This window comes from Rhamphochromis longiceps, linkage group LG3 (assembly GCF_057381845.1).
Source record: "Rhamphochromis longiceps isolate RC_006_pf linkage group LG3, R_longiceps_female_GT1.1, whole genome shotgun sequence".
NCBI classification, from domain to species: domain Eukaryota; kingdom Metazoa; phylum Chordata; class Actinopteri; order Cichliformes; family Cichlidae; genus Rhamphochromis; species Rhamphochromis longiceps.
Window position 1 is genome coordinate 20,439,125 of NC_140559.1, and position 72,089 is coordinate 20,511,213.

At 42.6% G+C, this 72,089-nt stretch overlaps 3 protein-coding genes across 10 annotated transcripts; 2 read left to right on the forward strand and 1 right to left on the reverse strand.

Annotated features, from left to right (window-relative positions):
* Nucleotides 1–4,703: 4,703 nt before the first annotated feature.
* LOC146673353 (uncharacterized) lies at nucleotides 4,704–45,842 on the forward strand. Of its 8 annotated transcripts, none has more exons than XM_085390082.1 (4): nucleotides 4,704–4,992; nucleotides 41,936–41,985; nucleotides 42,724–42,836; nucleotides 43,235–45,842. In XM_085390082.1, exons 3-4 carry the CDS (start codon nucleotides 42,819–42,821, stop codon nucleotides 44,225–44,227), a joined length of 1,011 nt encoding a protein of 336 aa, XP_085246208.1. In that variant the 5' UTR covers nucleotides 4,704–4,992; nucleotides 41,936–41,985; nucleotides 42,724–42,818; the 3' UTR covers nucleotides 44,228–45,842. The 8 variants fall into 8 exon arrangements, 6 of the variants coding, with proteins under 6 accessions (XP_085246208.1, XP_085246217.1, XP_085246192.1 ...); XM_085390100.1 differs by lacking the exon at nucleotides 4,704–4,992 and adding an exon at nucleotides 40,853–41,142; XR_014908583.1 differs by lacking the exons at nucleotides 4,704–4,992; nucleotides 41,936–41,985 and adding an exon at nucleotides 40,856–41,142 and having other exon boundaries at nucleotides 43,235–45,092; nucleotides 45,597–45,842.
* On the forward strand, nucleotides 9,661–11,734 carry LOC146673354 (uncharacterized). The gene is made up of 2 exons (XM_085390140.1): nucleotides 9,661–10,320; nucleotides 11,209–11,734. Exons 1-2 carry the CDS (start codon nucleotides 10,061–10,063, stop codon nucleotides 11,477–11,479), a joined length of 531 nt encoding a protein of 176 aa, XP_085246266.1. The 5' UTR covers nucleotides 9,661–10,060; the 3' UTR covers nucleotides 11,480–11,734.
* Nucleotides 45,843–63,195: 17,353 nt separating the features above from the next.
* On the reverse strand, nucleotides 63,196–64,900 carry LOC146673355 (Fc receptor-like protein 5). Its single transcript, XM_085402282.1, has 5 exons — nucleotides 64,870–64,900; nucleotides 64,287–64,322; nucleotides 63,831–64,091; nucleotides 63,506–63,751; nucleotides 63,196–63,419 (listed from the first exon to the last, which is right to left on the reverse strand). The coding sequence occupies exons 1-5, from the start codon at nucleotides 64,898–64,900 to the stop codon at nucleotides 63,196–63,198; spliced, it is 798 nt and encodes a 265-aa protein (XP_085258408.1).
* Between the last annotated feature and the right edge of the window lie 7,189 nt (nucleotides 64,901–72,089).

Sequence of the window (72,089 nt, forward strand, 5' to 3'; positions counted from 1 at the left end):
GGAGGCAGTCGTTGGGCCATACAAATTGTATGACTCTTCTTTTCGCACACTGGAGGATAGTGGGTGGCTTTCTGATGAGGTAAGTGAAATAATCATTTTTGGTCCTAGTGGTGGTCTGTAAAAATAATCTTCTTTTAATCCAAACAGGTCATTGATGCATACCTGCACTGCCTCATTAAGAAACAAAAGGCAAGTAAGAACGTATGCCAGTTATTTCACAAAAGTATTTTATACAATTTTGTAATCATTTAAAAAAAATAAAAAAATCTTGCATTTTTCAGAACCCCGTGTATCAGTTGTCTTGCGTTGTTGCAACCTCTCTGTTTTCTGTGAAGTTTAAATGTGTCAGCAAGGTAATGTAGATGTTATATTGGTTATATAGTGTATGTTATGTAAATAAATCTAAACCTTTATAAACTTAAAAATATTCCACAGATGTTGTTTCCGGCTGAGGACATTTGGTTGTGCCCACTGAACTCTGGTGCACACTGGATCCTTGTGGTACATGTTCACACCTCATGTGTTTTTTCTCTTTTTTGTTTTACTGTTCTTTTTAGCAGCATATTCTTATTTTGAAAATGCTTACAATTGATTGTGTTTACTTAAGTGAGTGTAATACACATATTCTACTAAATACAATTTTTATTTTAGGTTGTCAAAATCTCCTCACAATCTGTACTGCTGTTAGACCCTCTTGGAAATGAAGGTTGTTATGAAAGGAAAGTTATGCGTAACTGGAGGTATTCATCATTCATTAATTATCTGTTTAAGGTTGTTTGGTTTGTGGTGTTCTTTTTTTTTTCTTTTTATTTAGAGCAAAATGCTGGCTACATTTTAAAAACTTGTTTTGTTTTTATTAGGAATTTTCTGAAGATGAAAGGAAAGGAAGAGTCCCGAGTGGATTGGAGAATGGAGACTCTGCCACACAACAAGCAGATGGACTCCAGCAGTTGTGGAGTTTTAGTATTGAAGGTATTTAATAAGCAATTGTATTTAATGTATTTAACTAGAATTAAGTTAATCAATTGCAATTACTGTAACATATTTTACACTTTGCCAAACACTACCTTCTGAGTGGAGAGGTTACTAGGGTGCTGTCCACTCAAGAAGCCATTGGGCTGCACCGCACTGAAATTGCTTGCGAACTGCTAGAACATCAAAGTAAGTTGAGTCATGTGCTTTTGTATTGCAATAGCACTTTCAGTTTTGTTTAAAACTGTTAGGTTGAACGTCAGTGTGTTTCTAGGTAATGCTGATGACTACTGTGTGGTTTGTTCCATGCTGGAAGCCGATCCTGAGTCCAGTATGATTGAAATGGTAAAACAAATAAACCACAAATGCAATATACAGTGGCTTGCAATAGTATTTGGCCCCCTTGAACTTTTCCACATTTTGTCACATTACAGCCACAAACACAAATCAATTTTAATTGGAATTCCACGTGAAAGACCAATACAAAGTGGTGCACACGTGAGAAGTGGAACAACAATCATACATGATTCCAAACAATTTTTACAAATGAATAACTGAAAAGTGGGGTGTGCGTAATTATTCAGCCCCCTGAGTCAATACTTTGTAGAACCACCTTTATCTGCAATTACAGCTGCCAGTCTTTTAGGGTCTGTCTCTACCAGCTAGAGACTGGTAGAGACATTGGTCTTTCACGTGGAATTCCAATAAAATTGATTCATGTTTGTGAATGCAATCTGACAAAATGTGGAAAAGTTCACGGGGGCCGAATACTTTTGCAAGCCACTGTAGTAATTATTTTCTTATCAAATTCATTATGTTGGTTAACACACTTACACCCCCCCCCCCCCCCCCCCCCCCACCTTCTCCCTCTTCAGGTGCAGTGCGAGTTTTGTTCCAGATGGGCACATTTTGGATGTGCTCAATATGAGAGCAGCCTGGTCAAGTACCTGTGCGACAAATGTGCATAATTTGTACACTGTTTCTTTTTCAGTTCTTTCTCCCTGTGTTCTGTTGGATCTATAAATGTCAAATATATGTATCTCTAAATATATTCAGTAAATATATACTGTAACTATAATGGAGTGAGTTCATTGTCAAAGTTTATATAGTCAGGTGTTCCAGTCACTTCAGTGGTGACAGTTGTATAACTTAAGCACCTTGGCATGCAGACTGCGTCTACAAACAAGTGCCAAACCATGCTACTGTTGTTATTATAAAGTAGAAGCATACTCTGACAGGAAGAATTACATTCCAAAACGTGCTACCTTTGTTAATAAGAGCAAGAAGCATAATTCTGACGGGAAGAATTACGTGCCAAAACATGCTACCTTTGTTAATAAGAGCAAGAAGCATAATTCTGACGGGAAGAATTACGTGCCAAAACATGCTACCTTTGTTAATAAGAGCAAGAAGCATAATTCTGACAGGAAGAATTACATGCCAAAACATGCTACCTTTGTTATTATAAAGTAGAAGCATACTCTGACAGGAAGAATTACGTGCCAAAACGTGCTACCTTTGTTAATAAGAGCAAGAAGCATAATTCTGATGGGAAGAATTACGTGCCAAAACATGCTACCTTTGTTATTATAAAGTAGAAGCATACTCTGACAGGAAGAATTGCGTGCCAAAACATGCTACCTTTGTGAATGTGACCTACAAGCACACTTTAATGGGTAAAAAGAAGTGTCAAACCGAACTGGCTTTATGAATATCAGCTACAAACATACTCTGATGGGCAAAGTTAAGTGGCAAACCGTCATACCTACTTAAATTTGTGCTGGAATTATTGTTTGGCAGCAGAAATGTGCATAAATTACATACAGTAGGACATTTTGCCAAAGTAGGGCAGTTTGTCATATGGCAGCGTAAAATTATCCTACTGGTAGGACGGTTTGCCAAAGTAGGATGGTTTGTCAGAACACCGGAGTCGACCAGGAAACGTCTCCCAGACCGCGAGTCTTCTATGAAGAGCAGTTTTTCTTTGTCGCCAGCGGTCGCGGCCGCTACAGCGCGCTGGCGGGGTCCATATCCCAGGGTCGGAAAAGCGCACGGCGGCAGGCAGCGGTGCGCTTCGGCGCCAAAACGGTCATGGTAGAAATAGAGGTCCCGTCCATGGTGTCGCTGTGCCGCGATCTTTGCCGTCAGCGAAGGATTGGGTACGTCGTGGCAGGTCAGCGGGGAAGTGGAAGGCGCCACCGGCGAGGCTGGAACTAGGTCGTGATCGTGGGAAGTGCAGGTAGCCAGGAGAATACGATCCGTGTCCTCAGCCAGGGAGCGATAATCCTTCGTGCCCAGAATCGGAGAGTTGGCGAGGCCGGCTCTCACGGCCGCCGGCAGCTGTCGGAGGAAAATGTGGGTGAAGAGGAATCCCCCGTCGTCCGGTCTGAGAAAGGATAGCATGTGCTCCATCACTTCGAGAGCCGTACCACCACCCAGGCCTGAGAGGGAGAGGAGCTTCTCGGCTCGCTCTGCGTCGGTGAGGGCATAGCGCCGAAGAAGCAGCTCCTTAAGGGCGGCGTACTTCTCTCGGGTGGGTGGGTCCCGGAGGAGAGTCAACGCACGACGGGTGGCTAGCGGGTCGAGAGAAGCCACCACATGGTGATCCACGACGGGGGATCGTGAAGCCAAAAGTCCGGCAGCTCGAGCGCCACAGCAAACGTAGCTGCGGCTGGAGGCAGAGGGCTGGCGGCTGCTGATGCATCCAGAGCGGAGTCGGCGCCACCATCGGACTGCAGCATGTTCGAGTCAGGGGTCACCAATGTGGAGGTAAACACAGACAACACGAGAGCTCTCGATAAATACTGCTCGTTTATTACTCATCACCACAGAACTGAACACTTTCCCTCCAAAACACAGCAACAATACTTCCTGAGAACTGGGTGTGAGTGGAGCCCTCCACTGGTCCACCACAATGTCACAATTACAGGATGATCTACTAACAGTGTGCTTTAATCTCTCTATGAAGAAGCCACTTCAGTTCAGTAAAAATCAGCTGGAGAGCAGCTGTGAACAGCTGACTCTTCGATGTGCTAAAGAACAGAAAACATGATTTCCCATCAGACCATGAGCAACAGTCAGGCATGTAACACAGTAACACTTTTATTTTTTACATATTCAGCAGAGAGTTAGCTGTGTGCACTATTAAAAAATAAGAAGCGTAATTCATTTCAGCTTAATATAAACTGTATTATGGAGGAAAAATAAGTGGGGCTCACCTCAAAACACAGCTTGAGGACTGACTGGAGTTTTAGGACAGTCTCTTCAGTAAATCTAGCAGCTCTTTAACATCAAAAGACATGTTTGAACTGCTGCAGATGTTAGTAAATCTGACCCTAACTGTTCGTTCTTCTTTAAAATTCAAACTCAATAATGAAGCAATATTTTTAACAGGCTGTTCCTGTTTATATAACCTCCATAAAACAACAGGGTTAGAACACATTGTGACAAAGTAAGATGTTTGTTTTGTAGTCCATCTTCTGCACAATGTAGTTTCAACAGGCGGACATCCGGTGTCACGTTGTTACAGAGAGGCGAGTGTAAGGCTGTTCCAATTCTCAGCACCGCTCCTCTCTTTCCCTGACTTCTCAGCAGTTGTCCTCCCCACGATGACGTTTTCATCGGGGCCAAGGAAAAGAGTTTAGGAAAAGGAGATTGGCGCTACTTTTGAAATAACACTCCACGGGGTTGCATTGTGCAGCTTAGTCACGTGACCGCACAGCAACAAATCACAGCGGAGCCAGATAAAGGGGGCGGAGCAAAGTGTGTGTGCAGGAGAGGAGTCGAGCAGAGAGAGCTGCTTTTTCATGAAACGGGAGTAAAGTAGTAAACTTACTGGAACATATACCACTACCAACGTTTGGATCGATATCTGCATCGATCTGCACACCCTTGTCTCCTGGATCCTAGCTGAGATCAGCGTGAACCACGTGGGTCTCTGCTCCCTGATCTGTTTCCTGTGTTTGGAAAGAGTTCCAGCTTCATCACGGAGTTTCTCTCGGTTTGTGGGCTCGTCTAACGGTAAGCATCGAGCTAAATTTAATGTGGGTTCAGTTTATGTTGAGTTTAGCTCTGTTGAGAATAATAGATTGCTTGGTAGACATTGGAGTTAGACAGACTGTAGAGTTTGTGATTGCTTGCAACATAATATGGCGGTTGCTGGGGTGAAAGAATACATAAAGAAAAATAGTCTTGGAATATGAACAAAAGGATGGGGTGCAGGGCAGGAGAACAACCAACCCCCACCCCAGGACATGAAGCCACAGGTACAAGCCTGGGGGAGCGCAACCCCAGGGTGAGAGTAGTGGAAGCTTGCTGAGAAGGGGGCCAAAAGGCTTTCGATGCGCTCTGAGGTCATAGTTTTAAACACTTGATGTACTCAGCTGCATGAAGAGCACGCTTGAGTTTCTCTAACACAATTAAATAAAACCTTATGAAGGTCAAAGGTCGTCACTTGTATGTTGAACTACAGTTTTTTGCAGTTTTTTGCACATAGTGTGTTATTTACCATAAAGTGATGCAGAGTTATTCATACCAGAGTAACCAGAGAGGATCATATATTTTTAAATATATAACTTTCTACAGCCTCTGGGGAGTATCTGAGTATTTATAACATTACACAAACCAGAGGTCTCATCACAGTGTTCATGAAACGCTGGGTTTATCCATCTTCTGGGGCGGGCCTACAGAGGAGTGCTGAAGATTTCCCTGTGAGGGAGCTGCTGGTGAAGATCATGAGTCCTGCTTGATCAATGCGATGAGCTTCAGTGTTCCTGGTGTTTCTTAAATGAAGCCTCTTTCAGTGGGTCAACAGAACTTCTGGCACAGGACAGCTGTGATGAAAGAAAGGGAAGAAGTTTCTCCAGACCTCTGGACCCAGAAACCCAGCTCGGTCCTGATGGTCTCCCTCACTAATTTCTCTCCAGGGTGAATGTAGCTGTTATACATAATACGGATTATTATTAAATGAAAAGAACACATTAGACTACACTACTGAAACCTTCTGCTGCTGTTTTTAAAGTTTCATGTTACCAGGCTGTAGACTAGAGATTTAAACCGTTTTAGATCCATCATACTCAGTCTTAAATGTTAAAATCTCAAAGGACAGCATTATATTTTTGATATTAACAGTAGGGGTGGGTTTTTATAATCGATTCATCGATTAAAATCGATTCTGGCTTGGATAACGTAAAATCGATTCATTAAAATCCTGAATCGATTTTTTAATATAAATTTATTTTGTCCGAAATGCCAGAATCTCTGGTGACATCTCACAAAATTTCAAGAACCACCAAACAGTAAATGAGAGCAGGTACAGGGATTCTGCACATAGACTTAAACACACAGCGCGACCCGCGGATCAGAATCAGTTAGATGTCGCCTTTCTCACAGTCGGGGCTGAAAGCCGACAGCTCGCTGATCCGGGTCCGCGCTTTGTGTTCACGCCCTTTATGCGCTGATTCTAAAGCTGTTAGTTTGATCTCTCTCCAAACAATATTGACCAAACCAGCAGCAAAAGAAGATCCAAACGCTTCACATAAACATCGTCATGAATTCACTCTGTTTTGCTTCCATTGCGATGCGCAGCTCTCTCTCTCTCCCTCTCTCCCTCCCCCCCCTCTCTCGAACAGTTTCGCTTTCTTCATTATTCGCTTGCTTGTTACGCACAAGTCTACTGTTGTTTACAGCGCTGTCGGCCGCTGTTTTTTTCCCTTTTACATTCTTCCGAAAAGAAAACCTCATTTCTGCTGTTCAATACTGAACAAATTTAAACTTTTTAATATTATTCAAAATGCAAAATGCTTAGCCGTGTGTCTAATAAAACCGCTGTAACGTCAGAGGTAATGTTCATTAATTAATGGTTTTCTTTCGTTTTTGATGTACTGCAGAATATTTTTATAAAATCCCAGGCCAAGAAAACCTTCATGTTTTTCTGTGTTTTATCCTCAGCTACTTTGACACAAAGGCATCTGCTGTGATGCTCACACCTTGGATAAAGTCTTGCGAGTGTCAGCTTCCTTTTTATAGATACAAAAATATGTAAATGTTCTGATCTGAATTATACTTCTGACTGTCAAAATTTCCCAGATTTAAATCGAATCGAATCGAATTAAATCGAATCGTGGATCGAATCGATTTGGGACCTTGTGAATCGGAATTGAATCGATTCTAGAAATCAGTGACGATACCCAGCCCTAATTAACAGTAACTCTGAGCCTCTGTAGAGTGTGCAGCTGATCTCATCGCTGTCTAAAAATGGATAAAAAAACATAAGGAGTACTGATCCTTCAATAACAGACTATTAGAGTAACAGGTGTGTAGCATCGCTAACTAGCTAGCAACAAGCCTCCAACACAGTGCGTATGCTAGCGGCTAATCTAGCAAACGAATTAACAAAAGAGCGATTTTAGAACTATAAGATGATAAGCTGTGTGTCTTTTCTTATAACAGTGACATGGTTGTATTTACCTTAATTAAACGAGTCGTCAGTTGTGGTAAACCAGCAAAAAACTTGAGCCACAGGTGCTACGTAAAAAGTGTAGGGGGCGTGTTTGCGGTCACGTCCAGCGGGTGTGTGGGCGGGAGTGTTACACAGTCGCTCCACCTCAAGTCATTACTGCGCAGACTCTGGCTCCAAATTTGCAAGATGGCAGCCTCCACAAACGGGATATTTTGGCTTCATTTTTGCATAATGGGAGGAGGCGGTGTCGCGTCGTCCATCTTTTATACAGTCATTGGTTGCAACATGGCAAATTGAACCTCCCCCACCCTCATTCAGATCTGGCCTTTGAAACTATTTTGGTCTTCATGTGACCTATGACTCTGAAGGTATGCGCGTTGTTTGTCGTTTAATAATGACTCAGGGTTTGTGAATATCATCGAGCATCATTTACTTCGAAACAAAGCAACCATTACACGTTAGTCATCACATCCCAGGGGGCGGGTCCCTCCTTCTCTTGCCCTCGTCTCACTGCGTGCATGCGCAGCATACTAATACGGAACAGGTATATTAAAGTAGCATTAATGAACAACATTGGTCAGATGTTCTACATCCCCTCTCTTTAGCTTATGGCTGTATAAGCTGCTAACAACACCTTTAGCAATAACACATTAACAACATGTCCATATCATAACATTCTATCCTAAACATTAACGAATTACTTCACACCTTGAACTGTGTCATTGGTAAGGACACGGTGAGCATTTAACTTTGCTGACATCACATCATGTGTACTGTCCACTTTTTTTTTTTTTTTTTCTCTTTCGTGTTACAGTCCATCTCTTATGCCTTAGTGTTCATACTTGGGGTTCGGTTTGCAGACTCTCCCATATCGTGTGATGTAAGCATCACGTGCCGGGCGACAGGGGGACTGGACTGGGGCTTGTGTGAAGTGTTGCGTGTGGCTATGTGTTTGTTCGTCGGTGTGTGTCACGGGTTCTTGGATGTGCTGTGGGGAGTCAGTGGTTGGTGGTTGGGCTGCGGTGTAATCATCACGGGAATCTCTGTGTGGTGGTGGCGGTTCAGAGACTGGGAGGATATGTCTGCGGTTTCGCCTGTACTCTCCAGCTCCTGACTGGACGATGTACGATCTGGGCTCTTCGCAGGCTTCCTTGATGGTTCCTAAGGAGTCATGTCCTTGACGCGTTTGCATCCGCACAACCTCACCTGGCATGAGGGGGCGGAGGGGTCTGCTGGACTTGTCATAGTATCTCTTTTGTGCCTGGCGCTTGTGAAGTAGGTTTGTTTTAACTGTTTTGTTGCTTTTGGGGCTGGGAACGAGCAGACGTCTACACACAGGTAGGGTCGTGCGCGTCTGTCTTGACATCAGCCTTTCAGCTGGGGAACCTAGTGTGTTGTCACGTGGCACGTTGCGGAGATTGAGTAGGTTAAGGAAGACATCCGTTCCATCTCTCTTTGATCTTTCCATCAATTGCTTTGCACTGCGAACCGCACGTTCAGCCAATCCATTGGCCTGCGGGTATTCTGGGCTACTTGTCACATGAACAAAGTCCCATGCTGAAGCAAAGTCTGCAAAGCGTTGGCTGGTGAACTGAGTGCCGTTGTCTGATATTACTTTGTGCGGGCAGAAAAGTGTCTTTTGAGCTTTGTGATGACAGTGTTGGCGGTTAGGTCTGGAAGCAGGTCTACTTCGAACCAACCTGAGTAAGAGTCGACTACAACCAGGTGATGTTGACCGTTCCACTCGAAGATGTCGGTGGCGACGGTTGACCAGGGTATGTCCGGCACTGGATGTAGCTTTAACTGCTCTTTCTGTTAATGTGGCCTTGTGCTGTTGCACACTGGACACGCAGCTGTTTCTTGCTCAATATCTGCTGTCATTGTGGGCCAAAACACAATGCCACAGGCCCTGTGTTTAGTAGCTTCCATGCCTGGGTGCCCTCTGTGGAGGATGACGATATAATCTTTTTGCAAAGATTTGGGAATCACTGTTTTCAGCCCTTTCATGACAATGCCATCTTCTAGAGTGAGTTCGTCTCGATATGGGTGGTATTGACGAAGTTCTGTGGGCAGCTGAGTTTGTCTGCAAGGCCATCCTCTCATTATGACAGTGCTCAGTTTCTGTAGCTCTGGATCTGAGGCAGTGTGTTCCTTTAGCTGCATCAGCCTGTAAGAAGAGATTTGCTGGATCGACATGATCTCGTAGTCAGCTGTTTCATCACTATTTTGATCCGTCGAGGTTGTGGGAGCACGGGATAAAGTGTCGGCGAGGTACATCTGCGAGCCTTTTTTGTACACTATCTGAAAGTTGTACTTTTGCAGCCTAAGCATCATGCGTTGCAGTCTGGCTGGAGCTGAATGTATTGGCTTGTTCAAGATGGTGACTAACGGTGTGTTCACACCGAACGCGATGGACGCGAATAAAACGCCCCAAACGCCCCTAATTTGACGCGTGTACATTCGCGTCTCAACGCGTGTCCAAGAAAAATCCATCGCGCGTCAAAATATCATATTTTGACGCGCGTGAACCGGAAATGTGGGAGGAATGTGGGAGGGAGTTGTGCCAGACCTGGTTTTGCAAGATGGCAGCTATCGAGCTAGCGCTTGAAGAGAGAGTCTCCCTTCTCTATGTACTGTGGAGAGCAGAGCAGCAGCGTAAAAGACGTTCTCGCCATACCTGGGTCCATCAGGTCCTCCAGAGGCATGAGCAGTTTGGTGAGTTTCACCACTTGCTCCAGGAGCTGCGCCTGGATGACGGCCGATTCCAGCGCTATCACCGTCGGCCAGTTTGAGGACCTGCTTTCCCTCGTCGGTCCCAGCATTGCCCGCCTAGACACCAACTACAGACGCTCAATCCCACCTGCAGAGCGCCTGTCCGTCTGCCTGAGGTTAGTAAAACTATTTAATACGGTAGTCCTTTATTGATATCTGTGCTAATATGCTAATCCATCCAGTTATACACTGCTAACATGGATGTGCTATGCTAACAGTGAATGCTGTCGGTGTTTACTGAAAGCAAACTGTGGTACAGAGACGACTCTTTATAATATTTCTAGTGATACTCAGAAGGTCTCATCAAGCCCCGATTTAATTCGATTTATGCTGTTATCAGTGTTTGAATGATAGCATGGCTGTGGTGTCACATCAATGTATGCGCTCGGTGTTTGCTGATATCAAACTGTAGCATTAGGACCACTGAGTTAACCTTTGTAGTGATACTCACTCCTTTTTATTTAGACCTGGTTTAATTCTGGGATAGTTGAATATTTGTATATAATCCCTGCAGCTGTCAGACTCTATAGCAGGGGTCACAGCCTTTATTAAAACAGAGTTAGATAAAACTGTGAACAGTTTGGTTCATCTCTAGTTACATGGTTCTATCTTGATAAGCTGTCTTATCACAGATTAATTTTTCAAAAATATTAATGATTTAAGCAAGGAAAGGGCTACATGTCAACACACAACTCTTTATTTCTATTAATGTCTTACTTCATTCCTACCTGATTGACATGTTTAGGAATTATGAGTGATTGGCTCACTGTAGTTGTGAAAGTTGCTACCAATCAAATTATGATATGTTAAAGTTAAAACAAAACACAACTGTTTTAGATATTATCTAATATACATTTTGTAATTATCCTTATAATTACAAAAGGTTTTATGTAAGATTCATGTTTTGTGATTTAAATCTGACATCACAAAAGTATTTTGGAATTTGAATAATGTATTTTGTAACTGCAGCACACATAATACTAATTTTGAACAATTTTGTCCAGGTTCCTTGTCACCGGGGACTCCTTCAGGACCATCGCGTTCAGTTTCAGAGTCGGTGTGTCCACGGTGAGCCAGATCACCCCCCAGGCAGCGACGTCCATCTGGGACTGTCTAGTGGACGACTTCATGGCTGTGCCTTCACCTGGAGACTGGCGCTCCATCACAGAGGGATTCCAGGAGCGCTGGAACTTTCCTCTGTGCTGTGCAGCTCTGGATGGGAAGCACATCCAGACAAAGGCACCCCATATATCATATAGGAGACACACACATTGATATACACTAAATATTCATTTCATTTCTTTTTTGTGGTGCCCAAATTGATGCACCTGCTTGATTTTGTTTAAACAATTATTGCACACTTTCTGTAAATCCAGTAAACTTCTTTTCACTTCTCAAATATCACTGTGTGAGTCTCCTGTATGATATATTTAACTGACATTTTTTATTGTAACAACCAACAATTTATACAGGAAAATAATGTCTATTAACAAGGTTGCCCAAACTTCTGCATCCCACTGTATCAGTATATTTTGTCATTAGTATAATATGAAATAAAGTCTACATGTGTCAAGTCGTGTGCCAACATTTGCTGTGTAGTAGAACTGAGACATTAGTCATTATAAACATTTATTTGAAATAATATTAAAAGTCTCAAACAGAAAAACATTAAACATAAATATATAAAATATAAGAATTTACAGAGAGACAGGAATAAAAAGGACCAGCTGCTCTCCAGAGCAGGAACAAGGCTGAGGAGGAAATGCTCCATTGGAGACTGGTGTGGCCTCTTCAGGGACTCCAGGATGGCCAGCTCCACCGCCGATGGACCGTCCTGGGACCCGTCCCTCATCTGCCTCGGAGCCGTCCTCCTCTGTGGGCCTGTAAAACAGCACAAAACACAAAGAAATGAGAAGGCTGCTACTAGATTTTAATTTCAACATTGAAAAAAAAAAAAACAATAACAGGATATAATCAGATTGGTTGTAGATATTTAGTAAAGGTGATCACAAGGGAATCCCACCGACTAAAAAGGTATCAGTGCTTGCTGTACATATCTGTGGGTGCAGCAGCAGGAGCTCAGGGACTGGGGATGCTCTGCTGCAGAATCAGTTGGTTCTATCAATACAGTATTAAATGTTAACAGGTTGGATATAATAATCGTAGAGTAGACAGTGGTCCCTCATTTATTGCAGGGGTTCTCAGAATAACTAGCCCCTGGTCACAGTTCTCACAATTGATTCTCAAAGTGCAAACCTTTGTAGATTGCAAAACGTAAAAGTATTATTATGCCGCGGTTTGTCTTCATCTGCCCGCCACTTTCGTGCGCCTTTTTCCCTCACGGTGCAGGTGTCTATTTCCGAATGAGGCTCATAGTTATGGGTGTTTTTGTGCTGTTTTTTCTATTGGACGCGATGGTTATCAAAACCAAACGTGATAAATTTGGCAAGCGCAGGAGATTTGTCAATCAGGCTGCAGAATGCAATGCTGTACTGTGCAATAAAAAATCAGCGAAAAAGCAAAGCAGTGACGGATGAACAGCGGGACCACTGTGTGCTGTTTATTAATAAACAATAAAATATATTCCTAAATGATAACATGCATAAAAGCAGAACGGTATTTGTACGTCAGTGGGAAAATAGCGGTGGCTTGCTAGCTTTTGTGCGGCTTCCCCGGGTCAGTGAAAACTTTCAAAAGAGAAATGAATGAACTTACCAGGTTGCCCGATCTCTTCACATATCTTCCTCCAAGCTCAGTCCTTTTTATTCCTGTCTCGGTACTGAAAGCAGCTGGTGTTGTACAGCTCCGAGTTGTTTGCTACCGCATTGATTAGCCTTCCCCTCCATTGAAGTATGAAAGGCTTTGGCTGGATCTGCCCCTTTGACCTAGGTAACAGCCACGTCACCAGGCTCCTGATTGGTTGTCGCGGCGCGATTTGACGCTGGAGTTCAGATTTTTCCAACTCGAGCGGTAGACGCGAAACGCGCGTATGCACAAAGTGCAACACAAAAACTCACGCGCGTGGTTTTATTCGCGCGTCAAACGCGCCAGACGCGCTACACTGACGCGCGTTTCACGCGTTTTGGCGTTTTCGCGACGCAAATCTGCTTCCGAATTTTCGCAGGACCCGCAATCGCGCGTCATCGCGCCTTTCCATTGACTTTACATGTAAACCTGACGCTCTATTCGCGTCCATCGCGTTCGGTGTGAACACACCGTAATGGCTGATGATCAGTTTCAATTTGGATTTGTTTCCCATAGATGTAATCATTAAACTTGGAACAACCAAATACGACTGCAAGAAGCTCCTTCTCAATCTGCGCATAGCACGTTTCTGTCTGTGTCAGAGTACGAGATGAGTAGGCAATCGGGGCGCCTTCTTGGAGGCATGCAGCCCCGAGTCCATACTGCGATGCGTCACACGTTAACGTGACAGGTTTCTTTACGTCGTAGTATCTGAGGGTAGGAGGACTGGTCAGGCTTCGTTTTAAAGCATTGAATGCATCTTGATGCTGCTTGAGCCAACACCACTGTACGTCTTTGCACGTTAGCTCCCGAAGTGGGGCTGAAAGCTCGCTGAAATTAGGAATGAACTTTCCTAGGTAATTAATCATCCCTAAGAAGCGTTGGAGAGCTGTGACGTTTTCAGGTGTGGGCATCTCTTCAATTGCTTTGGTCTTTGCTGGGTCAGGCTTCAAGCCCTCGCTTGTGAAGACGTGGCCAACGTAGCAGGCTTTTTTGAGACTGAATTTGCACTTCAGGGGGTTAAGTCTCAGCTTGACTTCCCTTGCACGGTCGAGTACTTTTCTGAGATTGTGTTCATGCTCTTTCATATCTCTTCCACCGATGAGTATGTCGTCAACAATGATAGCACAGGGGTATCCAGCAAAGATCTGCTCCATTGCACGCTGGAACACCTCACTGGCTGAGTTTATTCCATATGGCATTCTTAGAAAGCGGAATCTGCCAAACGGTGAGCTGAAAGTTGTGAGCATGGATGATTGGTGGTCAAGTGTTATCTGCCAAAAGGAGCATTTCGCATCCAAGACGGAAAAGACTTTGGAGTTAGGCATTTGGGCGGCTATCTCCTCTATAGTACGCATAGGATGATGTGGGCGTTTTAGTGCTTTATTCAAGTCTCTTGGATCGATGCAGAGTCTGATCTCATCTGAATTTTTCTTGTGGGTCGCCACCATGGACGACACCCATTCTGTTGGCTCTGTGACAGGGGTGATCACACCCAACTCGACCATACGGGTTAATTCTGCTCTAACCTTGTCTAGCATTGGAACCGGTATTTTGCGTGCTGGCTTTATTACTGGTGTGACTTCTGGGTCTATTTTCATGGAATAGGTAACCGGAAGTTTACCAAGTTTCTCTTCGAAGAGGTCTGAATACTCTGAGAAGATCTGTTCTGAAAAGGTGCTTTCCACTTCCTTAGTCACGTGGTGGACTTCTATGTTTAGTGTGATTAATTGTAAGTGAAGTGAGTCTGGTAAGCCAAGTAGGGGTTGTACGTCTCGTTTCACTATGAAGAACTGCAGAGGGTAGTCCTTGCCTGCAGAGTGGCATGAGAGTGTTGCTGTGCCAGCTGTTTGAATTTCCTCTCCCCCATATGCCACCAGTTTAGTGTTTCGTGATGGCATGAGTTTTTCATCATGTCTCAGTTGTTCAAAAAGGTTAGCTGGTATGACATTACATTTGGCGCCAGTGTCCAGTTTGAGCTCTAAGGGTTTTCCATTAATGGTGAAAATGTCATTCTTGTATGGAAAGCAGGGATTTATAGTGTCTATGTCAATTCCATTCACATAGAACATTTCTTCATCGCTGCCGTGCGCCTGCATTTCAATGTGGTTTACGGGTCTCTTTTTGAATTGCCGTGTTTGTGATGACTTGCAGCATTTCTGGAAATGATTCCATTTTTGGCACTTATGGCATTGCTGGCCATATGCTGGGCATTTGTCCCTTTTTGCCTCGTGGCTGCCCCCGCAGTTGTTACAGTTTGTGATTGCGTGAGCGAGCCTATGTTCTGGATGCGTTGCACGACGTTCATTGCCTGTCTTTGTCTTGACTTTGTGTGGATGTTTTTTCTTTATTGTGTGATGCAAAGTGTCGACCTTTGCTGCCATTTGCTTTGGAGCCGCTAGAGCTTTCGTATGTCGATCTGTCTGCTCGAATATCTGGCACATTTCAATTGCTTTGTTCAAAGTTAAGTCGCTGTCGCGCAGCAATTGCTTTCTCATGCTGTCGCTGTTTATGCCACAAACGAGTCTATCTCTGATGAGCTCGTCTTTAAGCTGGCCAAATTTACAACTGCCTGCCTTATTTTTTAAGTCACTCACATAAGACTCAATTGTTTCATCTGGCCGTTGGTTTCTGGTGTTAAACTTGTGCCTTTCCATTGTTATGTTTGTTTGGGGATTACAGAGTTCACGAAATTTGCGCTTTAGACATTCCGGGTCTTCTCTCGATTCTGCTTCGGTCACCAGTCGTCTGTGTTCTCCTTCCCCCGCGTGCACAGCGGGTGTATAAACGAATGCGCGCTCCCGCTCGATGGCTTCAGAGCCGGCTAGGTTTAGCAGGATGAACGCTCTGGTCCGAGCATCCTTATCGGAATGAGGCTATAAATATGTCGTATTCCTGCTCGAATATACGCCACTTCTCGGCGATGTTTCCACAAAACACCAATGGGTCTGGTCTACGGAATCCGTCTGACATGGTCGTTGACGTTTAATAGCCTCTTGCTACGATAGCCTAGCAACGCTAGCTGGTTACTTGCTTGCTTCGTCCGTAAAGTGCTGGGAAAACTTTAGTCTTACCACTCCGTCGGCAGTGCTGGAGTAGATGACCGAACCACAACTTCTGACACCATGTTTGTCGTTTAATAATGACTCAGGGTTCGTGAATATCATCGAGCATCATTTACTTCGAAACAAAGCAACCATTACACGTTAGTCATCACATCCCAGGGGGCGGGTCCCTCCTTCTCTTGCCCCCGTCTCACTGCGTGCATGTGCAGCATACTAATACGGATCAGGTATATTAAAGTAGCATTAATGAACAACATTGGTCAGATGTTCTACACGCGTCATGGACAAAAGTAAAACAGTATGTCGGATGTGCCACGCAATGCTCAATTACATGGGTGGAAACTACTGCGTTAGCGCAGTTTGCTCGTTAACGTGTTGACGCCGTCCAGCCCCACGCACGGGGCGATCCGCGGTAGCTCGTTAACGGAGATTTGCCGTGTTGTGGCGTTAACGTCATTTCAGATTAACGCTGACAGCACTAGTGGGAACACAACGAATATGACTGCACATTTACGCCGACATCATCCTAGTGCAAAGACAAGTGGAAGCAGACAAAAACAACAAGCACGCATGCTACAAACTTTACCCGAGTCATTTAGACAGCCGTTAGCACATGATTCTCCTTATGGGGACCTGATATGTTTAATATGCTGATGAGAATATAGCCCTGAAGAAGCGTATAGTATAGCTTTTATTTTGGAAAGAGCCATTTCTCTGTAATAAACTCTCTTTTCCAAAGATGAGTGATTTCTCGATCAGATTTATTTTTTATTACTTTATTGTTTCAGCAACATTAAATTTAAAAACTGTACTTTTGATTTAAAATATATATTTATAATTTTAATAAATGACAAATTAAAAATGCATGAACATTTTTTTGTATCGAAAAAATATCGAACCGTGACACCAAAGTATCAAACCGAACTATGAATTTTCTGTATCGTTGCACCCCTAATATATGTGTGTGTGTGTGTGTGTGTGTGTGTGTGTGTGTGTGTGTGTGTGTGTGTGTGTGTGTGTGTACTTCTTTTTTGAGTAAAAGGAGACGAGTCTGGTGGTGCAGCAGAGGAACAATTTCAGCCATTTGGACTCAGCTCAGCCACTACAGTGGAAACAATGTCTTCAACACAAAAGGTGAGAAAAGTATTAGAGTTTTCTGTTAAGAGCAGCTTCCATCCTGGGAACTTTGAATTTTTTATGAAATAAAAGATTTTCTCTGCTGATCAATATTTCCTAATGTCATTTTAATTATACCTCTCATTGTGTCACATTATTGTAATGTGACACCATCACCAGAAGGTGGTGGTAACACACCAACAAGGTGTTTGTTGACATGTTTGATTCCACCAATGGAGGGAGTTTCAGTTTGTTCCAGGACTGCATTTCACTCACTGCCTCTGTTTGTATCTCTGTCACTGCAGGACCAACATGGAGCAAGAAGTCAGCGCTCTCAGGAGGCTGACAAACGTCAAAGAAGAAAGGGAGAGAAATCCTACAGCTGTGATGAGTGTGGAAAGTCTTTTACCCAGGCTGGAAGTTTAAAAACTCACCAACTCATCCACAGTGGAGTTAAAGCATACAGCTGTGAGTTGTGTGGAAAGTCTTTTACCCAGGCTGGAGGCTTAAAAAGACACCAAGTCATCCACAGTGGAGTTAAACCTTACAGCTGTGACTTGTGTGGAAAATCTTTTGTGCAGGCTGGAAACTTAAAAAAACACAGAATCATCCACAGTGGATTTAAACCTTACAGCTGTGACTTGTGTGGAAAGTCTTTTGCCCGGGCTGAAAACTTAAAAACACACCAACGCATCCACAGTGGATTTAAACCTTACAGCTGTGACTTGTGTGGAAAATCTTTTCTGCAGGCTGGAAACTTAAAACTCCACAGAATCATCCACAGTGGATTTAAACCTTACAGCTGTGAGTTGTGTGGAAAGTCTTTTGCGCGGGCTCGAGGCTTAAAAATACACCAACTCATCCACAGTGGAGTTAAAGCGTACAGCTGTGACATGTGTGGAAAATCTTTTACCTGGGCTGGAGACTTAGAAAAACACCAACTCATCCACAGTGGAGTTAAACCTTACAGCTGTGACATGTGTGGAAAATCTTTTACCTGGGCTGAAGGCTTAAAAAAACACCAACTCATCCACAGTGGAGTTAAACCTTACAGCTGTGACTTGTGTGGTAAAGCTTTTGGTCAAAGTCGAAACTTACAGAAGCATCTAGTTACCCACTCTGGAATTAAGGCGTACAGCTGCGACTTTGGTGGAAAGACTTTCAGTGAAAAAAAGTACCGAAATATTCACCTACGCATTCACACCGGAAATGATCTTTCCTACTGTGATCAGTGTGGGAAACTGTTTACAACAGATGCACAACTACAAATACACATGTTTAGCCACACTGAGGAGAGACCTTATTAATGTGACCTGTGTGAGAAGACTTTTAAATCTCCACATTACCTGAAAAAACACCAACAGATCCACACCAGAAAGTAACTCTACAAGTGCAGTTACTGTGAGGAAGTATTGATTTTTTTATCTTGTCATTTTAACCTGATTGTTTGGAACAAGTCTGATCAGTAAACCTATGGAGGTATTCTGAATGAACTGTTTTGGAAAATGAAGAATCATTTTCGCTCGGTAAGCTGAGTGTTATAATGTAAACAGTAAAACGTAATTGGACATTGGCAGAGATCACTTACGCTGACATTGTTTAGAAGCAGAGCAACACAGATGGATCCAGTTCTCAACCCTGTCGTCACTGTGGTGGTGGGAAAACGTTTCTCTGTGACCTTTGTGGAAAAACTTCCAATCATCAACGGGACCTAAAACCACATCAACGTATCCACACTGGAGACAAAATGAACTACTGCAAAGAATGTGGGAGAGGCTTCCACACACCAAGTGCATTAAAAATACATGAACTATTCCACAGTGTGTTCAAAAAGCACATCTGTGACCAGTGTGGGTCATCCGTCACCACTCCACGTGAGCTTAAAGAACAAGAATAAGCAAATCCACACAGTAGAGACACCATACAAGTGCAGACACTGTGACAAAAGCTTCTCACAATCAGGTCATCGTAACAAACATGAACGTACACACATGGAAGTGAACTTCAGCTGTGACCAGTGTGACAAGAGCTTCAGGAATCTCAGTTCATACTCCGAACACAAACGATCTCACACTGTAAATAAACTGTTTCACTGTTACCAATGTGCAAAAACATTCACTTCATTATCTGCTCTGTGCAAACATCAGCCTGATCATGCAGGACTGAAATCACTGGATCACAATGAATCTGAAGAGAGAGAAAGATCCTCTTCTGGTTTCAGGCTCAGACTTAAAAACCTTGAGATCAGGCTCCACAGAGTTCAGATGGAATCTCCTGTAAAGAGTGTCAGCTGATGTCACACTTGGATCTGATGAGGTAGCTCTGATTTCTGGAGCTGCAGTGAATAATCCTGAATGTTACATTTAGGAAGCTGCATGTATAGATATGTATATCAAGTTTATGTTTTTTCCTTTGAGGGATTTTAATTCTCTAAAATGTTATCCCTGTTACATTTTAACCTTTGTTCCCTTAGGACACAGTAGTGTTTAGTAGTTGTACTATTAAAGTTATAGGAATGTCTTTTCTTTCTTTTTTTTTAACCAAACTGGTATTCTGTCAAAAATCAAATATGGATATGTAAATCATTTCTTTTATTTGAACTTTTTTAGCTTTTCCAACATTAACTTATTTTTTTATGTATTCATTGCATGTTTCACCTCAGTTAAATTTCAATCCTTCATTCATATTTAAACTTTTGCTGTGGAAAAATCTTCTCTTAAATCCTTTTCTCCCAAAACAAGCAAATATTTTCACAGCAGTTGCTCTTAAAACTTCCAAAATGAACTAAATCTGTCCACCAGCTTTGAAACAACACCTGCTGTGACTTTATGTCCAGAAAAAAGAAACTCAAGCTGAACTGGTTTTGGGCTGTATTTCCATGTAATACCTTTTTTTTTTTTTTTTTTTTTTTTTACCAGAAGATGGAGCACTGATGCTGTGTAACCTTTATTTAATTAGGCAAAGAACACAATATTCACAGTGGCAGCAAAGAACTGTTAAAAGTTAAAAACAGCAGCACACATCAGAACCATTTTAAAGATTACAGGTGACTACTTTTAGTTAATTCAAATCCTATTAAACATCTATTTTTGGCTCCTCCTTTCACTTTAGTGTATTTACTGTATCCTTGAAGTCCACCTTGTTTTTTTTTAATGAATTCATTTTGATCCACATGTTCTGCAGCTGTTTGCCTTTTGATTTGAAGTTTGCATTATGAAATCCTGATACTGTTAAAGCATCAGTTATAATTGATGAACTCTGTGTAAAGTTTATTAAACAGTTTGGTATGAAAAATAAAGAAATGGTCTCACAGCAAGTAGGTTGAGCCATGATTTCCGATTCAAACTAATTTAAATGTTTTTAGTGGTACATGTGGAGGTTTATCAGAGGAGGAGACTTGGCTGCTCTCGGCACGGTTCCTGCAGCTCATTAAAAACTCTGAAATGATCTTCAAGGAAAAGATGATTAATTTTTCTTAAAAACAAGATGTGGGCATGAAGTTTTAACATGAGTGTGTTTAAGATGCATTGTGATTAGCATCTCACACGTTCCAATAAAGCAGATGTTCCTGCATTGCAACAGTAGTTTGCAGATGTGGTCATCCCCCGATCATCTGCAAGACTCTCATGCAGCACCAATTTGAAACACAGCCTGGAAAGTGCGTTCATGGCCCTACAGGTTGCCTAAGCACAAGAGACAAATTGTGCAAAAGGAATTGGCTGAAATGGTGAAAATGCTGTTATCATAGGATGAAACGAGGATTTGTTCCTCAGTGTTTGGTCTCCTATGCTTACCTTTTCTCCAGATGATTTGTCACAATTGAGAGAGGCCGGTTGTCTTTAAGGTGCTTTCAGGTAATTAAGAAGTGAGTGCAGGGTTTGTACCATTCATCACGCTTCTGTTAGGTTTGTTTGAAGACTCGGGCATTTTTCAGCACCTCCTGTAGCGATAGCTGCGTCCTCACACTGCATATGCTGTTTGCCACCTGGATGATGTTGTCATTCATAGTGATACCACGGTGGAGCATGTGCAGTGGGTGGTCACAGTCCCTAAAGTGTGTGGTTGGATGGAGGGACGTACAGTATTTGGGTACAATTTGGGAGCTGGGTATGTGCATCCACACATGGATAAAACAGCAGCCATCGCATCCTGCCTGTGTCCCAACGCAAAAAAGAACATCCTGATAATAATGAATTACAATATTCCCGACAAGAAGAAATAAATGCATGAATGAGTTTTTCAGCATCACTCTGGGACAGGATATTTCTGATTTTCAAGATATTGCAGCAATGGAAGAAAGCAGTCATAAATATTTGCTTAATATTTCCATTAAAGGAGAAATCCTGGTCAAAATGACTCTAAGATTCCATATAGTGTTACTGGAGGCCAAGGTATTGCATCCAGAAAAGGATAAAATCCGTAGCTGTTGATAAAATTGGCACAGAGCTTCCCCCATGCATTACCAAAGATTCACATCAAACTCATTCTTGATTGCTTTAATGAACATTTTGTTATTGTCACAGTTTGATACTGATGATTTCTTGTGAACACTCCTTTAGTTTAAACCCAGTGACAGTATAAAGTTATTATGTTTGTTTTCATGTAAGTATCTACACTTATATTATCTATCTATACTTCGTCTGCATCCCTCGAGGCCCCATTTGAAGGCTGATTATGTCCCAACATAGGCCAGAATTCATAGCGCAGTGGTGGCTGTGGCTATTTTTTTCAAAAAAGAAAAAACCCCAGCAGATGGCTGAAGCGTGGTGGCCAAAGAATAAACTTTTAAAAGCAAGTATTAAATTTTAGATCACTTATATATCTGCAAAGAACGTTATAACATTACACATGGGTTTTTAATTATCGATTTATCGATTAAAATCGGTTCTGGCTTGGATAATGTGATATCGATTCAGAGGTCAGAGGGCCCGGTGGCGCCAGTGTCCGGCAGCCTCGCCTCTGTCAGTGCGCCCCAGGGCAGCTGTGGCTACAATGTAGCTTGCCATCGCCAGTGTGTGAATGTGTGTGTGAATGGGTGAATGACTGAATGTAGTGTGAAGCGCTTTGGGGTCCTTAGGGACTAGAAAAGCGCTATACAAATGCAGGCCATTTACCATTTACCATCGATTCATTAAAATCCTGAATTGATTTTTTAATACAAATTTATTTTGACCAAAATGCCAGAATTTCAGGATAAACCTCACAAAATTTCAACAAATAACAACAACCAAACAGCTGAAATAGTAAATGAGAGCAGGAACACGATTCTGCACAAAGACGTAAACACAAAGCGTGGAACAACCGACGGATCAGAATCAGCGAGATGTCGCCTTTCTCTCACGACAGCACGGACACGGTCGGGGCTGAAAGCCGACAGCTCGCTGATGTTTCGGTGGGTCCGTGCTTTGTGTTCATGCCCTTTGTCCACTAGATTCTGAAGCTGCAGGTTTTGTCTCTCTCCAAACAATATTGACTAAACCAGCAGCTAAAGAAGATCCAACCCTTCACATAAACATCGTCATGAACTTTTGCTGTTTTACTTCCACAACAATAAAATCACACTTCATGCACAGCTCTCTCCCTCTCTCTCGCTCTCTTTCTGTCTATGTGTACTTCAAGAACAGTTTCCCGTCAAAAAAATCTGTTTTCTGCATTATTCGCTTGTTTATTACGCACAAGTCTACCGTTGTTTGCAGCGCTGTCGGCCGCTGTTTTTTCCCTTTTACATAATTCTGAAAAGAAAGTCTCGTTTTTGCTGTTCAATAGGCTACTGAACAAATTCTTTTTAAAATTAAACTTTTTAAAATTATGCGAAATTTCAAAACACTTAGCTGTGTCTCTAATTAAACCTCTGTAACTTTGCTCTGCTTCACTTCAGCAGCATCAGCTGAGGTTCATATGTTGATTAATGGTTTTCTTTCATTTTCGATGTACTGCTGAATATTTTTATAAAATCCCAGGCCAGGAAAATCAACTTCGTGTTTTTTTGTGTTTTATCTTCAGCTACTTTGACACAAAGGCATCTGCTGTGATGCTCACACCTTTGATAGAGTCTAGCAAGTGTCAGCTTTTTTTATAGATATAAAAATATGGAAGTGTATTGATGCAGGACCTGAATGATGATATATGGAATGTGGAATATCTGTCCATGCAGACAATATTGATTTGTAACTTAAAATTTGTTATTTTAACTAATAATCTTGTCAGCATAAAGTTCTTTATTTGGAGCACAGATCTACAAGAAAGATAAGTTACTGAAACGTGCTTGTGCTTAAATTCCATATCACTCTTTGGCAATATTGTGAGTAATGTTAAACTTAAAGATCATCTCTGCCTCCTGATCTGTTTCCTGCTGCCTGCCACTGAAGGCAGTGGGGAGAGGTAACAATTAGGCAGTGCATTTACCGTGGCATATAATGTCATCTTTTCTCATTACACTCCACTTTGACCAGCAGGTTTGTGACAGTTGGCTTAACATACTGAGCCAAGGAATCTAAATATACATTTGGCATCTCAGTGGGGCTACCAAAAATCATCACCTCAGTCTTTTTATCATTGAATTTTAAAAAGTTAAGAGACATCCAAGCCTTAATGTCATCAAGACACTGAAGTAATGGTTGTAAGGAATATGTGCCTTTTTTCTGTGGAGGGACATATATCTGACAGTCATCAGCATAGAAGTGAAATGCAATGCTGTGTTTTCTCAGTATAGATCCAAGAGAGAGCAGATACAAAGAAAAGAGGAAGGGGCCTAGAACTGAGCTCTGTGGGACACCACACAAGAGAGGAGCGGAGGACGACACATGGTCACAGAGACTGACACAAAATGTTTGCCCCGCCAAGTAGGACCTGAACCACTCAAGTGCCCACCCAGTGCTCCAAATGACAGAGTAAAATGCATGATCCACTGTATCAAATGCAACTGTCAAATCTAAAAGTACAAGAACAACACAGTCCCCAGCATCAGTGGCTAAAAATATGTCATTAAAAACTTGTAAAATGGCTGATTCAGTGCTATGAAAGGGTTTAAAACCAAATTGGAAAACGTGTAAAACATTTTGCTTTTTCAGGAAGGTCATTCATTGACTGTCAACTCTCTTTTCAAGAATTTTGGAAAGAAAAGGTAGTTAGAAGAAAGGCCTGTAATTTGCAAGAATCGTAAGATCAAGAACAGGTTTTTTTAAACAGGTGTTTGACTACAGTATGTAAAAAATTTTGGGGGCTACATCTGACAATGTGCTCAGCTCGACGGCACTCGTGTCTGACAGCTCGGGTCGTGTCGTTCAGCCAGGGCTCAGATTTAGTTTTAGAATGGCTGGATTTTAATTAAGCCATGTGCAAAGCAGTCCAAAGCAGTCTGGCAGGTGGAATAAAATCATGAGCTTAGTTCTGGCTGCATTAAAAATCTGGGATTTTGCAGTTCTGGTTAAAACTGTTGAAAACTGCTCAGCAAGGGAGGAGTTAAAAACTCGACAGCGCCGAGCAGCAGCGTGAGGTTTAACTGAGGTACAGGCAAGAGGAACTTCAAACATCACAGGACTGTGGTCAGAAAACACAGCATCACAAATCTCTACATTAAAAACAAAACAAAAAACCCAAAACAAAACATGAGATAAAACAAGATCAAGTGTGTGTCCACATTCATGTGTGGGACAGGTCACACATTGCACAACATTAAAAGAATCAATAAGGCCTTAAAAGCCCTTTGCAATGGGCATATCAGGACAACACACATGAATATCAAAACCCCCAACAATAGAAACACAATCATATTTTGGCATGTATTCAGCCAAGATGTCAGCAAAGTCCTTCACATAGTACTTATTGTATTATATATTTAATTTTATATGTTATAGAAGTGACAGATTTGTAAAGTGAGGCAAATTATGAAAACAAACAGTCACGAACCTTTCCCCGAACGTTGCGATGGGAGAGCCAGGCTCTTCTGGGAGCCGGTGTTCTGGGAAATTCTCCTACCCCGTAAACCGTCCTACCCGTTGTTCCTGAGCATGTGCGCGCATGCACACAACACAAAAAGGGAAGCTAAGCGCATCCGGCTGTGATTTCACGCTACTCCATTGTCATATTTGCAGGAGAATAGGTAAGTAGTAAGTACTAGTACTTTTTATTGACGTTGATACTTGATTTTTTAAGCCTTTGTGATTGTTTGTCAATATTAAAGTGAAGTTGCTATCTGCTTTCTGCACAAACCTGTCGAATTTGCAGATTCGGTGAAGTCTGCTGTCAAGTTACTGGACACGTGGTATTTGCACAACACTTTTGAGTCCGCAGCTTCGGTGTTTTAAGGCTTTTTCAGTAATCTCGTTATTTAATAAGTTTAATTATTTGCATTGTCAACTGCACATATTGAAGCTCATAAGAAAATGTTTACTGACATTCGTAGATATGGAGAAGAAGTGGGAAGAGATTTACGCGTTCATTTCTGCGGGCTCCTACCCTTCAGGATATGACAAGGCTCAGAGGCAAAACCTCAGAAGATATGCCTCAAAATTCAAACAAAAGGGTCAGTAATTTATTGTTAATACTAACAACTCATATATGTGGTTTTTTTTTTTTTTTTTTTTTTTTTTGGCCTGTCCCGTTTGGCTCTTTTGCCATCAGAATTGTTGTCTAAAGGCAAAGAAAGATGCCCAACGGAATTACTTTACCAAACTGACCATCCCAGCCTTGCCGTAATGGTCCATTTGATTCACCTTTTATTGTTTATTTTATTTTCACTTACTGAATACGGGACAGACTTGACTGGGGGAAAGAAGGGGAGAAAGAAAGAGGGAAAGAGAAACAGCTGAGAAGAGGGACGGGGGAGAAGGGCAAAAGACAAAAACCAACAAAACGGGCAGAGAAAAAAAAATGCATATATCAATCACCTGGATCACCTACTGAGAAAGAAAAAAGAAAGCAAGCAGAAGAGAACAAGAGTAATAGAATAAACAACATCACAATGATATATGGGAATATGACAGTAAATACTAAATGTTAAACATTATTGTGCAGCACATAAGATCAACAGAACACAGTGTGCTTTGAGGTAGGAGCCAAAAAGGGTGTAGTTTGTGGGTGTGATCACCTGTGTGTACACCTGTGAGCATGGACGCGCTTGTTTTTTGTTTTTTTAAAAGGTTCCTTCATGTAATAATCTGCTAGAGGGTGTGGGGGGGCCACAGCCCCGTCCTCCAGGGCTTGAAGCAGGTGTGGAGGAGATCAAAACTCCAGACATCCAGAGGCCCCCAGAACACAAGAGACCAAGGAAGACCAACAGAGGGGCAGCTGCGCCACTGTCCCGGAAAGAGCTGAGGAGAGTCCCAGATGAGGGCTCACTCAGCAGCCGCGGAGCAGAAGCCAGGGGGAGTTGCAGTGACGCGCCCGTGAGCTCCGCCGGCAGCCAGCTGCGCCTGAGTGACCGAGCCCCAGGCCGAGAGGCCGGGGGCACCCCACCTCCGAAGTGGCCCGAGCGAGCCCCAGGCTCCAGGCCCCGATAAGCGGCCGCCAAGGAGTGAGCCGGTGTGTACCTGGACGCCCATCCCCGGACACAAAGAACCACCAACGCACCGATGTCTGAGGGGGTCCGCCACTGGCAGGGGAAGTGGTGGTAGGGGGAGATAGGCCTCCAAACCTTGGAGGGCCTGAGATGTCCCCAGAGAGGTGGCGCCTGACACCCAACCTGACATATAGACACAGACATACAGGCACACACAGATACAAACATCCATTCCCACCCTCATGCTCTCATGTGCACTTACTCCACACTCAACCAACGTGGAGACAGACATAAAGAGACGTTGTACACACGATCACACTCCCCAAGCGTACTCTACAAACCGGGTCTAGGTGCCCCCGCCCCTGGAGGGGGGAACTGCACCCAGACCCAGGTGGTGTTACCCTTTTCCCTGCGGTGGGGGGAGGCAGACCGCCCCGACTCCGCAGCAGCAGGAAGGCTCCACACTCCAGACCGCAGTCGGACGGCCAACTCCTCCTCCTAGCCCCCCCGCTCCAGCAGGCCGCAGAGAACGGGGGTGAGAGAAGACTCCAAACCTCCCTCCACCCGCTCATTGTAATGTTGATGCATGTGTGTTCTAAGGTGCATTTAAAACCCAGGAGGGCATGGAGCTACCTGCCAGAGAGCAGCAGGTAAGCGCATGGTCCCTCCTGCTAGCCCTCAATGTCTACGTGTATTTAAAATTGAGAGGTGGGCAACGATGCCAGGGGTGAGGTGTACACCCTGATGGTACTTTGGACTCCGTGTATCGTGCCCACCCCCAAGATCCTATATGTATGTGTAATGAGAGTGTGAGTAATGTGAATGTCTAAGTTGTGGGATAAAATTGAGGCAGAGGCAGCCAGAAGGGGACAGAGGGGGGGGTAGCCTCCTCTGCACCCTGGTGACATACCCCTACTCCAAGGCCCTGCATGTGTGGGTGGTTGTGGTGGAGCGGGAAGAGGGAGGCAGCTGGAGATGGGGAGGGAAGGAAGGGAGGGGCAAGTGACCCCTCCCTGGGGCCAGCTCCCCCGCTGACCCCAGTAGGCACCCCCATACTCCGCGACCCGCCAGGGAAAGGGGGCCCAGGCCCATCCGGACCGGGCCCAGTGCAGCAGCGCCGCCCGGCCCCACAGAGCCCGGGACAGTCCACCCAACCCCACCACAGAGAAAACTGCACCCACCCCACCATCCACTCATCTTCCAGACTACATAAGACAATAAACACCCAGGCTGAGATCTTCCTCCACCTCTCCTGTATCTCCCCCTCCTGCAGAGGGAGCTCCTGAGGAGAGGAAAGCTCCTGCAAGATGTGACAATCTCCCCCACCAGTTGAAGAGCCCCCCAGGTGGCTCGAAGCACCGGCGGCACCCTGCTCCAGGGCTGGGCCCCCATGCACCCACCCGCCCACAACCCCGGCAACACACCAACCAGGACCCAAGCCCCCGAGGCCCGGTCCGGGTCCCAGCCCAGAGACGGAGCGCCCCCAGAACCTCACGCCCATCCCGGACCCACCCAGGGCCAGCCAGGCTACCAGGTCAGTAACCCACGTCCGTCAGCACAGACCCTCCCCTAGCCCCGCTGCACGCAGCCGTGAGGAAACAGTCACCGGAGAGCCAACAGAGCCCCTAACCGGACATGACCGCTACCCCGGGTTGAGCCCCCCAAGGAAGATGCCTCCGGGGAACCCCCCGACGCCCTAAGCCTGTCCCTACCCCCACACCAATCACAACAGTGAAGGCGGGACCAAACTATGACCCCCCACCCCCACTAGGTGATGGAGCTGATCAAAGGAGCCCAGAGCAATTGATCTGATGTGGTGGCAGAGGCTGTATCAAGACTAATGTAATCTAATAGATCATTTCTATATTGCTTAGAATTAAGATTATTTTTATTTTTCCAGTTCATGAGGACTGTTTTCTTGGCTATGCATAGGGCAGTGAAAACCATATGGGCGATATTCTTTTCTGAAGTGACATAATCTAAGCTGCCCAACAAACACACTAAGGGGGAAGTTGGAATGTTACATTTCAGACACTTCGATAAGTCTTCACATATCTCGCGCCAAAACTTCTGAACTGGTGGACAGAACCAAAAAGCGTGGATATAATTGTCCGGTGAATTGGTTTGGCAGTGTGAGCAGTTGTTGGTAGACGTAAAGCCCATCTTGAACATCCGATGACCTGTATAGTGTACTCTATGTAATATTTTGTATTGAATTAATTGAAGACTGGGATTTCTAATTAGATGAAAGGTTTTTAAGCAAGTCTGAGACCAGAAGTGTAGGTCTAAGTTAACTGATAAATCCGCTTCCCATTTTGCAATAGGAAGTGATATTGATTCATCTGTTTTAGAAAGCATTCTGTATATTTTGGATAGTAATTTGGGGGGTTTAAGAGTAAGAAATTGAACCACACTTGGTGGTGTTTGTAGTTCAACTTGACCCGGTTTAAATTTCTTTTTTACTATGGATTTAATTTGTTGATATTCTAAAAATCTTTTCTTGTTGATCCCATATTGTGTAACTAGTCCGTCAAATGAAATAAATTCTGTTCCTTCTAGTATATGTTCTAAATATTTGATTCCTTTATCACTCCAATCTGAAAAGTTTATCATATTATTGTTTTGTAATATGTCAGGGTTGTTCCAGATAGGTGTACGTTTGCATGGGATTAATGAAGACGCTGTCAATTTTAGAAACTCCCACCATGCTGTCAGAGAAGAGCTGATGTTGATGCTTTTAAAGCATTCATGTCGTTGGATGTTTGAGCTGATAAATGGTAGGTCTGAGATCTCTAGATTATTGCAGAGTGCTTGTTCTACATCTAGCCAAGGTTCATCTAAGAGGGTGTGTTTTAGCCATCCTGAGATAAACTGAAGCCTGTTGGCTAAGAAGTAGTGCTGAAAGTTAGGCAGTTCTAATCCTCCTCTATCCTTGGTCTTTTGTAGTGTTTTTAAGCTTATACGTGGGGGTTTATTTTTCCAAAGGAATTTGGACATACATGAATCTAGAGATCTGAACCAATCTTGTGGCGGTTTAGTTGGGATCATTGAGAATAAATAATTTATTTTTGGTAAGACCATCATTTTTATAGCGGCAACCCTTCCCATGAGTGATATGGGTAGACATTTCCATCTAGCCAGATCATCTTCTACCTTCTTTAAAAGTGGGATATGGTTTAATTTAGTTAGATCTGCAAGCTTGGGAGAAACATTAATACCTAAATATTTTATATTTCCCGATTGCAGTGGTGTAGAAGAGGAATTATGGAAGGAGCAATTAATCGGTAGGACTGTAGATTTTGACCAGTTAATTGAGTAATCTGATATTCTTGCAAAAGAGTTTATCAATTCAATCACCCCAGAGATATTGGTTTGTGAATTTTGGAGAAAGAGTAACACATCATCCGCATAAAGGCTGATTTTATGTTCCACGTTCTTGCATTTTATGCCCTTAATTACTGAATTCTGTCTAATTGCTGCTGCTAGTGGTTCAATAAAAATTGCAAATAGTGAAGGGGAGAGTGGGCATCCCTGCCTGGTGCCCCTCAAGAGACAGAAGCTGGAGGATGTCTGGTCATTTGTTCTAACACAAGCTGTTGGGGAATTATATAATATTTTTAACCAGTTTATGAAAGAGGATCCAAAACCAAATTTGTGTAAAGTTGCAAATAGAAATTTCCAGTTAACTCTGTCAAATGCTTTTTCTGCGTCTAAAGAGAATATTGTAGTTTCTAGGTTTTTACTGTATGAGTAGTCTATCAAATTAAGTAATCTACGTGTATTTGTTGATGAGTGCCTACCTTTTATGAAACCAGTTTGGTCAGGATGAATTAAGAGGGGGGTTATTTTCTCCAGTCTCTTTGAGAGAGCTTTGCAGATTATTTTAAGGTCTACATTTATAAGGGATATTGGACGATAGCTTGAGGGATATACAGGGTCTTTGCCTGGTTTTAGCAGGAGATTAATGTTTGCAGAATTCATATTTGATGGAAGTCTGCCCTTTTCTTTAATTTCCAACAACGTTCTGTAGAAAACTGGTGCTAGAATCGACCAGAATTCTTTGTAGAATTCTGCAGGAAAGCCATCTGGACCTGGAGCCTTATTATTGTGCATACTTATCAGGGCTTCCTGGAGTTCACCTGGTGTCAGTGGTGAATCCAGTGCCATTGCTTGAGTGTCCAATAATTTTGGAAGAGTTATGTTGTCCAAAAACTGATCAATTTCTTTTTTAGATGGGTTTATTTGTGGTGAATACAACGTTTTATAGAAATCCCTGAAAATGTTGTTTATTTGTATCGGTTCATATAATGTGTTCCCAGATGAATCTTGAACAGCACATATAGTTGTTTTTTCTTTATTTATTTTTAGCTGGTTTGCTAGAAATTGACCGGATTTATTACCATGTTCATAATTTTGTAGGCGTAGTCTTTGTACTAAGAATTTTGTTTTTTTATCAATTATCTCATTTAATTCTAGTTTTGTTTTGCGTATTTTGTTCAATGTTTCCTGATCTTGGTGGGACGCGTAGGCTTCTTCTAGTGATTTGATGTTTTTTTCTAATTCCTGAATATTTTTGTTTTCTTTTTTCTTTTTATGTGATGAGAAAGAAATTATTTTACCTCTCATCACAGCTTTCCCTGCTTCCCATAGAACAGAAGCTGATGTTTCGGGAGTGTCATTATAGTTCAAATATGCAGTCCACTCTTTTTTAAAATATTTAATAAAGTCTTCATCTTTAAGTAGTGATATATTAAATCTCCAGTTTTTTCTTGGCGTAGTATTATTCTTGTGCATTAGTGTTAAAGATACAGGACCATGATCGCTGACAGCTATAGGGTGAATCTCAGTGTCTGAAATGTCGTTCAGCAGTGAGCTGCTGACCAAAAAATAATCCAGACGAGAGTAGGAGTGATGGACATGTGAGAAAAAAGTATATTCCTTACTGGTGGGGTGAAGAGAGCGCCATGCATCGCAAAGACCAAAGTCGCTCATATATTGTTTGATTATATTTGTGGACTGCCAATTACGCTGAGTTCCCGATGTATTGAGCCTATCCATGTCTTCATTTAGTCCAAGGTTGAGGTCACCTCCAAGAACAAGTGTGCCATCTAAGTGTTCAGAGAGTGCACTGAAAAAACCGTGAAAGAATGAGGGATCATCAACATTTGGACCATATACACTTGCAATACATAGCTTTTTATCACGTATAGATAGTTTAATGATTAAGAATCTGCCCTCTGGATCTATAACTGTATCGAGTACTGTGAAATTAATATTTTTATGTATTAAAATTGCTGCTCCCCTTTGTCTAGAATTATAACAAGCTGAGAACACATTAGGAAACTCAGGTGTTTTAAGTTCATTCGAACCTCTAAGAGGTCTGTGGGTCTCTTGTAATAGGACAACATCTGCCTGTAGTTTTTTGAGTTGGTTAAATATTTTTAACCTCTTTTCTCTGGAGCCAGCTCCATTTATATTCCATGTAATGAACCTCAGTGTACCCATAGATGTTTGTGTATAACTAGGGATGTATGCTGTGTGCGTCGCTTAGACAGGTGGAGAGAATACGTCACTTGTTCATAAATAAAGAGAAGGAGAGAGAGAAAAAATGTGTGGCGAGATGCTCCCTGAGTCTGACTTTGTGTATGCATAGTTACTAATATGAGTAGGCTTGGCTTAAGTGTGTGTGTATCTTATATGACTGTGTGCGCTGTCTGACTGATGTAAATGTGCTGCCGTTGAGCGCATGGTGCGTATGTGTCGAAATAAAGGATGTTTGTGGATGAGTGTCGAAGCAGGTGATCGAGGCAGTGAAAGGAATAAAGAAAGAAACCAAGGACAGGGGTGAGCAGCATAAAACCAAGAGGGGGAAAAGAGAGGAGGAAGAAAAAAAAAAACGAGAAGAAAAAAAAAAACAGAAACAAAACGTAAACATTCCAATTAAATCACTGACGGAGAGTGACGGTGTTAATTCTGCTATGAAATCACACTTTAAGATGCGATTTGATACTGGTAAGTTAAACAGATGTTAATGCAAGTTAGTGTGAGTGGATAGGGAAAGGGTGCAGCTGATTCTTATCTGGTGTGAGGTTAATACAGCCACGGAGTGATGTTGGGGTCGCGGTGGAGCTGTCCGTCCACGTACAGCCGGTCCACAGCGATGACAGCGCGGGAGCCCTTCTGGATGAAGCCGCGTCGGATTGGGAAGAGGACCCTGCGTCGTTCCAAGATCTCTTTGGGGAACTGGTCGTTCACGCTGAAGTCCGTTCCTTTTAATTCCCTGCCGCGGCTTTTCACATGTTGCTTTTGTTTGAAGTGGCCGAATTTGGCCACGATAGGACGTGGTCTCCCGGCCGTAGCCCGAATGGGGCCGAGGCGATGTACCCGATCGAAGACGATGTTCTTCACAGTGTCCTCCGGCAGCTTCAGGTGGGTTTTGATGAAGCTTTTTACCGTGGTCTCCGCGTCCTCTCCAGCGGCTTCTGGAATACCAGAAAATACCAGATTATCACGCATGCTACGAGCTTGTAGATCGATAACTGTTTCTTTTATTTTTTTATTTTCTCTATTGAGCTGGGTAACATTATCTGTGAGACATTTCACCGACTCCCTTAGCGTGGCATTTTCAGCAGCAAGCGTTTCCACCTGCTGCTGGCTGTACTCCAGGGATTCTCACAAGCATTTAAATTCTCGGTGAAGAATCTCCACCAAGGACAGCCTTGCGTCGAAACTGGACAATCGCTTGTTGATTGACTCCAATATGTCGGCAATATCTTTGCCGGCTGGCGATGTTGAGCCGGGGGAATCTGCCGGGCGTTGTCTTTTCGACGACGGCGTCTCAGCTTTGGCCGGGGAAGCTGCACACGGGGTCTTCTTCATCACGAGATCCTGAAAGCACTGATCGATGTAATCTTGGAGAGTCTCTAAACTCTCCTCGTTGTTCTCCAGGGTGAGGGGGATTATTTAGACAAATAGTGTTAGTTATAAGACAATTGATAAGTGTATTTGGTAATGCTGAAGCTTAAATGAATTTGTTCAAATCTAAACTACCATTTGCTTTAATTTTCCGCCAAAATCTCCGGCGTCTGACGTCAGTTACAACATGAGTCGCTTACCTTGTCCGTCACTTCCGTCACTTACTCACCTGCTCCGTCACTTCTCCTGCTCCGTCACTTCTCCTGCCTCTCCGTCACTTCTCCTGCCTCCTCATATATGTGGTTAAATTAATTTCTAAATATATATTGTTTTACTGCAGATGGAGAACTCTTTGTTGGAACCAGAAGAGTAGTAAAAACCATGGATGGTGCCAGGAAGATATTTCATGAGTTTCATTCATCTCCAATTGGAGGACACACTGGCACACACAAAACGCTAAATGCAGTGTGTTCCAGATTTTACTGGTTTGGTATGACAGTTGACATTAAAACATGGGTATGTATTAACTGTTTGTACTGTTGTTAAATAGTGTTTAAAATAAGCAATTTTTTTTATATCAGTTAAAAGAGAAACTGTACACTTGCAAAATATAAATAAATATGGTTAATTAGTGATATTACAGTAATAACCTGTAGGCCTGGCAGAGATTTGAAGACACGCACACAAACTATTGTTGCTAAATAGTTTGTTCGTTAGAGAATATGTCATTAAGTGTTTTTGTTTTTTACAAATGAGAATGTTGAACATTTACGTGAACTCCATAAATATTTTTACCTTAAAGATTCAGGAATGTGACCAGTGTCAAAAAGTTGGGAAACCACTGACTGCTGTGCAACCGTTGCAGTGTATTCAGGTAAATATTATGCCCCGTTTACCCATCAAACTATGCTTGTAGCTCATATTCATAAAGGCAGGAGGGTTTGCCAACTAATTTTAACCATCAATGTTAATGTGTACATTATACAAATTGTTATTCAAATTATTAATTTGTCCTTGATAGGTGTCTGAAGTGTGGGAACTTATTGGTATAGATCTTACTGGACCTCTTCCTAAAACTTCAAGCGGCTTCCAGTATATACTTACTGCAACTGACTACTTTTCAAAATGGGTTGAAGCTTTCCCATTAAAAACGAAATCTGCATCTGAGGTAGCCCAGCACTTGTGCTCCATTATATATAGACATGGCTGCCCCAAAAGGATTTTGTCAGACCAAGGCAGAGAGTTTGTGAATGAAGTAAGTGTTAAATAATTTTCAGTTACATTTTTTAACTTTACTTCACTGGGGTCAAAGATTTTTTCTTGTGTGCTTGTATAAGCAGTATAACCTTGTCCTTATCTGTTGAAGCTCAACTCTGATCTTTGCAAGTTATTGCAAATTGAAAGAAGTGTCACAGCAGCATACCATCCACAGACCAATGGTCTAGACAAAAAGACCAATGACAACATAAAAAGGTATGCCTAATTTTTATCTATCAGTTTTTGTTGTTACTTAATAATTTATTAATTTCTTTACTTCTAATTAAACTTTCTGTCTTACTTACTGTGTTTACATATTTCTATGCCTGCATTTAGAGCCCTCCGAAAACTGGTGAATGACCAGCAGAATAACTGGGATCCGTATCTAGAGGCCACCCTGTTTTCACTTCGGTCAAAAGTACACACCACAACAAAATACAAACCTTTTTTTCTGATGTATGGAAGAGAGGCAGTATTTCCATCAGAAGTGCCTGCTCAAGTGCCGGTGAGTGTTTGTCAAATTCTTTCTATGTTAGAACTAAGAATTGAAACTATTTAAGAAAAAAACCCAGTAATGTCTTTATGAATATGATATCATCTTGGTTTAATTGCTAATATCTACAAAATTTTAGATTTCCAACATCATTCTGCCAGACGACAAAAGGTACAGTGACTATGTACAGTCTGAAAGTGAAGCACAACATGCAGTTAAAGAAACTGCACAAGAAAACATTGCGAAGTCACAAGACAAGCAAAAGGTTGCATACGCCAAGCGGGCCCTGAAAAAGTACAAAAATGTTGTGTACAATGTAGGGGATCAAATTCTGCTTCTAAATATGAGGAAACGTGGGCGAAAAGGAGGAAGACTTGAACCGGATTTTTCAGGTCCCTACACAATTGATGACTTCAGTGGAAAATGTGTTAGACTGAAAAACGCTGAGGGAAATACTTTAAAAAGTCTATACAGTATTGACCACATTAAACCCTATAGAACAAGCCACCCTGTCCAAGTCTCAACTCCAGCTGAACCTGTTGAGAGTAGCCCATCTTCTGAGATGTGGCCTTGCAGTCCTCAGCATCAACATGAAGCGCTGCAAAATAACAGATCCTCTGTCATTCAGTTTGCACCAAAAATAGCTCAGGTAAAATCAGTCCAAGCACCAGAAGAGCTTGTACCAGTGACCCCCCAGAAACCCAGCACGCAAGAAAAAGGTGGCATAGCTAAAAATCTCATTCTGACCGGTTGGTCAATTGTTGCCTGTTTGGCTAGTCAAATGGATAGAATGTTTGATTTTTTTCTCCCCTCTTGCTAATTTTGACCTGTTGGTCCAATTTTGGCTAATTTCTGATTTACATAAAGCTACTCCCCTCTGGCATGTTTATGTTGTTGCCCCGTTGGCCCTTGTCTGCTTGTGGCCCGTTGGCCCTTGTCTGCTTGTGGCCCCGTTGGCCATTGACCGTGATTTTCAAATGGCAACTGTTATTACTAAAGAAACTTATCATATTTTGTTTTTTAGTGAAGTGGCTTTGGGCTGCAAAAGACACCGGGCGTGTGGAGGCAGTCATTGGGCCATACAAATTGTATGACTCTTCTTTTTGCACACTGGAGGATAGTGGGTGGCTTTCTGATGAGGTAAGTGAAATAATCATTTTTGGTCCTAGTGGTGGTCTGTAAAAATAAGGTCATTGATGCATACCTGCACTGCCTCATTAAGAAACAAAAGGCAAGTAAGAACGTATGCCAGTTATTTCACAAAAGTATTTTATACAATTTTGTAATCATTTAAAAAAAATAAAAAAATCTTGCATTTTTCAGAACCCCGTGTATCAGTTGTCTTGCGTTGTTGCAACCTCTCTGTTTTCTGTGAAGTTTAAATGTGTCAGCAAGGTAATGTAGATGTTATATTGGTTAAATAGTGTATGTTATGTAAATAAATCTAAACCTTTATAAACTTAAAAATATTCCACAGATGTTGTTTCCGGCTGAGGACATTTGGTTGTGCCCACTGAACTCTGGTGCACACTGGATCCTTGTGGTACATGTTCACACCTCATGTGTTTTTTCTCTTTTTTGTTTTACTGTTCTTTTTAGCAGCATATTCTTATTTTGAAAATGCTTACAATTGATTATGCTTACTTAAGTGAGTGTAATAAAATGGTAAATGGCCTGTATTTATATAGCGCTTTACTAGTCCCTAAGGACCCCAAAGCGCTTTACATATCCAGTCATCCACCCATACACACACACATTCACACACATAATAATACACATATTCTACTAAATACAATTTTTATTTTAGGTTGTCAAAATCTCCTCACAATCTGTACTGCTGTTAGACCCTCTTGGAAATGAAGGTTGTTATGAAAGGAAAGTTATGCGTAACTGGAGGTATTCATCATTCATTAATTATCTGTTTTAGGTTGTTTGGTTTGTGGGGTTTTTTTTTCTTTTTATTTAGAGCAAAATGCTGGCTACATTTTAAAAACTTGTTTTGTTTTTATTAGGAATTTTCTGAAGATGAAAGGAAAGGAAGAGTCCCGAGTGGATTGGAGAATGGAGACTCTGCCACACAACAAGCAGATGGACTCCAGCAGTTGTGGAGTTTTAGTGTTGAAGGTATTTAATAAGCAACTGTATTTAATGTATTTAACTAGAATTAAGTTAATCATTTGCAATTACTGTAACATATTTTACAGTTTGCCAAACACTACCTTCTGAGTGGAGAGGTTACTAGGGTGCTGTCCACTCCAGAAGCCATTGGGCTGCACCGCACTGAAATTGCTTGCGAACTGCTAGAACATCAAAGTAAGTTGAGTCATGTGCTTTTGTATTGCAATAGCACTTTCAGTTTTGTTTAAAACTGTTAGGTTGAACGTCAGTGTGTTTCTAGGTAATGCTGATGACTACTGTGTGGTTTGTTCCATGCTGGAAGCCGATCCTGAGTCCAGTATGATTGAAATGGTAAAACAAATAAACCACAAATGCAATATACAGTGGCTTGCAATAGTATTTGGCCCCCTTGAACTTTTCCACATTTTGTCACATTACAGCCACAAACACAAATCAATTTTAATTGGAATTCCACGTGAAAGACCAATACAAAGTGGTGCACACGTGAGAAGTGGAACAACAATCATACATGATTCCAAACAATTTTTACAAATGAATAACTGAAAAGTGGGGTGTGCGTAATTATTCAGCCCCCTGAGTCAATACTTTGTAGAACCACCTTTATCTGCAATTACAGCTGCCAGTCTTTTAGGGTCTGTCTCTACCAGCTAGAGACTGGTAGAGACATTGGTCTTTCACGTGGAATTCCAATAAAATTGATTCATGTTTGTGAATGCAATCTGACAAAATGTGGAAAAGTTCACGGGGGCCGAATACTTTTGCAAGCCACTACAGTAATTATTTTCTTATCAAATTCATTATGTTGGTTAACACACTTACACCCCCCCCCCCCCCCCCCCCCCCCTTCTCCCTCTTCAGGTGCAGTGCGAGTTTTGTTCCAGATGGGCACATTTTGGATGTGCTCAATATGAGAGCAGCCTGGTCAAGTACCTGTGCGACAAATGTGCATAATTTGTACACTGTTTCTTTTTCAGTTCTTTCTCCCTGTGTTCTATTGGATCTATAAATGTCAAATATATGCATCTGTAAATATATTCAGTAAATATATACTGTAACTATAATGGAGTGAGTTCATTGTCAAAGTTTATATAGTCAGGTGTTCCAATCACTTCAGTGGTGACAGCTGTATAAATTAAGCACCTTGGCATGCAGACTGCTTCTACAAACAAGTGCCAAACCATGCTACTGTTGTTATTATAAGCTAGAAGCATAATTCTGACGGGAAGAATTACGTGCCAAACCATGCTACCGTTGTTATTATAAAGTAGAAGCATACTCTGACAGGAAGAATTACGTGCCAAAACAGAAATACAGCAAGCTGTCCATACCTGAGGCCTTGGAAACTGCCAAGCAAAGACTCACAGCCTTGGCCAGCCGCTTGAGGAGGTACACCAGAGAGATAGAAGGCAGAAGAATCAACCAGCTGTTCTCCACAGAACCAGCAAAGGTGTACTCTCAGTGGCAAGGGAACAATAATAATAAGAGAACAGCACCACCAAGGCTGGAGACGGAGCAATACTGGAAGAGCATATGGGAGAAGGACGCAACCCATAACGGCAATGCTCAGTGGCTAGTGGATCTGAGGGCAGACCACAGCGACCTCCCTGAACAGGGTCCAGTAACCATCACAGTGGCAGATATCCAAGAAAGGGTCTCCAGTATGAAGAGTTGGACAGCACCAGGGCCCGACATGGTTCACGCCTACTGGCTAAAGAAGCTGACTGCACTCCACGAGCGTCTGGCAGCACAAATGAACCAGCTGCTAGTTAAAGAGAGACACCCGGAATGGCTAACCGAAGGTCGGACGGTCCTGATCCCCAAGGACCCCAAGAAGGGACCAGTCCCCTCCAACTACCGACCAATAACCTGCCTCAGTACTACATGGAAGCTCCTGTCAGGCATCATATCGGCTAAGATGAACAGGCACATGGGTCAATACATGAGCGGGACACAGAAAGGAATTGGCAAAAATACCAGAGGCGCAAAACACCAGCTACTGGTAGACAGAACAGTAAGCCGAGACTGCAAGACCAAGCAAATGAATAAACAACCTAATTCGTGATAGACCTTTGACTCTGTTTTGTTTGAATCCAACTGTTTTTTGCAGATGTGCATAAAACATGTTACTTTTAGTATTGTTATCATTATCATCATTATTGCACTAAATATATTTTAAATAAAGGATACTTTGATATACATTCTACTGTAATGTATTTTCTTCACCCTAAAATATGTTTTGAAATGTATTTTGGTTTGAAAGAAATATATTTTCAATTTCAAAAATATATTTTTTTGGAGCATCACAAATATATGGTAAATATATTTACCATATATTTGAAATATATTTTGGCCAGGAAAAATGTATTTTTTTTACCGTATGGGGCTGCTGATGCATCCAGAGCGGAGTCGGCGCCACCATCGGACTGCAGCATGTTCGAGTCAGGGGTCACCAATGTGGAGGTAAACACAGACGACACGAGAGCTCTCGATAAACACTGCTCGTTTATTACTCATCACCACAGAACTGAACACTTTCCCTCCAAAACACAGCAACAATACTTCCTGAGAACTGGGTGTGAGTGGAGCCCTCCACTGGTCCACCACAATGTCACAATTACAGGATGATCTACTAACAGTGTGCTTTAATCTCTCTATGAAGAAGCCACTTCAGTTCAGTAAAAATCAGCTGGAGAGCAGCTGTGAACAGCTGACTCTTCGATGTGCTAAAGAACAGAAAACATGATTTCCCATCAGACCATGAGCAACAGTCAGGCATGTAACACAGTAACACTTTTATTTTTTACATATTCAGCAGAGAGTTAGCTGTGTGCACCATTAAAAAATAAGAAGCGTAATTCATTTCAGCTTCATATAAACTGTATTATGGAGGAAAAATAAGTGGGGCTCACCTCAAAACACAGCTTGAGGACTGACTGGAGTTTTAGGACAGTCTCTTCAGTAAATCGCAGCTCTTTAACATCAAAAGACATGTTTGAACTGCTGCAGATGTTAGTAAATCTGACCCTAACTGTTCGTTCTTCTTTAAAATTCAAACTTAATAATGAAGCAATATTTTTAACAGGCTGTTCCTGTTTATATAACCTCCATAAAACAACAGGGTTAGAACACATTGTGACAAAGTAAGATGTTTGTTTTGTAGTCCATCTTCTGCACAATGTAGTTTCAACAGGCGGACATCCGGTGTCACGTTGTTACAGAGAGGCGAGTGTATGGCTGTTCCAATTCTCAGCACCGCTCCTCTCTTTTCCTGACTTCTCAGCAGTTGTCCTCCCCACGATGACGTTTTCATCGAGGCCAAGGAAAAGAGTTTAGGAAAAGGAGATTGGCGCTACTTTTGAAATAACACTCCACGGGGTTGCATTGTGCAGCTGAGTCACGTGACCGCACAGCAACAAATCACAGCGGAGCCAGATAAAGGGGGCGGAGCAAAGTGTGTGTGCAGGAGAGGAGTCGAGCAGAGAGAGCTGCTTTTTCATGAAACGGGAGTAAAGTAGTAAACTTACTGGAACATATACCACTACCAACGTTTGGATCGATATCTGCATCGATCTGCACACCCTTGTCTCCTGGATCCTAGCTGAGATCAGCGTGAACCACGTGGGTCTCTGCTCCCTGATCTGTTTCCTGTGTTTGGAAAGAGTTCCAGCTTCATCACGGAGTTTCTCTCGGTTTGTGGGCTCGTCTAAAGGTAAGCATCGAGCTAACTTTAATGTGGGTTCAGTTTATGTTGAGTTTAGCTCTGTTGAGAATAATAGATTGCTTGGTAGACATTGGAGTTAGACAGACTGTAGAGTTTGTGATTGCTTGCAACATCATAATATGGCGGTTGCTGGGGGGAAAGAATACATAAAGAAAAATAGTCTTGGAATATGAACAAAAGGATGGGGTGCAGGGCAGGAGAACAACCAACCCCCACCCCAGGACCTGAAGCCACAGGTACAAGCCTGGGGGAGCGCAACCCCAGGGTGAGAGTAGCTGTTATACATAATACGGATTATTATTAAATGAAAAGAACACATTAGACTACACTACTGAAACCTTCTGCTTCTGTTTTTAAAGTTTCATGTTACCAGGCTGTAGACTAGAGATTTAAACAGTTTTAGATCCATTACACTCAGTCTTAAATGTTAAAATCTCAAAGGACAGCATTATATTTTTGATATTAACAGTAACTCTGGGCCTCTCTGGAGTGTGCAGCTGATCTCATCGCTGTCTAAAAATGGATAAAAAAACATAAGGAGTGCTGAATCCTTCAATAACACAGACTATTAGAGTAACAGGTGTGTAGCATCGCTAACTAGCTAGCAACAAGCCTCCAACACAGTGCGTATGCTAGCGGCTAATCTAGCAAACGAATTAACAACAGAGCGATTTTAGAACTATAAGATGATAAGCTGTGTGTCTTTTCTTATAACAGTGACATGGTTGTATTTACCTTAATTAAATTTAAATTAAATTGAACCTCCCCCACCCTCATTCAGATCTGGCCTTTGGAACTATTTTGGTCTTCATGTGACGTATGACTCTGAAGGTATGCGCGTCATGGACAAAAGTAAAACAGTATGTCGGATGTGCCACGCAATGCTCAATTACATGGGTGGAAACTACTGCGTTAGCGCAGTTTGCTCGTTAACGTGTTGACGCCGTCCAGCCCCACGCACGGGGCGATCCGCGGTAGCTCGTTAACGGAGATTTGCCGTGTTGTGGCGTTAACGTCATTTCAGATTAACGCTGACAGCACTAGTGGGAACACAACGAATATGACTGCACATTTACACCGACATCATCCTAGTGCAAAGACAAGTGGAAGCAGACAAAAACAACAAGCACGCATGCTACAAACTTTACCCGAGTCATTTAGACAGCCGTTAGCACATGATTCTCCTTATGGGGACCTGACATGTTTAATATGCTGATGAGAATATAGCCCTGAAGAAGCGTATAGTATAGCTTTTATTTTGGAAAGAGACATTTCTCTGTAATAAACTCTCTTTTCCAAAGATGAGTGATTTCTCGATCAGATTTATTTTTTATTACTTTATTGTTTCAGCAACATTAAATTTAAAAACTGTACTTTTGAGTTAAAATATATATTTATAATTTTAATAAATGACAAATTAAAAAAAGCATGAACATTTTTTTGTATCGAAAAAATATCGAACCGTGACACCAAAGTATCAAACCGAACTATGAATTTTCTGTATCGGTGCACCCCTAATATATGTATATATGTGTGTGTGTGTGTGTGTGTGTGTGTGTGTGTATATAGTTCTTTTTTGCTGAGTAACAGGAGACGAGTCTGGTGGTGCAGCAGAGGAACAATTTCAGCCATTTGGACTCAGCTCAGCCACTACAGTGGAAACAATGTCTTCAACACAAAAGGTGAGAAAAGTATTAGAGTTTTCTGTTAAGAGCAGCTTCCATCCTGGGCTCCTCCATATATACAGAATCTACATTCAAAATCAGAAACCACAGAAGTCACAAGAAAATACAAAGATCATATTTTATCTACACACATTGAAACAACAATATCATCAGTTGAACTTTGAATTTTTTATGAAATAAAAGATTTTCTCTGCTGATCAATATTTCCTAATGTCATTTTAATTATACCTCTCATTGTGTCACATTATTGTAATGTGACACCATCACCAGAAGGTGGTGGTAACACACCAACAAGGTGTTTGTTGACATGTTTGATTCCACCAATGGAGGGAGTTTCAGTTTGTTCCAGGACTGCATTTCACTCACTGCCTCTGTTTGTATCTCTGTCACTGCAGGACCAACATGGAGCAAGAAGTCAGCGCTCTCAGGAGGCTGACAAACATCAAAGAAGAAAGGGAGAGAAATCCTACAGCTGTGATGAGTGTGGAAAGTCTTTTACCCAGGCTGGAAGTTTAAAAACTCACCAACTCATCCACAGTGGAGTTAAAGCATACAGCTGTGAGTTGTGTGGAAAATCTTTTGCCCGGGCTGGAGGCTTAAAAACACACCAAGTCGTCCACAGTGGAGTTAAATCTTACAGCTGTGACTTGTGTGGAAAGTCTTTTGCCCGGGCTGAAAACTTAAAAAAACACAGAATCATCCACAGTGGATTTAAACCTTACAGCTGTGACTTGTGTGGAAAGTCTTTTGCCCGGGCTGAAAACTTAAAAACACACCAACGCATCCACAGTGGATTTAAACCTTACAGCTGTGAGTTGTGTGGAAAGTCTTTTGCCTGGGCTGGAGACTTAAAAAAACACCAAGTCATCCACAGTGGATTTAAACCTTACAGCTGTGAGTTGTGTGGAAAGTCTTTTGCCTGGGCTGGAGACTTAAAAAAACACCAAGTCATCCACAGTGGATTTAAACCTTACAGCTGTGAGTTGTGTGGAAAGTCTTTTGCCTGGGCTGGAGACTTAAAAAAACACCAACTCATCCACAGTGGAGTTAAACCTTACAGCTGTGACTTGTGTGGTAAAGCTTTTGTTGAAAGTCGAAACTTACACAGGCATCTAGTCACCCACTCTGGAATTAAGGCGTATAGCTGCGACTTTTGTGGAAAAACTTTCAGTGAAAAAAAGTACCGAAATAGACACCTACGCATTCACACTGGAAATGATCTTTCCTACTGTGATCAGTGTGGGAAACTGTTTACAACAGATGCACAACTACAAAAACACATGTTTACCCACACTGAGGAGAGACCTTATAAATGTGACCTGTGTGAGAAGACTTTTAAATCTCCACATTACCTGAAAAAACACCAAAAGATCCACACCAGAAAGTAACTCTACAAGTGCAGTTACTGTGAGGAAGTATTGATTTTTTATCTTGTAATCTTAACCTGATTGTTACAAGTAACGCGTTGGCCATCTCTGCTCTGTAATCTACAGAGCAACATGTACACTCAGATCATCACATATTTGTGTTGTCATTTGAATCAATAAATGGCTGATCTGATATCTACATGAGCATCAGTGTGTGTGGTTTAAACCTCACAGAACAAGAATGATCTTAGGAAACAGAACCTGAAGATTAAACAAACACTCAATGACTCAATCATTCAGCTGCATACACTGAACTTATGTAGAATATTTTTTTTCCGAATTGTCAAAATATTCCACCACAACACTGAAAATGTAAAGCACAGCAATTCATGGAGTCACTGACAGATAGCACAGAGAGACACACTAACCCCGTTCTGGCTCCAGTAAATAAAATTTTGTTATACTGACCCCTAGTGGTAGAGGAGGTCTTAAAATGTCTTCAACGAGGATAGAAACTCCATTTTATCTGGAGGCACAGTGGTACAGAAAGGCATGGTGGAATCCATATGCATCCTCTTTATGGTGTTAAGTTTGGACAGTCTGTAAGTATGTTTCCTGTTCGATGTCTTCTGGTTATTTCCAGAAATATTGCACACATATTGCTATTTTCTTATGTTTTAATTACCTCATATTTAGAGTTATTGGAGCAGGTGGTAGTATCCTGTCAGAAGTAACAATGTTATCGCCAAATGGCTGAAAGCAGCTCCTATCTGATCACAGGCGCACTGAACTCTACTCACACACCTGGAGGAACAGCTCTCCGGCTGAAGATTCTAATTGGCTCATTTTTCCAGGGATTTGTTCTTGTCATGAAGACATCACACTGGTATGTTCTATTAATAGCAGTTGTCACACTTTTTAGAATCAAACTTACATCTCCGTCCTTCATCTGCCTGTCCTGCATATCCCCTTAATCGACATATTCTGGCTCCATATCTGGTATATTAGAAACAAACTTACTGTACAAATACAGTAATCAGTTATCCAGTAATTGCCAACAGCCACGCATGTGCATGTGATGGTTCATACCCAACCTTGTGTCATCTTCAAACATGAAAGAATTGAATCAATATGAAAACTCTATAAAAATGTATTGTTAGATTATAATATTATTTTATGCCATGTTATACCCCTAATTAAAGATTGTGAATTATTAGGTAGTTTTAGTGTGCATTATTATCCTGAATTAGAAGAAGCTGATAACTATTGCAGTAGTTAAACTGATTTGCATTACATTAGACTGCTGATTTATTGTGGATGAATGATATTGTTTTATGATGTCATAAGAAATGCTGTTTGCAAAAAGTCATTGCCTTATTTGTCTGATTAGAAGAGAACGGAACATGCTGGAGTTTTCTGCCCCATCTCAGCAGGAGCAGATAAACGGGGAGCCAAGGATGTAGCTTAGGCGCTGTGTGAGAGAAAAGCATGTGAATGTTTAGGCTTTTATGATAAGGTGGGGGCACCAGAGGCTATAAGAGTGTGATCAATGCTCCACCATTTTGAGATCTGAGGCTGTCTGCATACAGTGTCCATCTCCCACGTGTGTGATCATTAAAATGATCGTTTGACTTAACCCGGCCGGACCAGTGTTGTTATTGTGGTTTTTTTCTCTTGTCTCCATCCCCAATTTTGAACTCGTAACAGTATATAGTACTATGGAGAAGGCAGCATTTAGCTGTAGCCTCCATAAAACCACAGCTGTTCTGGAAAACTTTGTCCACCTTTGATTGTCTTTAAGTTTTGTTGTAGCCACAGAGAGCAAATCTTTGTTCTTTATGGAGAACCAGTGAGGCTGTTTGGACTTTCCTTTGAAACATCAGTGCAGGAGTCTCTCAGTACATCTGTTTACAGTGAGGGACAAAGAAGCAGCAGAACCACCCACAAGACCATGAGAGGATACACCTGTAAGCACTTCTCATAAATCACATGACCATAACCAGAATAGACGAGAGTAATTATGTTTCTTTTTTTTCATTGAGGTGATTTTGGTCTGTATATTGTGTCAGATAAAGTCAACATCATTGCATTTCACTGTTATATTTTCTGTGTTCTTTATGTATTTTTAATCGTTGTTTGATAACATCTCTGGTGTAAGTGTCATGGGGATCATTTCATGAAGAAGAAGAGTCACATGACCCCTGAAATGTCCCTTTGTTATTAGTCAGATGTTGCCAACTCCACCTCTTTCATGTGATAGTGCATGGAAACCCTCAGTTAACATATAAAGTAGATAACCAGCTTCACGTGGGTGTTTATGGTAATTACCAATATCAAGGCTGTTACACACTGAGAGTGTTGCAAAAAATGACACAAAATTCAAAATTATCTGGTTTTCGAACTTGCCGTGTAGGGCATATACACACTGTACATATAAAAAAGTTATCATGGGAAAACAAAGTTTGAAGACATCACATTTCAAATTAATTCTCTCTAAAATTTGCATATGGGCGCAATGCATATCTTTTGCATATAAAATCCATGCTGATTAAAGTTTGATTAGGTGGGTCTAAAATCCAAGATAACAAAATAAAATTGCTTCATTAGTCAACTGGTGGATATTAAGAGGTTATCCGGCTCTGGTATAATACCCAGTAAAACCAGTAGATGGAAGACTTGAAACATGAGTCATGATCATTTCAAGCTTCTGGGTGGTTTATTAGGAGAGGCTCTGTGCTGTTTCATGAGGTATGATGCAAAAAGAAGTCCAGTCTGAGTCATATCACATGTTCATGAGTTTCTAGTTTCAGACACCAAAACCTTTCAGTTCTTGTTGTCATGTTAAAGTTCTGTTTGTGACACTGAAATTTTCCCAGAGCAATAACAGTGAAATGTGACAGTGTAAATAACAGTGTAAAAATGTGATGCTTTAGACCAATGAATTAAAAAGATCAAGTGTCAAAAAATATTTCCTCAGATACTAGTATTAGTACAAGTGTTTCAGTCTGAAGTACTGAAGCTTTCCTGTACATCTTTCAGAGACTGAACAATGTTTTTACTGGTTTTAGTCTGCAGTTGCAGTCTAAAGTTGGCTTTCTGCACTGAAGATATATATTTTTTCTAATTATCATTTAGCCACAACCAAACAAATGAAATTTTCCATCTGTCACATTAGTGAAACAAACATCACCACACAGCAAAAAAGGTGAGACCAAAGGTTTTATTAATAATGCAAAGAAACCAGATCACAGCTGAACACGAATCAATAAGCATGCATAAAATACAAATAGCATTAAAACTACTGCTGTTATAAAACATAATAACATATTTATATGACAGTTGCAATCCTGGCAGAACAAAACAAGAAAAAAAAATACAATTTTAACTGGTATTTCAAGTATGTGATTTTTTTGAGTTCTTTGAGTCTAAATAAACAATATACAATATATAAAAATATAAAAATAATTTTAACAAATGTTTGTGCTTTGGTCTGAGTGCGCATCTTTAACGGCTAGCTCGAGTTATAGGGGGATCGCATTCCTCAGCCTCCCAAGGAAAGACTATTTAGTTGATACAGGAGGAACATTGTCGTTTTCATCCTGGCCGTGGAACACTGGACCAGCTCGTTATCCTCTCAAGGACATTTTAAGGTGCACAGGAGTTTGCTCAACCTGTCTATATGTTTTTTGTGGAGTTTAGAGGCATTTGAGCATGTCCCTTGAAGTATTCTGTGTAAGGTGTTTAAAGAGTATGGGGTTTCAGTTCTTGTACAACTGTTGCAAGAGGTTGGTCCGCATTGCTGGCAATAATTCAGACTCATTCCCAGTGGGCGTTGGACCCTGCCTTGTCACAAGCCAAGGGCAAATGCTGAATTGGGAATTCTTTGATGACCAAATTACAGAGCCCTCAGCTGATTACTCCACCTCTTCTGTGCCCTCAGAGGAGCAGGAGTAAGAGGTGGAGCGCCAGGAAACTCTATAGGGATTATGAGTTTCAGCGGATTTAGGGATTCCTTGGTATGTCTGAGAACAGCAAGATCTCCTGGCTGGAGAGAAGCACATCTAGCCTATCCATTTCATTCATTTACTCCATAATCCAGAGCCAGATTATCATTCAACAATACATTTTTCAATAGATGTGAATAACTTAAATACGTGTTCTCATAAAATATTATCTGCTGTGCACAGAGTTGGGAAGGTTACTTTTAAAATGTATTCCATTACAGATTACAGAATACATGCCCCAAAATGTATTCTGTAACGTATTCCGTTACGTTACTCAATGAGAGTAACGTATTCTGAATACTTTGGATTACTTACTATATTATCATGCTGTTTACAACTACGTGAATCTACTATTGCTGTGTGATTTATTACTGTTACTGAAGGTTCGCGGCTCCGAACTGTAGTAAAGAGACCTCTGACTAATACGTTGGTTCCGTGTCGGGCTCATAGCCGAAAAATAGCTTTACTTTGTTGTGTGGGTCAACTTTGCTTGCGAGAGACAGAGAGAGGCGTTGAAAGGCTGCTCCAATGGAACTTATTGTTTCGGAGGAAAACACGAACACAGCGTACAGTCGAGTCTTAATAGCTTACTTACAACTGGGCTCGTCAGGCACTCTTCTTGGCTGCAGTGGTTATTACAGGAAGTGCAGAATTATTAGGCAAATTAGTATTTTGTCCACATCATCCTCTTCGTGCATGTTGTCTTACTCCAAGCTGTATAGGCTCGAAAGCCTACTACCAATTAAGCATATTAGGTGATGTGCATCTCTGTAATGAGAAGGGGTGTGGTCTAATGACATCAACACCCTATATCAGGTGTGCATAATTATTAGGCAACTTCCTTTCCTTTGGCAAAATGGGTCAAAAGAAGGACTTGACAGGCTCAGAAAAGTCAAAAATAGTGAGATATCTTGCAGAGGGATGCAGCAGTCTCAAAATTGCAAAGCTTCTGAAGCGTGATCATCGAACAATCAAGCGTTTCATTCAAAATAGTCAACAGGGTCGCAAGAAGCGTGTGGAAAAACCAAGGTGCAAAATAACTGCCCATGAACTGAGAAAAGTCAAGCGTGCAGCTGCCAAGATGCCACTTGCCACCAGTTTGGCCATATTTCAGAGCTCCAACATCACTGGAGTGCCCAAAAGCACAAGGTGTGCAATACTCAGAGACATGGCCAAGGTAAGAAAGGCTGAAAGACGACCACCACTGAACAAGACACACAAGCTGAAAAGTCAAGACTGGGCCAAGAAATATCTCAAGACTGGTTTTTCTAAGGTTTTATGGACTGATGAAATGAGAGTGAGTCTTGATGGGCCAGATGGATGGGCCCGTGGCTGGATTGGTAAAGGGCAGAGAGCTCCAGATATCCCCCTATCTATCTCAGACGCCAGCAAGGTGGAGGTGGAGTACTGGTTTGGGCTGGTATCATCAAAGATGAGCTTGTGGGGCCTTTTCGGGTTGAGGATGGAGTCAAGCTCAACTCCCAGTCCTACTGCCAGTTTCTGGAAGACACCTTCTTCAAGCAGTGGTACAGGAAGAAGTCCACATCCTTCAAGAAAAACATGATTTTCATGCAGGACAATGCTCCATCACACGCGTCCAAGTACTCCACAGCGTGGCTGGCAAGAAAGGGTATAAAAGAAGAAAAACTAATGACATGGCCTCCTTGTTCACCTGATCTGAACCCCATTGAGAACCTGTGGTCCATCATCAAATGTGAGATTTACAAGGGGGGGAAACAGTACACCTCTCTGAACAGTGTCTGGGAGGCTGTGGTTGCTGCTGCACGCAATGTTGATGGTGAACAGATCAAAACACTGACAGAATCCATGGATGGCAGGCTTTTGAGTGTCCTTGCAAAGAAAGGTGGCTATATTGGTCGCTGTTTTGTTTTTGAATGTCAGAAATGTATATTTGTGAATGTGGAGATGTTATATTGGTTTCACTGGTAAAAATAAATAATTGAAATGGGTATATATTTGTTTTTTGTTAAGTTGCCTAATAATTATGCACAGTAATAGTCACCTGCACACACAGATATCCCCCTAAAATAGCTCAAACTAAAAACAAGCTAAAAACTACTTTCAAAAACATTCAGCTTTGGTATTAATGAGTTTTTTGGGTTCATTGAGAACATGGTTGTTGTTCAATAATAAAATTATTCCTCAAAAATACAACTTGCCTAATAATTCTGCACTCCCTGTATTATATTTACATGCTTCCAGCTCCCGTTTTTGCTCGATGACCATTCGTACTTTTCCTTTTTCTCCCTCCCTCGCTCACAGACACACAACGTGTATGGCAGTCCATTCTCCCTGCAGTACGGATGATGCTACATTCTTTAGAGCTATACCTGTAGCATTCTGCCTATTAGCTTAGCACAACAACAACAAAAAGGCGCTCTCTCTCACCCAGGAAACACACAGAGAGAGATAGCGTCACCCTGTAACCATGGCAACCGTAACGCTGCCGCCTGGAACAACAGAACGTAGCTGTCAAACAAAACCCAAACAGTCCTGACCCGCGACAACATGAAACAGGAAAGTACCGCTGTGTAATCCATTTATTTCAACAAAGTAACTGTATTCTAAATACCACCTTTTTAAACGGTAACTGTAACGGAATACAGTTACTCATATTTTGTATTTTAAATATGTAACGGCGGTACATGTATTCCGTTACTCCCCAACACTGGTTGTGCACAAGGTTTTGTAAAACAGCCAATACAAAAACTTGCAAAACTTTGTCTGGTGTCCAAGCTAATACGTTGAAATATGCTTTTGTCTGACCAGTAGACAACCCCATCCATCTTCATCCGCTTTATCCGAGGCCGGGTCGCGGGGGCAGCAGCCTAAGCAAAGAGGCCCAGACCTCCCTCTCCCCAGCCACCTCCTCCAGCTTATCCGGGGGAATACCAAGGCGTTCCCAGGCCAGCCGAGAGATATAATCTCTCCAGCGTGTCCTGGGTCTGCCCCGGGGCCTCCTCCCGGTGGGACATGCCTGGAACACCTCACCCAGGAGGCGCCCAGGGGGCATCCTTGTAGGATGCCCGAACCACCTCAGCTGGCTCCTTTCGATGTGGAGCAGCAGCTGCTCTACTCTGAGCCCCTCCCGGATGGCCGAACTTCTCACCCTATCTCTAAGGGAGAGGCCAGCCACCCTTCGGAGGAAGCTCATTTCTGCCGCTTGTATCCGCGATCTCGTTCTTTCGGTCACTACCCACAGCTCGTGGCCATAGGTGAACAAACAATCGATGATGTTCTTTATGAACTCAGCTTCTCTCCATGTCACGCTGTTTATGCTTTCCTTATCAATCAAATTTTGCTCCCGGCATGCACCGAGAAGAGGGTGATGAAAGGCAATGAAATATGAGAGTGCGAAGAGGAGAGGATTATCACCCTTCTGCCCTTAATGCATCTACCTGATTACTTTTTACACCTCAGGAATGAATACATACATCCTCTGTCTATTAATGGCAATCTGGCGAGAGGAAGTCAAAGTACTGTGGCATTATGATGGATCTGAGCAGGATGCAGGCTATTGCACCGATAGGTAAATGAAATCGCAATGTCAGTCTGGCTACGGGAGAAAGAGAACATTTACATATACCAGATGGAAAAATGTGTACATAATAATGATGTTCCAGCACTCTTATGCACAGAGGGCTGGAGTGCAGAGATTTGACCACCCTCCTTTCGATGTGGAGCAGCAGCTGCTCTACTCTGAGCCCCTCCCAGATGGCCGAACTTCTCACCCTATCTCTAAGGGAGAGGCCAGCCACCCTTCGGAGGAAGCTCATTTCTGCCGCTTGTATCCACGATCTCGTTCTTTCGGTCACTACCCACAGCTCGTGGCCATAGGTGAGGGTAGGGACGTAGATCGACTGGTAAATTGAGAGCTTTGCTTTTACACTCAGCTCCCTCTTCACCACGACGGACCGGTGCAGCGTCCGCATTACTGCAGCTGCAGTCCCAATCCGTCTGTCGATCTCCGGCTCCCTTCTCCCATCACTCGCGAACAAGACCCCGAGATACTTGAACTCCTCCACTTGGGGCAGGAACTGATCCCCGACCCGGAGTGGGCACTCCACCCTTTTCCGGCTGAGAACCATGGCCTCAGATTTGGAGGTGCTGATCCTCATTCCCGCTGCTTCACACTCGGCTGCGAACCGTTCCACTGCGAGCTGGAGGCCCTCACCCGATGAAGCCAACAGAACCACATCATCCGCAAAAATCAGACATGAGATTCTGAGGCCACCAAAGCGAAAGCCCTCCGCCACTTGGCTGCGCCTAGAAATCCTGTCCATAAAAATTATGAACAGAACCGGAGACAAAGGGCAGCCCTGGCGGAGCCCATCACCCACCGGGAACGAGTCCGACTTATTGCCGGCAATGCGAACCAAGCTCTTGCAACGGTTGTATAGGGATCGAATGGCCCGTAGCAATGGGCCAGACACCCCATACTCCCGCAACACCTCCCACAGGACACCCCGAGGGACACGGTCGAATGCCTTCTCCAAGTCCACAAAACACATGTAGACTGGTTGGGCAAATTCCCATGCACCCTCAAGTATCCTCGAGAGGATAAAGAGCTGGTCCAGTGTTCCGCGACCAGGACGAAAACCGCTGTAGTTGGAACACACCCTCCGGTCCCCCTTCTTGAAAATGGGGACCACCACCCCGGTCTGCCAGTCCACAGGTACTGCCCCTGATCTCCACGCAACATTGCAGAGGTGTGTCAACCAGGACAGCCCTACAACGTCCAGAGCCTTCAGGAACTCAGGGCGGACCTCATCAACACCAGGGGCTCTGCCACCAAGGAGTTGTTTAACTGCCTCAGTGACCTCGTCCCTGGAAATTGGCGGGTCATTCCCCTCATCCCTAGACTCTGCTTCCTCCTCGGAAGACGTGTCAGTGGGATTAAGGAGGTCCTCGAAGTATTCCTTCCACCGCCTGACAATTTTCTCAGTCGACGTCAGTAGCGCTCCGCCAGCACTATACACAGTGCAGGTAGAGCACCGCTTTCCCCTCCTGAGACGCCTGACGGTTTGCCAGAATCTCTTCGAGGCAGTCCGAAAGTCTTTTTCCATGGCCTCTCCGAACTCCGCTTGGCCTGTCGATACCTGTCGGCTGCCTCCGGAGTCCCACAGGCTAACCAAGCCCGATAGGACTCCTTCTTCAGCCTGGTGGCTCCCTTCACCTCTGGTGTCCACCATTTGGTTCGGGGATTACCACCACGGCAGGCACCAACCACCTTGCGGCCGCAGCTCAATGCAGCAGCTTCGGCAATGGAGACGCTGAACATGGTCCATTCGGACTCAATGTCCCCAGTCTCCCTCGGAATGCTGTTGAAGCTCTGCTGGAGGTGTGCGTTGAAGATCTCGCGGACTGGGGCCTCTGCTAGACGTTCCCAACACACCCTCACTGTGCGTTTAGGTGCACCAGGTCTGTCCAGCGTCCTCCCCCGCCACCTGATCCAACTCACCACCAGGTGGTGATCAGTTGACAGCTCAGCCCCTCTCTTTACCCGAGTGTCCAGAACATATGGTCGCAGGTCTGGTGATACGATTACAAAATCGATCATCGACCTACGGCCTAGAGCGTCCTGGTGCCACGTGCACTTATGGACACTCTTATGTTCGAACAGGGTGTTCGTTATGGCCAAACTGTGATTAGCACAGAAGTCCAATAACAAAGCACCGCTCAGGTTCAGATCAGGGAGGCCGTTCCTCCCAATCACGCCCCTCCAGGTCTCGCTGTCATTACCCACGTGAGCATTGAAGTCTCCCAGCAGGACAACAGAGTCTCCAGGTGGAGCACATTCCAGCACCCCCCCCCCCCCCCCCCCCCCAGGTAGTCTAAGAAGGCTGGGTACTCTGAACTGCCACTCGGCGCATAAGCGCAGATGACAGTCAGGACCTGTTCCCCGACCCTAAGGCGCAGGGAACAAACCCTCTCGTCCACCGGGAAAAACCCCGACGTACTGGCAGCAAGCCGAGGGGATATTAGAATACCCACCCCAGCCCGCCGCCTCTCACCAGGGGCAACTCCAGACTGAGACAGAGTCCAGCCCCTCTCCAGGAGACTGGTTCCAGAGCCCAAGCCATGCGTAGAGGTGAGCCCGACTATATCTAGCCGGTACCTCTCAACCTCACGCACTAACTCAGGCTCCTTCCACACCAGAGAGGTAACATTCCATGTCCCTATTGCCAGTCTTGGCAGCCGGGGGTCAGTCCGCCAGGGCCTCCGCTCCTGGCCGCCACCCGGCACACAATGCACCCGACCCCTATGGCGCCTCCTGCGGGTGGTGGGCCTGCGGGACGATGGGCCCATGTCTCCTCTTCGGGCTGTGCCCGGCCGGGCCCCATGGACTAAGGCCCGGCCACCAGACGCTCGCTCTCGGGCACCGTCCCCGGGCCTGTTCCCTCGATATCCTTTTCATAAGGGTCTTCTGAATCGCTCTTTGTCTGGTCCCTCACCCAGGACCAATTTGCCATGGGAGACCCTACCAGGGGGCAAAAGCCCCCAGACAACATAGCCCCTGGGATCCCTGGGACACACAAACCCCTCCACCACGATAAGGTAGCGATTCAAGGAGGAGCAGTAGACAACCCCCCAAAACTGAATTTAAACCATTTGAAAATGAATAGATTCATGTTTGAACTACTGGAAATATTGAACAATTTAAAGGGAAAATAAAATCACCATATGTCCTACTCACTGGTCTCTAAAAGTGTACTTTTCAGTCTCAAACAGATACTTCCTATATTGAAGATTTTCTCACACATCTATGGCTACTTAATGATGTTACTGCTGTTGTTAGTCTGCAGTTTCAGTGTAGTGTTTGTTTCCTGCACTGAAATCAGAAATCAGAAAGGGTTTTATTGCCAAATGTTGAGCAGGTTTACAACATTAGGAAATTGCTGCGGTGCTTCAGTGCAAACATACTGTCATAAATTACGCTTAAATAGACATGAAAAAATAAAAATAAGAATAAGAATTAAAACTGCTACGTAGAAAGATATATACATGAGTGCAGGTGGTGATCAGTGCCAAACATGGAATGATGCAGTGAACACAGCGTAGGGTCATGTGTTAGTAGTGGGAACAGTCATACGGTTATTGTTCATGTGTCCAACAGCAGAGGGGAAGAAACTGTTCTTATGGCGCGAGGTTCTGGTGCGAATGGACCGGAGCCTCCTGCCTGAGGGGAGCAGGTCAAACAGACTGTGTCCAGGGTGAGAAGGGTCAGCTGAGATCCGAGCTGCATGCCCCAGTGTCCTGGAGGTGTACAGGTCCTGCAGAGATGGGAGTGTGCAGCCAATCACCTTCTCAGCAGAGCGCACAACACGCTGCAGTCTCTGTTTGTCCCTGATAGTGGCTCCAGCGTACCACACGGTGATGGAGGAGGTGAGGATGGACTCGATGATTGCAGTGTAGAATTGCATCATCGTCCGTGTTGGCAGGTTGAATTTCTTCAGCTGCCTCAGGAAGTACATCCTCTGCTGGGCTTTCTTAATGACGGAGGTGATGGTGGGCTCCCACTTCAGGTCCTGGGTGATGGTGGTACTCAGGAAGCGGAATGAGTCCACAGAGGTGATGGGGGTGTCAGTCAGGATGATGGAGGAGAGTGGAGCTGTGTGTTTCCTGAAGTCCACAATAATCTCCACTGTCTTCTGGGCATTCAGCACCAGGTTGTTGTGGCTGCACCAGGACACCAGACGTTCAACCTCCCTCCTGTAGGCAGACTCATCCCCGTCCGAGATGAGTCCAATAACGGTGGTGTCATCTGCAAACTTGATTAGCTTGACAGACTGGTGGATGGAGGTGCAGCAGTTGGTATACAGGGAGAAGAGCAGAGGAGAAAGAACACAGCTCATTTGCACAGTGTCTGAGGGTGGCAGGAGACACACCGTCTGGGCTGGGAGCTTTTCGAGCATTCAGACTCTTAAACTGCTTCCTCACACCTGCTTCATGAATATGAAGAGTTGTGGTGGGAGGAGGTGATGTGAAATTCTCTTTTGTGTGGGGTGAGGAGGGGGGGTGTTGTAGGTGAAGTATTTGAAGGTGGTGATGGCTCTATGGAGGGGGGAGAGGTGGGGGAATGAGTGTCCAAAGTGCCTCTATTGTTGGGGCCGTTGGAGGTGTGAAGGCTGCCTGATGGCTCGTCAAAACGGCAGTAAAAGTCGTTAAGGGTATTGGCCAAGAGCAAGTCATCAGTGGAGTGGGGGGTTTTAGGCTTGTAGTTGGTGATATTCCTAAAACCTTTCCACACAGAGGCCGAGTCATTCTCTGAGATCTGCTGCTGCATCTTCTCAGAGTGCTGATGTTTAGCAATGTCCACTTCTTTAGTGAACCTGTACTTGGCCTCTCTGTAGCAGTCCCTGTCTCCGCTTCTGAACGCCTTTCTCTTTTCCAGCAACAGCTTTTTGAGTTTAGGAGTAAACCAGGGTTTGTCATTGTTATAACTCACCCTGGTGCGTGATGGCACAATGCTGTCCTCACAGAAGTGGATATAGGAGGTGACAGTGTCCGTAAACTCATCCAAGCTGTTAGAAGCAGCCTTCATTGTGTCCCAGTCCGTAGACTCCAAACACGTGCGAAGCTCCTCCACAGCCTCGTTGCTCCACAGTTTTTTGGTCCTCACGACAGGTTTGGAGAGCTTCAGCCTCTGTCTGTATGCGGGGATTAGGTGGATCATGACGTGGTCAGAAAGTCCGAGTGAAGCGCGGGGCACCGCACGATAGGCCCCGCTGATCGTGCTGTAACAGTGGTCTAATGTCCTCTCCTCTCTGGTCGGGCATTTAATATACTGCTTGTATTTGGGAAGCTCATGGCTCAGATTGGCTTTGTTAAAGTCCCCAAGAGCAATGATGAGAGAGTCCGGGAATGTCCGCTCCATGTGCAGTATCTGCTCCGCGAGTGCCTGCGCATCCGCATCTGGCGGGATGTAAACAGTGGCCAGGATGAATACATGTCTGAAGACAGACATGTATCAGTTAGCCACTATCAAACAAGTCAAATTTTCCATGTGACACCTCAGTCAAACCCTCAGAACCACAGGAAAAAAAATTAAATTTGCAGCATTATTAAACAAACTTTTTTATAATAGTTCAAAGATACTGGATCACAGCTGTGGGAATATAAATAACATAATGGCATTAAAGTTACTTTTTTTCTTAAAATATACTAAAATATTTACTTAGAATCATATTAGCATCTTCAACTGATGCCAACACTTTAAATATGGCAGGAGTTGTGTGTGGAGGCGTGGAAGAGATGACCCAAACGCAGGACTCACGGTGCAGAAATGATGAGGATTTATTGGAGCAGGTGAATGAACAAAGCAGGAACGAAGGACTGGCTGGCTGAAAGACTGGATGAATGGCTGGCTGGCTGACTAACTGAACATACATACGGAGAGACGACATGAACATCAATGACACGACAAGGGCCGAAGGGAAAAGAGGGCTTAAATACATAGACTGATGAGGATGATAATGAGAGACCGGTGAGTCCACAGCTGAACATAATCTGGCTAATGACACGAGACGAGCTGACACAGGAAAAGCAGGAAGTGAGAACATGGAAGTGGCAAAATAAACTGAACATGAACACAACTGAAAACACTGGGTCACCGACCCAGGAACCCTGACAAAATATGTCTTGAATCAACCATGGTATTCACAATACTCAAACCTGGAACTTAGCAATCTTTAACAATTAGTTCATCTACAGAATTAAATTACATTAAAAAGTTAAAAACCAAAAAAGGTTAATAAAATTAGTTTTTAACCTCCTGACACCCAACCTATCCATTATGTTTATATACAGACCGATGGCTTCCGGTATGATGGCGCCTGTGTTTGGCTCTGCCGCTTCCGGTTGTAGTTTGTTGTGCTCTACTACTGTTGTGTTGTTTTTTTATGCTCTACTGTTCTCACTCAGTTTTAATGATGTATTTGTGGCCCTGGTGTATGATCGCCTGGCTTTGCTATCCATCCGATCCTCTATGATGCCACACAATGTCTCGTCGTCCTCTGGCATTTTCCACCCTCCTCCATTAGCTGGATCCTCGTCAGGCGATTTCAGTGGTCCCTCTAGACCACGGAGAAGGAGAGGGAGAAGAGGAGGTATTCAGGTAAAGCTCAGGATGTACTGGCGGCGTGGTTTGGCTGGTAAGTGACGTCGAGCGTGCGTTGTCTCCTGTATCCAGAAAAGCTCCATGGAGGGGGACTTGTTTTCCACGGCCTTGTTTGGATACGCTGGGCCTGGCTCTTTGAGACTGTGCCACCTCAGGAGGGTTTATCCAGACTCTGCTGCGGGCTGGCTTTTTCTTCCCTCGGTGAGTGGATTCTATGAGCGTGACGGCTCGAACCCTGTGTATTTACGTCCCTTAACTCGAGCCTCTGCAAATAATGAGGCTTCTAGCTCACTGAATATGGTGCTTTTCAACGCTCAATCTCTCTTTAATAAATCATTCTTGTTGAATGATTTTATATTATCTAAAAAACTCGATTTTTTATTCCTGACTGAGACCTGGCAGCGGGATGTAGACTACTCGTCACTTATTGAACTTTGCCCGGATGGCTATACTTTTATTACCCAGCCTCTGTTGTCTGGTCGGGGTGGTGGGCTTGCTTATAGTTGGGGACTCAAAATGGTGTTGATTTCTCAACCAGTCTTTTTAATAATTTCCGTAATTGTCGGGCTATAAGCCGCTACTTTTTCCACAAGCTTTGAACCCTGCGGCTTTTAGTCAGGTGTGGCTTTTCTATGGATCGTCCCTGATTTTTGTCATATCGTAAGACGATTTGTTTTGTTTGTTCCGCTGTTGTACGGCACTACGTTGCCTGGCGGAAGGGCATGTGATCAGACACACAGTATCGGGGTTCAAGAGTGGTATGTTGGTCACATGTCCATCCGCCAGGCAACATAGTGCCGTACAAGTAGCGCGAAAAACAAACTTCAAAGTAGCGCTACGCGTTCAGCGGGAGTCGTGGATGGTGTGCGGCAATAAACTTGTGAAAAGCAAGTTATGCTCAACTCCACCGGTGGAATCTGACAGCGTGGAAAAGTGTGAAAACATCCATTCATCCACCTGAGCCTAAAAGGTAGTCTGAATCTATTTTTCTGGTGTGCTGTAAGTTATTGTTATGTACTACATTTGTTACTCGTTTATGAAGCACAGCACATGTTTCGTACTTGTAATTACCGCTACTTGTACATATACCTAAAAAGTTGTGCAAATATGTACCCATAACTTGTTTTTCAAAATATTAATAAAAGAGGTGTGTCTCCAAACAGCCATCTCTTTCCTGACAATTCGCTTTGTGCATATTGTGCACTTTGTGACTCTGTCTTGAAAGGTGCTATATAAATAAAAATTTATTATTATTTATTTATTTATGTCCTCTGTAGTGGACAAAGAAATTAAACTGTAAGATCCTTTTTTATTCTTGGTTCTCAGCAGGTTCACAGAGCCAGTGATGAAAAACTCAGATAGGCTTGAAACTTTGTGATCACCATCTTGGAAATGTGGTCAAAAAAGTGCAACAACTAGGCAGTTTTCAGCCACTAGGAAGAGTAAATGTTTGCTCTTTCAGTTCTAGATCCTGTAGCCATTTAACAGCACATTGATTGCAAGAAGTTACTGCACATCAAATTGTTTATTGTGTGTCATATGTTTTCTTTTTTTAATCTTTTTTTCTTTGCATTAAGTTTTTTTAGTAAGTTTAATTTGAATTTACAGAATGATCTTGAGTATGGTAAGTGTGTCTTTAGCTTTGTGGATAATACAAACTGGAAATAGGTAGGGTAGCACTGTTCACTGTGTTTAAAAAGGAGTAGTTTAACTTGGCAGGAAGAAAAACAACTTGCTTGGCTTTTTTCAGAGTTAAAGATAAAGAGCAGCTGTACCTCTGGTCCTCTTTGGCTAATTGTTCATAAGTGGCATCTTGTTTTCTCACAGCCTAATACACTGCAGATGGATCAGTGTCTGAAGAATCAAACACGTAAATCACTTTAACAGCAGCAACTGTAATAGCACTGCACACTTAAGGGTTAATTTTTTACAGTGCTTACCACCTCTGTTGTGAACAAACAGTTGACCAGAAGGAACCCGTGGGTGTTTGTGCAAAAAAGGCGGTCGACCACAGAGCTTTTATCTTCTGTTAATGCAAACTGATGCACTTCACCACAAAGCACAAAGCAAACATGTTCTCACAACATGAACAGTATTATGAGCCAAAATGGAACACGCTGTAGTGAACAACAGGAAGTTGCTGCTTTGGTTTTACATTCAGGACTCAAGAGAAGACAAAATTAAGCAATAGCTTAATTTGCTACAATTTGAGATGTGCATTATTTTAACTAAACTACAGATCCTTTTGTCCAGACGTTGAGATGATTTTTACTAATCCTCACAAAACAATTAACATCCACAGTATTTCCTTTTTGTTTGAGTTGTTAGATCAGCCATTGTAAAAAAAAAAAAAAAAAATGACATTAAGCTTTGCTGAGTGATTTCTTTTTCCTACAAGTATAAATCCTCAGCTTGTTTTTGTAAGATCAATGCCATAATGCTGGAGAGGACAGGAAGTCCATTACTCAGACTTTGGATTCAGGTGGATAAATGCGGTTTTCATCTCGGAGAATACATTCAGTTACATTACTCCGGGTGTCGTTTGCCAGGTGCTTTTGGGTTAAAATATTTAGATGGATGGATGGAAATCTGATAAATTTCTGCAGGAAAACTGGTCCTTGTGCTACTGTAGTGAGGGTAGTGAGTCCACAACAACTCAGACTCCTTCCTGATGCTTGTTTGACTCCACCAGAGCTGCACTTTGATCTTCAATTTTGTTCATTGGTTGGACTGGTGGACTGGTGGACTACTTCAGTGAAGAGTAGACGACGTCTGGCTCTGGTTTAAAGTCTGAATACAAACACACCCAGTTCAAACAACAGGAAACATGATTACAAGCTTTGTAGTTCAATCAAGACCTCCAATCTCCACCTCTCTGCATCACACACAGTCCCAGTTCAGACTTTCCCTGTAATTTTAAAGCTTTCCAGCTTTCAGTCATCATACTGGTGCATGTGATATCAGTGGTTTCTCTCCCCTCCTCTTTCAAAGCCACAGTCATCAACTCCATTGAATAACATTAAGAATTAAAAGAAGGAAACGATTTCTCAGACAGGCTGAACATTCAGACCACCACCACACGCGGTTCGGTTTATATGTTGCATGTCTTTTTCCTGTCTTCCTCTCCTCACCCCCACCTGGTTACACCAGATTCCCACCCCTCCCTGAGCCTGGTTCTGCTGGAGGTTTCTTTTTTTTTTTTTTAAGTTTTTCCTTGCTACTGTCATCAAAGTGCTTGCTCATAGGGTATCATCGGATTGTTGGGGTTTCTCTGATTTTCCTGTATTATTGTAGTATCTTTACCTTATAATGGAACGTGCCTTCAGGCTACCGTTGTCATCTAGCACTGTAAATATAAAATTGAATTGAACATGTAGTATCCAAACAGTACCTTCCTGGATGGTGTTCTTATAACTAGGACTGCACCAAATGGTTTACATTTTTCTAGTTGTAGTGTTCTACCCAGTGTTACCTAGTATTCAATGACCCAGTATTCTGGATTGTTGGTTTAGCTTGCATGTGTGACATCCTTGCTCACTAACAATGCTTATTAGTGCAGAAACAGGGTGGTCCTCCCTGATTATCTGTGGCTACCAAATGATGACATCATGTTAGGATTAGCTAAATTACACAGAACAAAAATATAAACGCAACACTTTTGTTTTTGCTCCCATTTTTCATGAGCTAAACTCAAAGATCTGAAACATTCTCAACATAGAGGAAAAGACCTATTACTCTCAAATATTGTTCACAAATCTGTCTAAATCTCTGTTAGTGAGCACTTCTCCTTTGCGGAGATAATCCATCCCACCTCACAGGTGTGGCATGTCAACACAGATTTAGACAAATTTGTGAACAGTAATGGGTTCTTTGTGTATGTAGAAAATGTTCAGCTCATGACAAATGGGAGCAAAAACAAAAGCACTGCGTGTATATTTTTGTTCAGTGTAGAATGGAAACGTGAGGACATGAAAAGAACAGTTGGTTTTCACTCTGTTCAGACAAACAGCAGCTGTACCTCTGATCTTCTTTGGTTTGATGGCTATGTGTCCACAAGTGACATCTTCAGTTCTCACTGCAGAGTACACCACATCTGTATTAATGTCTGCAGAATGAAAGATGTAAGTTAGTTTAAGGACAGTCCATTAGTTTAACCTTGGTTTTAGAAGCAACAATGTGGTTTTCATCTTGTAGAATACATTTAATTACGTTTCTCTCTTTGTGTTGTGGTAGGTGCTTGTCCCATTTTGATCTTGGGACTTCCAGGCCATACTTGCACCCCGCTGTTCTGAATTGTATCAGGAGCTTTCTTGTCTTGATGTCAGTGGCTTCTATCTCCTCCTTTAGCTTATTATCCCAACGGGTTTTCTGACCACTGGCAGGGTGTAGCTATTATTTATCTGGATCAGACCTCCTGAGGACCTATCCTTAACTTATCCTCTCCAGGTAATTGATGATTGAGGCTTTCCTAGCAGTTTCTTCATGGTTCCCATATCTATCTACCTGGCTATCTTGACAAGGTCTGGCAGAAACAATTATTATACACCCATATCACGTGACAGAAAAACACAATGTTACCTCTGTGTTCTTTGATTGCCCTTTGCTGATGATGTGATGATTTGATGTCATCTGTGAAATTATCATTTGCAGCTTCTTCTTGTTCAGCTGAAATAATGACATTTAACCGCTGTCATAACTCTTGTATAAAGAAATTATTTTGGAAAACATTTCTATGTTTGTAATTTTCAACAAATTATAATTACTTCAATGGGAAAAGAATGTCAATCCAACAAAGTAACAATAGTAAATGTTTTAAATCATTCAGTAAACCAACTCTTGTAAGATCAGGAAGTCTGAGTCTCACCTTCAGGATTCCTGTGAACACATCGTCTCACCAGCAGAACCAGTAACACCAGTAGAACCACAACACAGACTGATCCAACAAATGAAAGCACAGAGAGAACAGGAGGAGAGAGTGATGGAGGAAGAGTGATGGAGGTGGAACCAGGAGGAGGTGTGGATGTAGGTGGAGGTGTGGATGTAGGTGGAGGTGTGGTGGTGTGTTCCCCTATAATAAAACAAACACAGTCATTAAATTGTCGTCACATTGTGAATGTTGAAAGCTGCAGAAACACAGACAGGTGAGTGTGTCACCTGTGACAGTGATCCAGCTGGATGGAGACTCTCCATGACCGCTGATGTCACACTTGTAGAGGCCTTCATCAGACCTGGAAACATGCTGGATGGTCATGTGACCTGTAGGCTGCTTCCTGATGAGGGAGCCATCTTTATAGAAAGCAGCTGGGAGGTTGGAGGGAGTGGTCTTTGTTTTACAGAGCAGAGTGACGTCATCTCCCTCCATCACAGGGAGGACAGGACTCTGCAGGATCACTGATCCACCTCAACACAGAGACAAACTACAGCATTTCATCCATTTACACACAGCTTCATCAACACTAACTCCACACACTCAGCTTACCAGTGACTGTCAGGTTAACCATGTTACTGATGGGACCCTCTCTGGACTCACACCAGTAAACTCCACTGTCCCATGGAAAAACAGTGATGTTACAGGTCAAACCAGCTGGTTTTCCCCACCCATCTCCACACTGAGTCCTCTGTTGTTTGCTTGTGTTTCTCCTCAGAGTCCATCCAGCAGAGCTGTCGTCCTCCTCACAGCTCAGAGACACAAAGTCTCCTTCAAAGAACTGAGAGCTGCTGGGACTCACAGTCGGACGAGCTGTGAGGGTTAAAATGAAAAACTGATGATCACTGTTTGCTTTTGTCAAAATCAGTTTTTTATCAGCTCAATAAAGTGCTGATAAAAAGCCTTCAGTTCAACTTGCCTCTGCATCACATCTCGAGTGCTGACATATGACATTATCACTACTTGAACCCAATCAGGTTTAAACTGTGACAGAAGAAGGTTACTGACCTTGGTTTGTTGTGCAGCTCAGCAGTGAGATCAGAACTAAAGAGAAATGACACTCAGGTTGATTTGAGGTGAACATAAAGAACAACTCCACACGAACAGCACTAACAACTGGACCGCTATGATGCCTCTAATACTAAAATCATTTCAACCGCAGATGCTGAAAAGAAACTATTTGAAAATCTCACAATTTTTTCTTCTACCTCTAGTTTGGCATTTTTAAATAGCAGCTCTGAAAGTTAACAAAATTATATGAACATTAATAATAAAAATATATATGTTCACGTGACTACACTGTGAATATACACAATATATTAGCTTAAAAAATACCACAGTAAAGTCATGTGTCCACTGTGCAGCTGTGTTGATATAATGAGTGAATGATTTGATCTTTTCACTGCCTGCTGTGTTTCCTCGACTCCTGAGCAAAGATAAAGAGTCAGTTCAGACCTGCAGTTGGTCCTCGTGGTGTTTAAACTTGAATTCAGCCTGATTTGTTTTTCATGTCTTCTCCTCCATCATCAGTTATCAGGAGAGCAGACAGTCAAAGTACAAGAATTCAAACAAACACAGAGATTCTACTTACAGAGCAGACACAGCACAGATGTTTCCTTCATCGTCCTTCTCACTCATTTGAGCTTTTTTTCATTTCTGTCACTGACACCAAGTAAAGCCCGCCCTCTTCCTCTGAGCACCAGCTTTCTATTGGTTCAAAGATAGAGGTGGGAAACTCACTTTTTTCTTTTTTTAACAATTACGTTATAAAATAATTTAAACATATATCTAAGGGTACATTGTAACAATGCACTTTTATTTCAGAAACAAAAAACAATAAATCACAATTCTGTTCTTATAAACTTATGTACAAGGACTTAAACATGGACATGTAAAAAAGTAGTAACATAATCTAAATTTCACCAGTGAGATTACAATCCATGTGTATGATGCCCACAAACATCCTAGACATTAGTTCATTGAATAAATTCAAGTTTCCTCTGCTCTCAGTGATCTGTAGTTTGGTTGATGAACAAATCCATGTCCATGTAGTTACGTCCCCCTCAGTGAGAGAGGCAGATATGAGCTGAAACACAGGAATCAAACCAGGGACGCTGCTGTTATGGAGCTGAACTGGAACCATTCAGACACTGAGGCCCTCTGAACACATTTTAATTACAGCTGTGCAGAGACACACTGACTGGAACACTATGATTCATATTTACATTAACACCATCCTCACACATGTTTATATATGGCCACTAGAGGGAGATGTTGGACTTTAAATACAAATGAGGATGTAAGAAGATCGTCATGGATTCTTCCAGAGATTGATATTAACATGCTTAACTCATAAAAAGGGTGGACACTGGCTTAAAAATCAAAGAGATTGCCCAAACTTTGTGGGTGTTCAGATGTCTCTTGATTATGCTTTAACATAATTAAAATGCAATTTTCAATTCAAATAAGCACGGTCAGAAGAAAAAAGTATTTTCTGCCTACGGACTGTATTCTGACAGTGTTAATAATGAAATCAACTCAAAAGTCAACCTTAAAAGATAAGTTAACTTTATATTCTATACAAACTTTTTTTTTTTTTGAAAATTAGCACAATAACTCTGTGATCAAGCTTTAGCTGTTGTCAGCATAAGGAAATATGCTGATGTCTAACAACTAGTTAGTAATTTCAACATGATTTCACCAAAGCAGAGTAGGTTGGTTCAGATTACAGAGCTGCTTCGTGGTGTTTTTTTCCATAACAATGCTCAGTTACTCTTCACTGTAACCGGTTTCTCCAAACAACCCCTCGATGCTGTGTTATGTACACAATGATCAACAGAGGCTAGTTTATCTGTTAGTGATCCTGTTTATTATGTGGATGATAAGAATATTAAATATTAATATTAAAAAGAACAGCACATCATAGCAATACAGAAGCTAGCTATTTAGTGCATTATTTGGATGTTTGGAATGCTTATTCCAGGTTATAATCAGATTTATACGGGACAATTCCAATACTAACACGTGATTTAAAAATCTGTTATATCAGACAATATTTCATTTCACGCAAAATAAAATTGAATAAAACACAAAACAGATTTACTGAGACAGTATGACAATGAACTTGTTTTATTGCACACAGGTTGTGGATTGTTTACGTCTCATATCAGACGATTGCATTTGTGGTGCTCTAAACATGTTGTCATCATGGAAGTTGCAGAGTCCCCTCTGGTGGACAAACATCAACAACTGCAACATATCTGAGAGGCATTTGCTTTGCCTTTTCGTCACTTTTCAGTTTTTATTTATAAGGTAAAAACTGTACACAGTGGTATGTTCAGTGCAGTCTTGCATTAACTAGCAGCATTTTCATGCATTTATCTATTACTTCCAAGATGGGGTATTGCTTCCACATTTACACAAACTGTAAAGAACTTTCCACTGCTCCCTACTAACAATTAGCAGATAATTGACTGACTCAACCCCCAGAGCATTTTGTATAGCTGCAGCTGAACCAGTGACCTCTCACTCAACAAGTAAATGAATAAAACAGCACATCAAACTAAATGTGATTGTTTGTTCTCAGTTTTAAAGCTTGGATACATGGATAACAGAGTGTGCCATAGTTGCAACGTAACAGTGTTTTTATTGATTCACATAGAACTGTTACTTTTGCATTTGACTGATTGCAATTCAGGTAAAATCTGCATCAACTTGTTCAAAAAGCCTCTGATTAAAATCTTTAGAAAAATAAATACCCAGAGAAAAACTTCAGTTAATACATTAAAAAGAAAAAAAAACAATGAACAAAAACAATCTAAAAAACAAATCAACAATATGTGACCAGCTCTGGAAATGTTTAAAATTCAATAACAGTGTGAAGAGTCATTAAAAGAAACAGTTGACGTTTCATAGATAACAGTGAGGAAACGTTGTAGCTACATGGAACTTTCTTTGGTTTCGTAATACAAAATAACAGTAACCTGAAAGACTTTATTCAGCTGACCAATCAATTTTGAACACCATCAGACAAATTATTTATAATCCACAGAACTTCATCTATTTTTACTGCTTCAGCTTTCGGTGGAGGTGGACGCATCCTTCACCCTCTCCTTTCCTTATCTCCCCTGCCAGCTTCTATGTCCTTGTCTGGTCTCATCTGACTCTAACCCTGATAGAGCCTCTCATTCTTTTTCTTGTTCTCTAAAATCTCAAGAAGAACTCTGGATTTGATCAACTGGTCCCTTAATGCAGTTAACACTCTATTTTCGACGAGAAACCTGGATTTGGGAGAGCCTGAGTGTCCTGGAGGGACGTTCCCTGCTGGATACATGATGGACGGGTGGCAGAAGTGGGGAGTCGTGTGCCTGGCGGGACTGTCTATTGAGGACATTGAAGACATCTACCTATTCAGAACCATGATAACTGGGTTCTTGGTGGCTTGGCTCTGGCTTATAAGAAACTGAAGCAAGCTGTGACAGCTGTTCAAAAGAAAGATCCCTTCAACGGAAGACTGATAAACCTAGGGACCAGTGATGGACATTAATAACAGGTGTAAATTCAGATGCATTTTGCTCGTACTCAAACAACATAACCAACATTTCTCATGCGGCTGTCCCCCCTCCCTCATGACAGTGCGAGCCGGACACTTGAAGGTGAACACCGTCAACGCTTGAAGGGTGACGCCGAGGAGAACAACAACAATTCTTCCCTGAGACACGACAATAAGAACTAACTGACTCTCTTGCCAGATCCCTCAAGGCCACCTGCGTAGGCTGCGGACTGTTGATCTTCAACTAATTAGGCAAAAGGACACTTTCTCAGGCTGAACTCAGGACACACACTCCCACACGCACACACACATGTACACTGACACTGATAAACACCCTCCCTTACCCGTATCCAATCGCCTCCAATGGTTGCCTCCCATCCAATGTGTACAGCTGCTCAGCTTCAGATGCGCGATCGCAGCATCCCAGATGCAGCTGTGCACATTGGCATACTCCCGCCCCGTTGCTTGTCTGTGTTTCATGGGGTTAAGGTGTGAAGTTATCTGTGCTTTTTTGTGCAATGGAGTTTTTGTTTTTCTTCTCATGCTGACTCCCTTTTGGGGACCAGTATGAGCAGAATTTCTTTTTTTCCTCCTCATCTGCCCTTTTGTGTTACACATTTGACAGTTTTTCCTTTATGCCACCTAGTCTGACCTGTCTCCCCAATGTGATGTCTGTGTATTGTATGGACAGTCGGCAAGGTCCAATTTCCGTTGCAGGCAACTGCAACCGGCAAATTAAGGCATTCATTCATCCATCCTTGAGATAATCACATATGAATTTAAAATCAAATCAAAATCTACAAATTGAATGGTCAGCATTGTTCATATCTGTCATTCTTTTCAGTGACAACACCAAGAAGTTGGAACCTCGACAGGAGACTCAGAGTCAATCCGTTAAAATCTTTGGGACATTTCAAAACAAGCTGCTGATCAGCAGGAAGTGTCTGTTGTTCTCTAGACTGCAAAACCAACAGCAACAAGAAGCAACTGCTAAAAACTGTCAGACAAACCTTCAGTCCAACAGATCCATCCTGTTTGTCTCCTCCTGTCTGACCTGCAGGTGAGAAACAGGTGTGAGGTGTCAGCTGTCAGGTAGGTGATGAGTGAAGAACAGAACAGAATCCATTTCCTCTTCAAACTGCTGTCAGACATTATCTACTGCACTCTGATCACATCACTCAGACCAGCTGCTTTCTACAAAGTCTCATCAACAACATCTTTAGAAACAAACATCAACAACCAGGAAGCAGCTTCACCTCTGATCACACACACACTCAACTCTACTCACTCACCTGGAGGAACAATGCTGAGTTTGGATGTGTTGATGATCTTTAAATTGGCTATCTCTTGGTTTGGTTCTCTCTGGGCAACTTGACACTCGTACGTTCCAGCATCATTAATCGTCACATTCTTCAGAATCAAAGACACGTCTCCATCCTTCATCTGTCTGTCTGCAGATCCACCCGGTTCTTAAAAGATGGATGCTGGTTGACTGGAACAAATTGCTCATCCCGGTAATAAAGGACATATTCCTCCCCCAGGTCAGCTCTGCTCCAGTTTACTCATTCATATTATATTCATTTACTGTCTCGATGTCCACATACACGTCCTGCACCATCCTCATACGTCTCTGTTATGATGTGCTTTCTCTAAATCTACAAAGACTCAGTGAAACTCCTTCTGCCCGTCTCTATAGTTTTCCATCAAAACTTTAAAAGCAAAAATCCCACTGGAGAGCACGTTCTCATCATCATACTCCTGCTCAATGATCATCACCTCTCTTTTTAACCAAGCTTCAAAAACACTTTCTCATAGTTCCATGGTGTGGCTCATGAACATTATCCCTCAGTAGTTACTGCAGCTCTGCACATTGCCCCACATATCTTACCTTACACTTCTCAAATGCATCTTTTCAGTCTCCAAGATTGTGTTAAACACTCTTATCAAGAGTGTGCATGTATTTGTTAACATGTAGTGCTCTTCTGATGTATTATAAGCCAACAGAAAAAAAAAAAATGCTGGGAGTTTTTCTCTCCTGGATCTCCAGTCTTTGCTGTGGTCCCTTTTCAGGGACAAACATATCTATCCATCTATTTTTCCCCATTCTTTGTACATTCCCTCACCTTCATTCAGGTAGTTTCAGCCATCTTCCTCCCAGAATTTGAGTCCTAATTACTGATGCTATTCTTTATATTCTATTACATTTTCTTTCTTTTTTAAATGTAAAACCTGCAACTAAAAGGCAGGAAATGCACAGAAAGACTTGACAGTGCTGAACAGGCTTGTCACAGTGGTCAAGGTCAGCACTGACCCAGCATGCAGTCACAGATAGTTTCAAATCAGGTTACTTTGTGGGTTACAAAGCAGATTTCCTGCTAAAGCATAAATACCCTGTTACTCTATATCTCATGATTCACCGACTGTCCTCCATCCGTCCTCCTCTTGCCTTCTTTTTTCCCTCAGCACCTTCAACACTGGAGGCTGTCACTGTTATCCTGGGCCTTGACCGATCCAGTGTGGAAATATTACTGATGAGCTCCATGTTAGCTGTGGTAAAGAATTTAAGACAATTGGCCTTATTGACCCAACCGATGAGTTAGCGCTTGGGACCAACACTGCGAGTACACTGGCTTTTAAAATGAATAATACTCATTTTGTTCAGAGTATTTATGACATGACAGAACTGAGGTTGGAGAGGCCTCTGTCAATCTGTGGGCCCATGACCCCAACAAACTTTAGAGCTGCCATTTCTCACAACATGTAACATGTGCGACTGAATGTTTTAATTTTATTTAGCTATCCACGGTTTACACTAAGAACCCACAGATCAAGAACCTCCCGCACATGCGGGTGTGAGGAGTGTTGCAGGAGGCTCCACCCAGCCTCGTGTCGCCATCACACAAAGAAACTACGAAAAAAATTATAATTATTTTAGAAAAACCGGGTCAATTTTTAAAATCCTCCCCATCTCAGAGAGAATCACAGTTTGGTTTCTAACAGTTAAATCTCACCTGCAGAGACAAACCCGAAGACACAGAGAAACATAAAACAGCAGAGTGACGCAGAAGTTCCATCAGCCATTTCCGTGTTTTCACTTTCTGATGACGTTAGCTTCTTCTAAGTGTTGGATGGATGGATGTTACTTTTGGTATATCTCGTAACCTGAGTTTAACGCCTGAATACATTAATTAGTTAATCGTTAAATGAGGTTTAAAGTCAGAACTAGTGATGTGACGTTCTGTATCAAGGGTTCAAAGATGTGTCGAGTAGTGATGCGTCGGTTGCGAACGAAATGGCTCTTAGAGCCGGGTCTTTGACGCGAACGACGCGAGCCTACTCCTTATTGCGAGCCGTGGGTTTTGTGTTTTGTTTTTGTTCTTTCTCTCACCCTCTCTCTCTCGCACTTTTTTTTGCTTCACTCCGCACGCGAGCCTTGTGCTTTACACTGGGAAGAAGGAGGAGGGGCAGTAGTTACACTCAGTAGCACAGGAACAGAGCGAGAGAGAAAGAGAGCCAAGGACAACAACGTCACATTAGAAAGGTATAGTAATCATCCACAACTATTTTCATTTGCAGATGATAAAGGATTCAGAAAGTTAGTCATGCAGGTCCATATGACAGAGAATATGCATGTTCTTTTTGTTTTCATATTATAATTTATATTTAATTGTGTTGTGGTTTGCAGTGTTTTGTGTTGTTTTCACTTTAAATTTGTAAAAAGAAAAAGCTGAAAATTTAAATAGTTAAAAGTTGAAATGTGAATAGTTGATTTTTGTATTATATGATTTATTTATTACATTTTATGTGGAGTGAATAAATAAAAGTATATTTACAGTGGCCCCTACAGACAAAGCACATACAAACTTCAAATCACGTACGAACTCTGAAGCATGTACAAACCCTGAAGCACATAAAAACTCAAAACACGTACAAAAGACAACAGAAGTGCTCCAGGATGCTGGGCGCAGTGTTGAGCTTTTGTTACCTAGTGGCTACACAAGCCAGCAAGTACCAACGACCGGATTTGGTGTGTGGTAGTAACAGGTAAATGAACTTTTTTTTAAATTATTTGAATATATATGAGTGCCTGTGTATAAATACACAAACAACACACATGCTTTCAATTGTGTAATTTAAGTGATCTAGTAGCTTTGCTTTGGAAGTTCAGTTCATGCTAGAAATGTGTTTTGGAGTTTGTACGTGTTTTGTCTCTAGGGGCCACCGCATATATTTATATATAAACATATATAAATAAACCA

Bases quoted from the DNA above. Each gene is read 5' to 3' on its own strand.
- LOC146673354 (XM_085390140.1), top strand. From the start codon at position 10,061: ATGTACTGTGGAGAGCAGAGCAGCAGCGTAAAAGACGTTCTCGCCATA. The intron at 10,321-11,208 runs GTTAGTAAAACT...AATTTTGTCCAG, and splicing joins CGCCTGTCCGTCTGCCTGAG to GTTCCTTGTCACCGGGGACT.
- LOC146673355 (XM_085402282.1), bottom strand. From the start codon at position 64,900: ATGAAGGAAACATCTGTGCTGTGTCTGCTCT. The intron at 63,752-63,830 runs GTAAGCTGAGTG...CTCTGTGTTGAG, and splicing joins GGTTAACCTGACAGTCACTG to GTGGATCAGTGATCCTGCAG. The intron at 63,420-63,505 runs GTGACACACTCA...GTTTTATTATAG, and splicing joins CAGCTGGATCACTGTCACAG to GGGAACACACCACCACACCT.